Genomic DNA, 72,089 nt, shown 5'->3' on the forward strand with positions numbered 1-72,089 from the left:
TACAATTTACGTTTAAAAAATGTATGATTTATTGCCAATTTAACAACGTTATTGTACGTCAAACGTAAAAAAATGTGTTTTTTGACCCTATCTTTGGCATTTTACACGGGATATCTTAGAAACTAAGAGAGATACAGTTCTGGGACCTATTTTTTTCCGATTTCCCAGCTCAAAAACCGTAAGAAATAATTTAATTTGCCCCTTAATTGACCTTCCCAGAATTTCAGAAAGCCTTAATTTACCCGGAGGAACTGAAACTCAGGCGAAATCTTTCACTCTGTATAACTCGCTAACGAAGCGTTTTCGGACCTATGTTTATATTAACTTTTTTCTTATTTTTAGCCTCTAGAATGAGTTGTCAAAGTATTGCCCTATCCTCCTGAATTACTCTGTATATGTGTGTGTATATATATATATATATATATATATATATATATATATATATATATGTGTGTGTGTGTGTGTACATATATATATATACGTATATTTGTCGTTATTCATTGTTCCGGTCTAAAGTAAAAGAAAAATATTATTAAAGTTGCTATTTAAAAATTAAAGAGATAAAACATTTAATTTAATAGAATGAAATAATATTAAAAATGCTTATTGTATAAAAAAAAGAAAAAAAAATTTAATATTTAAATGGCTAGAAAATAAGAAGGTAGTATTTAATAATTAAATATCCATCCCTCTATGTTTAAAATAAGGTGAAACTAATGACGTGGTATTTAAAAATTAAATACCCGATGTTTAATATAAACGATGTGATGGATTTAAATGGACTTTTGTTTAAAATCAGTAAGAGATAGATATTTAATAATTAAAAATAAATTGTTTTTTTTTTTAACGTAAAATTTCTATCAAACCGAATGAATTATACAATTTTAATTTTATTAATTTTAATTTTGTAAATTACAAAATGATTTATTTCATTATTTTTTTAGACTATCTATTGTTTTAGATAAATTTTATAAGAAAGCTACCCATTGTAATGGGTATCATGATTCGACTTCCGGAAAATTTCAACACATATTCTCGTTACACATTCCCCAGACCCCAAAGCCACCGTCAGCTCAAAAGATGTTTTATATATATATTTTTTTTCCCCATTCTTGTGGACAGGATAACTGCCGTAATTTTGCACCAATCACTTTGAAATTGTTCTTTAAATATAATTCATCCTAAAATCTCGGTTGAGTTCGTAAACGGTCATAATCAGACCATGGGAATGGAAATGGGGAGGGGACTTTTTTTCGAAAAAAAAATACAAAATATCGCTATACTATCTTATTAAGTAAAATATCGAGTTTGTTTAAAGTTCCTACTATTCTTTGAATTTTTTTTGTGTTCAGTCATTTGACTGGTTTGATGCAGCTCTCCAAGATTCCTTATATAGTGCTAGTCGTTTCATTTCGGTATACCCCCTACATCCTACATCCCTAAAAATTTGTTTTTTTCATATTCCAAACGTTTCCTGCCTGACAATTGTTTCCTTCTACCTGTCCATCCAATATTAAAGCGACTATTCCAGAATACCTTAATATGTGACCTATAAGTCTGTTTTTTTTTTTTAAATATATTTTCCCAAATGCTTCTTCCTTCATCGGTTTGCCTCAACACCTTCTTCATTTGTCACTTTATCCACCCATCTGATTTTTAACATTCTCCTATAGCACCACATTTCAAAAGCTTCTAATCTTTTCTTCTCAGATACTCCGATCGCCCAAGTTTCACTTCCATATAAAGCTATGCTCCAAACATATACTTTCAAAAATCTTTTCCTGACGTTTAAATTATTTTTGATGTAAACAAATAATATTTCTGACTGAAGGCTCGTTTCGCCTGTGCTATTCGGCATTTCATATCGTTCCATCCATCTTTAGTAATTCTGCTTCCCAAATAACAAAATTCTTCTACCTCCATAATCTTTTCTCCTCCTATTTTTACACTCAGTGGTCCATCTTCGTTATTTCTACTACATTTCATTACTTTTGTTTTGTTCTTGTTTATTTTCATGCGGCAGTTCTTGCGTAGGACTTCATCCATTCCGTTCATTGTTTGTTCTAGATCTTTTTTACTTTCAGCTAGAATTACCATATCATCAGCAAATCATAGCATCTTTATCTTTTTACCTTGTACCTTTACTCCGGATCTAAATTGTTTTTTAACGTCATTAACTGCTAGTTCTATGTAAAGATTAAAAAGTAACGGGGGATAGGGAACATCATTGTCGGACTCCCTTTCTTATTACGGCTTCTTTCTTATGTTCTTCAATTATTACTGTTGCTGTTTGGTTCCTGTAAATGTTAGCAATTGTTCTTTTATCTCTGTATTTGTATCCTAATTTTTTTTAAATTCTGAACATTTTATTCCAGTCTACGTTATTCATTATAATATATGTAAAATTTATTATTATTAGTGTGGATTATATTTATCTTTCAATTTGGTAATTTAATATATATATCGTGTTTCACCCATTCATCTGTTTCATTGATTAGACTTCTATTTATTATTTGGACGTTAAAATTATTGGATTCTTTGTGAGAAAATATACTGGAATGATACAAAAATTGCTGTTTGCAAACAGTTAATTTTGAAAAGAATGTGGTATTTGTTCCTGCTGAATGATTATTGTACGGTGTATTTTTAAATTCAAATTTATATATTTGTTTATGTGTAGTATTATTACTTTCTTAACACATATTTGTCTCAAAGTAGGTACTTTAAATTCTTCAAATAAGCGTGAACCGGGTCATAGACCTTGGTCTACGAAGAGCTGCTCTAATTAAATATTTTATTAAGATGGGTATCATATGTTCCTCCCTTCGCAAGAGAATTTTGCATGATGTGTGTATGAATGTGTATTGTCACATTTGGAAGCTTAGAGAATTCTAACTAAAACATTGTGTATTTAATTTATAAGTTTGTATAGTTAAAATCCACCGGGTTGATCTAGCGGTAATCGAGTCTTTCCAAATCAGTTGATTTGGAAATCGAGAGTTCCAGTATTCAAGTCCTAGTAAAGTCAGTTATTTTTACACGGATTTGAATATTAGATCCTGGATACCGGTGTTCTTCGGTGGTTGGGTTTCAATTAACCACACATCTCAGGAACAGTCGAACTGAGTCTGTAAAGACTACACTTCATTTACACTCGTACATATCATCTTCCTTCATCCTCTGAAGTAATATCTGAATGGTAATTCCCGGAGGCTAAACAGGAAAAGAAAAATCCATGCCAAAGATTCTGAAACATACAAAATCAATGCATTCTATGTGTAATCTGGTGAGGAGGCTGCCTGTGGACTGATATCAGAACTGTTTTTTCTGGTCATTGACTGCATAATATAAGCTTTTAATGGCTGTAATGTATAGTAGCATGCAAATTATTCCAAATGCAGATGTTATTTAATAAAGTAACTTTATTTAGAAGAAAAAAATGATACCTGCTACAGTTTGTGAATTTCTAGTAATTACTATGTTCTCCTTTATTCTTAATCACTTCACATACACAATTTGATGTCAATAAAACAAATCTACTACATTTTTTTTTATTTCTTCATCATGAAACCATACTGATATTATTGCTTTGAGGTACAATTCATTTTTGAATCATTTTGCCCAAAGATTTTGAATTTGGTTTAAGTTTGGGTTGTTCCCTGGTCACAGGAGCACTTTAATGTTTCATTCTTCAAAAAACTGTTTCCCCTTCTTTGGTAGTACGGCATGGGTCCTAAATCTTGTTGGAACATTCTGTTGCCTTGTGGGAATATGTGTCACAATTCTCTCCTCAGAATCTCGATATATCCATCGCTTTTCAATATACCATCTACTGGAAGTAATGAACAAGGACCTTCAAATGCGATGCAACAACCCTAAAATGTTTTTTCCTTGGGATGTTTAACTGATTGTTGGATGTAAGCCGGTGATGCATTTTCATCTGATTGTTTTCTAATGTTTGGAACCCTATATAGCTTAACAGAAAACATAACATTTTTCCAGTCTTCTTTGGTCCAGTTAACGTATGCTTTCATCCATAAGTGACCTTTCATCCATTACTGGTGTTTAAGGTGCATTTTAGCTGATTGATGAACTTTGCATCCAGCTGCAGGAAGTCAGCGATTGTCATTTATAAATCTGTTACGAATTTATTATTTTTGTAAAATTAGATTTATCTAATATGGCAGACTATTTAATAAACGATAAATATTTTTATTTCTGATATTGATACAAATTTAAATTAATAAAGATGCATAAAATTAAATATTATATAGAAAAATATTAAATTTATAAACACAAACAAAATTTTAATTTGATTAACCGTCAGACAGTGTTTGAGAGAAATGTTCTTATAAAAACTGAAACAGATAGCAGCACTCGTGTAAATTAATACACAATTATCATTATTTTAGTATTTTCATTTTTATTATGCAATAACAGAATTATTTCAATTATCACTGAGGGTGCAGGATCATACAAAAATACTTTAATGAAAAATTAAGCTAAAATATGCTTTATCTCAATATATTCTGTGCTAGGCTCTTTATTTAATAGAAATAAATTCAAGTGTTTTCTTTCAATAGTCTGAATTTTAATCTAATGGCCTACCTCTTATTTAAAATGTGTGAAGAATATAAAAAATAACTGGTTTTTTATCTAAATTAAAATAATTATTTCAAAGAAATTAGGCTGTGATCTGAAAAACAAATTTGCTTATAAGTAAAATGTAAAAAAATAATTACTGATATTTTATCATAGAATGTTTCAAATGTAACTCCCAGATAAAAGCACAATTATCTTAATCAATAAAATATGATTTAAATTGTTTTTGGTATTATCAGCAATGAAAATAATAACTGACTTTGGTCACTGCTGATTTTCATGTTTCTTTGTTACAATACATTTATTTCCATAACCACTGAACCTTTTGTTTATTCTTAATGCGTCTGAATGGTTTTAATACTTGAAGCTTGCAATTTTTTGGTTGAAAATCTGTTTGTTTTAGTGGTAAGTAAACAGAATACTAGAAGGAAATGTTTCATCAAAGGGTTTCCTTTCCTGACATCAATGTTCTACATCACAATCCTGTGTGAAACTTGATCAATAACTTCAGATACACTATCAAAGATGCATCGATCGGCTTCAAAATCTGTCAGAAAATTGGCACTACAAGAAGAAATCTCAAGTAGTATTCACAGAACACTGACCAAATATTTAAAACACCCATAAAAATTAACTGCAGTCCATCAGTTAACACAATACTGATTTTCTGTAACGTGTCAAATAGTGCCAGTGGTTTTTTAATTACATAATTTAAAAGAGGAGAAGATATCAATATCTTCTTAAAGATATCAATATTTTTTCAGATGAAATATAGTTTCATTTATGTCAACAGTCAGTAGTGAGTCTGTGAATAATTCTAACAACATCTTGAAAAAACTATTACATTGTGAAAAAATTGGAGTTAAGTGTACTATATCACATAATTGGATAATCATTTAGTTTTTAAATAAAGAAGAAATTGGTGGAGTGTACTTTCAATAAGTTCGAGCAATGATGCACATTCCCAGTGTTTTGCTAAATTTGCTGTGTGAAGTTTTTGGGGTTAGGTTACTTTCAAACACATTTAGTCACTGTGATCCCCATATCTACATGTTTTTATTACTTATTTTCTTTTTAGTATATTAACTAGTAAAGCAAGTATAAGTACATGTTTTTATTATATGAGAAGCAATAGGAGGATCTGCTGCTAAGAACAAGTAATCATTGTACCCAGGATGAACAAAAAATAACATAACATTTTTATATGCAAATCACTCGTAGATAGGGTTCTCTAACCAGGAAACAGCTACAGAACTTTTTTAATACAAAGTAATATTTTTAAATGTTCAGATTTACATTTGCCAAGTGACATTCATAGGATATATAAAAGGATTTCATACCTATAAATGATCTTATTTCTTTTTTCAAAATATTTATTTCTCCTCAGATTTCAGTGTTCATTTTAAATTTCATTTCTATTCTTATAAATTTATTGGATTTTCTTTAAATATATTTTTATATTTTCATGGTTATTTCAAAGTTACATGTAATATCTTAATTATTCTACTTTATGTCTTATTGAATTGGGGCTTGCTGATCTGCTTCTGTATTCTGTTTATTTCATTCTCTCTTAGTATTTGGGTTGTAGTTGTAGTATTAATGATACATAACATTCTAAAAAATAAAATTTAATGTTTCCATGGAATAAATACTTTATTTTGCGATATGCCCTCTGGTAAAACATCCTACTTGTCACTATTGATGCTTGCATCCAATCCATTTTGGCAAAACCATTTACTCTGTAGATCCTTTGACTTTGAATCATCCTTTCGATTTTTCCAGTCCTCTCTTCATTTGTTGCTCTGTCATTCCAGTGGATTTTTAGATCAATTCTTAAGCATATTGATTCAAACTGGAATTTTTCTCTTTTTACCATTGTACATCCAGGCGTGAATCTTGATATAAGAATATATAAATATTCTCATTTATTTTTACTAACATTAATGTATTTAGCTTATTCTTTCCCAGAAGGGGTAATTTTATGTTATCCAGAATTGCTCTTAATTGTCATTATTATCTAAAAAGTATATCCCTAAGTTCTTTAAATATTACTTTATCACCTATCATTAATGATTGGTGATCTGGTCTGTACTTGTCTTAAATGTATTGTACTGCACTTGTACAGGACAGTACAGACCTTGGTCTGTACTGTACTTTAAATAATTTGATATGAAAGAAATTTCATATCTGCAAATAAAATAATTTTTTTTTCTAAAAATTTACTGATGGTGACTCTAGAATCAGTAGCTTATATTAATTTGTTACATGTTTGTAATTTTTTACTGTAATTGGTATTGTGTCTTGGCGCCATACACTAAATAAATTTCTAAAAATTAACTTTAAATTCTGCTTAAATAAAAAAAAAATTTAGACTTGATTTAATTACCCTTCACCATGCTCTACTGGAATGACAGTGACAAATGAGTAGATGGAAGAGAAAACTGGGAAAATCAAAAGAATGAATATGAAAATAAAGAATGTACAGAGAAAATTGTTTTGCCAACTGGATAGTTTTTCTTTTTAAAAATTATCATTTACACTTATACTGCTTGGCTGAATGACTTATTGCATAAAGAATGTCTGATTCATTTTAGGTAATTATTTTAAAGTGTTTTGTAGTAACTTGGCTTATGAAAGCGCATACTTTTATTGACTTTTGCTCACTATCGGGTACATATTAGGTAACATTCTATCAGTTTCATAATGTTTAATTTTGTCACAAGTAAATACCTTATTAATATGAGATTTGCTTTTGAAATTTTAAGAAAAATCGGTTAATTATTATTAAGCTGCAGAACTGTTACTTAAAAGATTTCTTCAAACATAAAAGTTTATTTTTGCGATGATGTGTAAACGAAAGATGTGTTCAATCTTTCGTTTTGCAGCAAAACCGTTATTACGGAATTCGTAAAATGGCGCGTACTTAAAAATGTGATAGTCTCTGTTATTAACAATTAATATTATTCAATATATTTAACGATTTTAATGAAAGATATGTCGCTCAGAAATATATTAATTGTTTGTAAAAGTAAGTTATTTTAGTAATAAGTTGTTAAAACAATTTTCAGTTTTAAATATTTAGTCAGCACGTTCAACACCGTAGTAAACAATAATGGCTGTTATTACTAGTAGTAATAGTAACAAGGTAATTTGAATTTAATTGGTAGTTTAACATATTTTTCCGTCTGACGTTTGATGTAAATACCCGTTAAAACAAGTATTTATGGAGCAGATTTGACTAGGTCCTCTGTCGGCTAGTCTCTGATTCTCTTACGAGTGTCACCTAAACGAAGGAATCGGGTAAGTCGAACTGATCTAGGTTAGAATTTCATTTATCGCATAGTTCGGTCCGGTTGTGCCCTATTAACCTGCTTCCCTACTTTCTTATTTTAATTTAATTTTTTTTTGTGATGTACATCCTATTCATCCTTTAGACACATTATAAAAATACCTACAACGTTGTTTAATAAGTTTTTTATAAAATAAAATTTTGTAAAAATATTTTTAAATTTTTCTGTTAAAGGTTAGTATGTTTTTATCTTTTAAAATTCATTCATTGTAAATTGTTTGTAATCATTTTTAATTCATTAATGATAATCAAGATATGTTGATATATATCCATAAACTGATATACTTTGTTGATAGGTATGTGTAATGTATGCTTTTGTGTTATTTAATATTCATTTTTTTCCTGACAAATTGTATATTTAACAAATATACAATTGTTTGTTGTTCATTAACAACAAACAAAATTTTGGTGTAGTTCATAAATGCATTAAGTTAAATCGATTTGTTTTTTCTTCTGGTATCCACTAAAAAAACTTACATTATATTACATCATTACATTTCTAGGGTTTCTGTGTCTGAAGAGGATGCTAAATTTTTATCCCCTTCAGTTTTTAGTTTTGATTTAATCTAAACATTCCTAGTTTTAGAAAACTTAGTAAAAAATTTAAATTGAAACTTTGTGAAACGAAATATTGTTTCTTCTTTTTTACAGAAATTGTGTAATTTTATGTCTACCATGTATGGTTCTCATTTTATTTAATACATTGGTTAGAGTTTTATGAACGATCTTTATGTTAATATCAAATTAATTTCAAACCCTGGATACATTTATTGTATAAATTATTTTGGAAAATATTATTGCTTATTCATTCACATCCTAATTCCTCATCTTTTATTAAATTGTTATCCAGTTATATACTGCATGGTGTATAGGATAATTAACAAATTATCATGCAGCAGACTTGTTTGGTGGAGTGCTATTGCTGTTGCCTTTTATCAGGAAGATTTCAGTTTTCAACTGTGTCAGGCTTGACATTTTTCAAGGAATAAAATAGATATTGTATTATATTTATTCATGCATGTGTTTCAGGCCCTTGTTGAATTAAATTGTGTAAAGGAACTCATAATAAACTATGAATCTGTTACTAAGTTCCTTTAAGGTACCCTATGTGTGATTAATCTAAAAATTACACAATTTTTGTTCTGTTATATTTAATATTAATATTTGTTTTAATTTCCCCAAAATTACATTGTTTATTCACCAAATTTTCACTCAAACACACACACACACACACATATATATATATATATATATATATATATATAAATAATATGGTGGAAAAAATTGAAAATCCTTTTATACAGATGAACAAAAGTTTTAAGAACATATGAAAGCTCATAAATATGGTAAACAAAAATTGATATTAAAACATACTTTTTCAAAAGTAGATGTGACATTTTTATACATTAATAATAACCTCATATCTTGTAAGATTGAACATGATAAAAATACTAATTTTTATATTATTAACAATTTAATTGGTTTAGAGAAATTATAAATTTGATTTATTGTTCAATTCACCTTTTTTTAAGTAAAATTAATAATTAAAATTTGTTCATAAAGCAAAATTATTTAATTTATATCTGAGTGTTTTGAATTGGTTGTGTGAAAAAGCATTACTTTTTTTTATTGTATTATTGAGATTGTACAGACAGTTAAAGTGCTCTGATAAGAAATAAAAATAGTAATTCACCATTATAAAAATAACATTTTAATTATTTCATCAACCATAAAATCTATTGTGTACAGAATCTGTAGCTTTGACCAAACATGTAGCAAAAATTCACTTGGGATGTGAACTTGGTAGTCTGCAATGGATGAACCCATTTTCAGTGCAGCTTTTGTCATTTAAAAATTTTTAGATATATAGATTTCTATTTACAACTGTATTAGTTGTAATACTGATCAAAGTTCTATTACTTACGACTATATATATATATATATATAAATACAACTAATAAAACTTATCCAAGTTAAAATACAATAAACAGCCGTAAGTAATAGAACTTTGATCAGTATTACAACTAATACAGTTGTAAATAGAAATCTATATATCTAAAAAATTTTTAAATGACAAAAGCTGCACTGAAAATGGGTTCATATATATATTGCACTGTGTGATATTTTAATAGAGTATTTTTAAATATTTAAATACTGGGTACTTGTTCATTACATAGACATGTTTAAAATTTTGTGTGCTAGAAAATAGAATTTCATACTTTTAATTATTCAGATTACTTCATGACGTCTTTAATAAGAATATGACAAAAACAGTCTTAAGTTTAAGCAAATTAATGGAAACTATTATAAATGTTTCTACAGAAGATATGAACAAGAATTACTTTTTTATTTTGATAAATTTTAATGTTTAATAATGTTTATATGCTTAGGCTTTTTTAATTAATTGTATCAATAATTTTGCTTTTGATTGCTCTCCATTTTTGACATATTTTCATTAATGTTGCATGTTTACAAAAAGATAAATTTCTGTCAAATTAAATTTTTTTTTTTTGAACATTTTTGTGAAATTCTATCTCTTCATTCTTAGTATTAATGAATCAATTATTTTCACATTTTTACAATTATTTTTACATAATCTAGATATATTTCTGTGAAAAAGTTTTAATTTTTAAGTGTTTATAGAAAAAAAATTGATTGTGGAGACCTTGTCATTTGTTCTTTTGATAATAAATGATTAGTTGGAATTATTTTCCTGTTCTTATACAATTTTTATAAACTGTTGATAAGCTTTCTTTAAAAAAGGTTTTTTAAATTAAAAAAAAAAAAATTGTGCTGTGCTCATCTATTTTGTCAAAAGTAGTTTTTTACAGACTTAAATAAAATAAATGTTCTCAATTCCACTTCTTTATATGTATGTATGTGTATATATATATATATATATATTTTTTTTTTTTCATTTAGTGTATATTGAAACCTTATTAAAAAATCGATTAATTCTATTAGGGAGATTTCATAAGAAAGCTACCCATGTAATGGGTACCATGATTCGACTTCTGGAAAATTTCGACATATCTTTGTGTTTCACATCCCCCAGACCACAAAACCACTGTCACTTCAAAAGTTTATATATATATATATATATATATTTATTTCACTTTCTTATAGACACAATAACTGCCGTAATTTTGCACCAATCACTTTCAAATTGATACATGAAATATAACAACCCAAAATCTTGGTCGAGTTTGTTAATGAACAAAATCGAACCATGGGGGTGGAAATGTGGGAGCTTTTTCAAAAGAACAAAATTATCGCTATAACTTTCTTATTAAGTGAAATATTGAATTTGTTTGAAGTTCCTACTATTCTTTGGATAAGGGCCTGAAACTTATCTCAGTAAAGTTTTTTGATATCACCAACCCAGGGGGTGGAAAAAATGGGATCTTGTAGACAAAAAAAAATAATGCCTCCCTTAACAGGCACAGTATAAAATCGGTTTAAAGTGGTCGTTAGTCCTCTAAACATTTGTCTGAAACAATTTTTGATATGACCAACCTTTATAGCAAGGGAAGATCAAAATGTTGCTGGAATTCTAATAAGCTTGTCGTATGCTAAATGTGTAAAACTTTTTTTCACACGCAACCATTGTCGTATTGAGTAAATTTGAAGTTTTTCTTAATTTTAAGATGGAAATCTTTTTTATTCCCTACTTAGAACCAGTGAAATCCGCTTCCTGCATGCCAAGAGGAATTTTTATTCTTTATGTATTTTATAGAGGAAGATTAGTTGGTTATTTCAACATAATGATATATAGCATGAAGTTACGGTATTCAAACAATTTCAATTTGAAAATTCTGGAAAATTAGTTGAAAAATATGTAAGTTAAAAAATTAATTTATGTACAGTAATTCTATACAGCTTTCATACTTGTTAGCAGTCTCTTTATGTTTATTATTGTCATAAAAATAAATTAAGCTAAACTGCAATAAAAATTTAAAACTAACACTTTTTACAATCTCTAAGTTTTTATTATTTTGAAGTCTTCCCGCATTTGAAATTAGTAAATTGTAGTTTATTGTTTTATTTCTCATAAACTTCAACATTTCTTTCTAGCAGGTCATTTTTTTCACATTTGGAAGGTGCTAAGACTGGCAAGTAGGGTAATGTGGAAGAATTTTACAGCGTAGTTTGAACAATTTCACTACCGCAGTTGTGTATGAGTGAGCTGGTGCATTGTGTTGGTGAAAAAAAGCCTTTTTCATCAAATATGGTTGTTGTTTCTTTACTTCCTCATTTAGGCAATCCAGTAAAAATGCATAAATTGCTCAGTTATCAATTTACCCATCTCCAGATTCAGTTAAGACTGTCACTTCACAAAGGGTAGTAATCATCCACTTTCCTGCTGATGGAACGGTTTTCATCTTCTTCGAAACAAGTTCCGTAACTGCAATCCACTGTTTTGAGTGTTTCCTAGTTTCAGGTCAGTGTTGATATATCCAAGTTTCATCAGCTGTTATAAAACAGTCAAAAATTCCTCCTGATTTAATTAAAACAGCCGTAAATTGTGCTCTGAAGTTTTTACTTGTTCATATTTTTGATCATTTATGAGTTATCCATATTGAGGATAAATATTTGTATACTATATGATCATCCATTCATTTGAGATGACTATTTTCTTACCAATTTCACTCTCTTTCAGTTTTTCATCCTCCTTTATTATATCATAGACTTTTTCTACTTTCTCTGCATTTGTAGTCTCAAGATGCTTTCTGAAATATTCAGCATTAATCAACCGATCCGAAAATAATGTAAAATGTTCTAATCAAGGAATCTGACTCATCATAATATCATCTATTCAACTTGATGATAGTGTCCTGTGTGGTTTTTGCCCTTCAAGTAACGTTTGATCATCACATGCAATCCTCTTTTGTTCATTTTTCACAAATAAATATACATGATTGACACAAATGATTGCAAACATCAGATTTATGATCTTCCTAGCGATGCGGATAACTAAGAATATCCTTAAAAATATATTAAGAGAGCTCTATTTCTTGACCGCATAGACTTATTAAACAGCTCAGGTGAACGGTTCAACTAGAGCCCTATTGAAGAATATAATCTTTATATTTGTAATTTTAGAGAATTAATATACATGATGAAAATCATTAAAAGTGTACAATATCTTAAAGTTGAAATTTGCTTTACAAATTGCTCTCGACCCAAATATGTGCAAATGTTAAAATATCCTGAGATTTTTATTGAACATGACTGAAGATAAAGAGATAAAATTTTGACTGCTTGTTGGCAAAGTTCGATATTCTTGGAAATTTGCCAAATGGTTTTAAGAGGTGGTTTTTTCATTACCAAACAAGTAATTTGGATGTTTATGTGATTTAAGATTACTTTTTGACTGGGAATTTCAGATAATTACGTGTTTGAACCGGTGCAGTGTAGTTGGTTTTGTTGAACATTGATTTTATCTAATTCTAGGAATTATGTGGTGTTTAATACATCTTATTGTTAAATCCAGAGTTTGTAAATGATATAATCAAGTTTTATGTAACCATCGATAGGGGCTAATTAGGCTTGTCCTGTTAGAACTCTGCTCCAGCAAGTACCCTGATAACCATTTTTTACAATATATCATATTTCAGTAATAAATTAAGTATTCAGGGCAGTTTTAATTACTGCAAGATTATAATTTTTGGTTATTCTTCTTATAAAAAGTTAAGAAAATCCTTAGTAAGTTTGTTTTTTGATTCTCAATGTTTGGTGTCTGATACTGAGGCACGCTGGCCCAAAGTTCTTGATTGTAAATTTTCAGTTGTAAATTTTGTTTTTCCATGCCTCTTTACTTTAAAATTTATTATTTCCTGATTTCTTCTAATTGTAATGAAAAGGATTGATTCCATAATATAGAAATATCATAAAATACATTTTTGTGATATCTAAGTAAATACTGGAGCTTGTGTCATTTTCTTTCAGATTTGTATTATTTTATTGATTTTAATCTATGTACGTTTACAGTTAAGTATAATCTATTATATAAATGACGAAACATTTTAGAAAGTTTTATTTCACTTAGTGTATTTTTAACAACAGTTAGTTCTTTTCCTGAGACCTCTACTTTCATTATAATGTTATTTTATGAAATTTAATTTAAAATATAGAGTTGTGTGTTTTTCAATTCCACTCTCATAAAAATCGAGTTCAATTTCTTTTAACCATTTAAGGACTGCTCGCTTCCCAGGTCTTGCTTGAGAGGACCAAACAGGAGATAGTCAGGGCTGTAAGGCAGATGAGACCGCACTTCCCGCTTGAATTTTTGCAGTTACACCTTTGTCGCTTGAGTTGAATGAGGAGTAGCATTATCACGAAGAAAAACACCCCATCGCTCAATCTTCCATCATTTTGTGATCATGGGGCGTAACATTGCATTCTCACTGTATACCTCAACAATTTGGTGATGAATTTCACAACGTTTGTAATTTTTTGCCCACAAAAATCGGAGTGCTGAATGCACTTCTATGTTAGACGAAACCTCTAAAGGACATGCCGTTTTGACAATGATACTACAAGGTGTGTAAATATGAAATCAGCGATTTCAAGGCCAAATCGCTATGGAAAGAAGGCAATACTCTGTGTTTGGTGAGATCAGAAGGGTGTGATCTATTATGAGCTGCTAAAACCTGGGGAAACCGTTAATACTGAACGCTACCGACAACAAATAATCGATCAGAATCGAGCATTGCTTGAAAAACAACTAGAATATCAAAAAAGGCGACAAAGTAACTACTATTTATTTGCATCGATGGGACACGCACTTGTCGAGCAGTGCTTCACTTCTTATGAAAATGGCTCGATGACTGGTTTGCCTCAAAAGAGCAAACGTTTTTTTAGCGTGGCGTTCATAAATTGTCAGAGAGATGGGAAAAATGTACAGGTGGCGATGGAGAATATTTTGAATAGATATTTTTTATCATTTTCATACAATAAACGTCCTCCTCTATGAATCATGAGACCTTGCCGTTGGTGAGGGGGCTTGAGTGCTCAGGGATACAGAGTAGCTGGACCGAAGGTGCAACCATATCGGAGAGGTATCTGTTGAGAGCCAGACTAAGGAATGATTCCTGAAAGAGGGCAGCAGCTCTTTCAGTAGTTGTTAGGGGCGTGAGTCAGGACGACTTAAACGGCCGTATCAACATCACTCAGTCCTCTGAGTACTGCGCAGCTGAAAGCAATGGAAAACTACAGCTGCTTTTTTTCCAAGAAAATGTGGCTCTCTGCATTTTCACATAGCAATAATGGAGGCGCCTTCCTTGGTAAAATATTCCGGAGGTAAAATAGTCCCCCGTTCGGATCTCCGGGTGGGGACTACTAAGGAAGGGGTCACCAGAAAATTAAAAAATAACATTCTACGAGTCGGAGCGTGGAATGTTAGAAGCTTGAAAAAGGTTGGTAGGCTAGAAAATTTAAAAAGGGAAATGGGTAGGACAAATGTGGATATAGTAGGAATTAGTCAGGTTCGGTGGGAAGAGGAAGGCGACTTTTGGTCAGGTGATTTTAGAGTAATTAACTCAGCGTCAAATAATGGGCAGGCAGGAGTAGGTTTCGTGATGAACAAGAAGATAGGGAGGAGAGTGGAGTATTTCAAAACGCATAGCGATAGAATCATTGTAATAAGGATAAAAGGTTTTAATTGTAATAAGGTTTCAGGAAAAGTGTAGGGACAAGGGAACCAATTTTAGGCCTCAGATTAATAGTAGAAGGAAGATTAAAGAAAAACAAACCAACATACTTGGCGTTTATAGACCTAGAAAAGGCTTTCGATAACGTAGACTGGAATAAAATGTTCAGCATTTTAAAAAAATTAGGGTTCAAATACAGAGATAGAAGAACAATTGCTAACATGTACAGGAACCAAACAGCAACAATAACAATTGAAGAACATAAGAAAGAAGCCCTAATAAGAAAGGGAGTCCGACAAGGATGTTCCTATCTCCGTTACTTTTTAATCTTTACATGGAACTAGCAGTTAATGATGTTAAAGAACAATTTAGATTCGGAGTAACAGTACAAGGTGAAAAGATAAAGATGCTACGATTTGCTGATGATATAGTAATTCTAGCCGAGAGTAAAAAGGATTTAGAAGAAACAATGAACGGCATAGATGAAGTCCTACGCAAGAACTATCGCGTGAAAATAAACAAGAACAAAACAAAAGTAATGAAATGTAGTAGAAATAACAAAGATGGACCGCTGAATGTGAAAATAGAAGGAGAAAAGATTATGGATGTAGAAGAATTTTGTTATTTGGGAAGTAAAATTACTAAAGATGGACGAAGCAGGAGCGATATAAAATACCGAATAGCACAAGCTAAACGAGCCTACAGTAAGAAATATAATTTGTTTACATCAAAAATTAATTTAAATGTCAGGAAAAGATTTTTGAAAGTGTATGTTTGGAGTGTCGCTTTATATGGAAGTGAAACTTGGACGATCGGAGTATCTGAGAAGAAAAGATTAGAAGCTTTTGAAATGCGGTGCTATAGGAGAATGTTAAAAATCAGATGGGTGGATAAAGTGACAAATGAAGAGGTATTGCGGCAAATAGATGAAGAAAGAAGCATTTGGAAAAATATAGTTAAAAGAAGAGACAGACTTATAGGCCGCATACTAAGGCATCCTGGAATAGTCGCTTTAATATTGGAAGGACAGGTAGAAGGGAAAAATTGTGTAGGCAGACCACGTTTGGAGTATGTAAAACAAATTGTTGGGGATCTAGGATGTAGAGGGTATACTGAAATGAAACGACTAGCACTAGATAGGGAATCTTGGAGAGCTGCATCAAACCAGTCAAATGACTGAAGACAAAAAAAAAAAAAAAAACAATAAACGTGTATTTTCTATACAAAAATTTCGGTATCATATTTACACACCTGGTACACACGTATTGAATGTCGTACAGAATTGCTGATGGGGGAGCGTGAAGACAACACAACCAGTGCTCCCACCACAAGACATTAATATATCCCTTTCAGTTCAAAAACACGGCAAGGGTGTAACTTATTTTTTGATCCGCCTCTTGTGTATTCGTACTATTTAGTTATAATCAATAATAAATAAAATAAAGATATCGCTTAATGCTTTTTTCTATAAATTCACTTAGTAGAGTGTCAGGGTATTAAATCCATTTAACAATCTGACTAAGGGGTAACATCATTTTCTGAATTTAAAAAAAAATTTAATCCACCGATGAAGCGGTTTGCGCTGTGAAAATACGAATGTGAATTTTTAAAAAGAAAAGCAGCAAGTGATATTTTTATTTTATTAATTTATTATTGATATACCGCTAGAATACTAAAGTAAAGGATTCATAGGCAAATAGGCATGCGTTTTAGATGTGAAGATTGAGTTTGGCTTTTCTTTTTTTTAATTCATATATTGAATAAGTACATTATAGAACTGGTAAATAGTCCTTCCAGCTGCTTGCACGATATTTTTTTAAAGGCTACTCTGATTTTGATGTAATTTCCTATTCAACAGTTATTTATTATTTTCCTTGTAAAGTTAAAAAACGAGTTGAAATTACCAGTTTAACGTAAAATATATATACAAATAAAGGTAATTTTCTCCGTTTAGTTCATTTAATATATTTTTATTGTTCTTTGCCAAAGTCTTGTGTAAAATAAACACCCTTTGTAACGGCGGTAGACTGTCTTTCGTTTCTTAGAATCTATAAAATTATATTTAATTGTCGTCTTATCTTTACTTAGAATATTTATTTTCAGTTTTTACTTAATAAAGACACTCGTTCATTAATAATGAAATAAGTGAGAGGTTCCTTATTTTATTTTTGACAATTTAGGTCTATTGTTTCATCCGATTTAATGTTAGTTATTATTAATTCATGTAGAAGGTTGGTCAAGTAATATGCATTATTAATATACAATAGTTGCCTTTTGATCTCTATATTTGAAAAGATTGATTGTCTGTGTTTTGTCAGACTATTTATTTATGTTTTTAAGAATAACTGCTGGTGAATTATAATCCCACAGCTTGTTTTAAATTGTGGAACATGTATGAAAGAAAAAAAAAAAAATATATATATATATATATAAAACTTTTATATAAAATATAAAATTTTGTTTTGTTTTAAAATGTTGTCTGTTAAAACCATTAGGCTGACCATCAGTTTCTTTTCTTTTTTCTGTTTATATTAACTTTCACTATCGCTACGTTCCTTAAGTACGCGTACATGTATTTTGTAAAATTATTAATTTTTTTTATTTCTATAGTAGCCTTTCGTTAGTTTTAACATACATTTTAGTATTTCTCTACTTACAATATTTCTCATGTAATTATTTATAATTGTGTAAATAATTACTTGAAAAGTTGGAAACAATTATTTGAAATGTTTGAATAATTATATTTTTAAATAGAAAATATTAATTCTTTTTTTTATTTTTATTGTTTATTTGTACATTTTTTCTTATTTTAAACCTTAAGGCATATAAATATGTAGTTGTAATTCGGTCAAAAGTATAATTTACAAATAATTTTACCAGTTTTGAGACCGTTTTTAATATGTTTCTCTTTTCCAGTTAAACCCGTTCTTTCTTAGTCTGATGATATCGGTTATTTTATTCCGTGTTTCTATACTGGTTAATACTATAAATAATCCTGATGTAAGGGGCTAATTGTTCTGTGAACTCTAACTGCTCTCATCTCTTTCTTTTGCTCAAACTTTTGGACACAGGAATAATTGCATGTAAACGAGTTTAGTAATTCTACTTAGATCATGTGTAGGACCGCTTCGTTACTTTTCAGGTTATAGATACCACAAAGTTTGCATCACGGGCGATACACGGTTCCTCCGTGTATCAGTCAAAATCAGGAAAATTTTCAGAGAATTGCATTTTCGATTAACAAGTCTCTTATGCAGAATTTACACTAAGAGAATTTATCGACGAAAAGTTTAAATGCGATTTTAGGTACCGAGGGTACTCTCCTGTTTACCGGGGGCGCTTCCTGCATAGGAAGGCGGACTGGCCGAATTCTCCTCTGTTGGAGTACAGACTGGAGATTTTTTCTCGAGACCTTGACGGCCTGCCATTAGATGCCCCGGTAGAAAATTTCTCTTCTGCGGTGGTGGCGGCGGCTGAAGCCGTCATTCCTAGAGGTAATGGCCGGGAACGTATATCTGGTTGACGGTCTCGGAATCTGATAGCAATGAAGCAGTCTGCGAATCGACTCACAAGGGCTGCGCAACGACTGGGTGATCCCGATCGGCATGTGGCCGTAACTGCGGGTTACCGCAGAAGGAGGGTTAGATACTTTCATAGCATTAGGTCCTCCAAGCGTAATTCCGCAAGGGAATAGGAACCCTTGGGGCGTTGTGTATAGAGCCCTTGGACATAAGCGCGGTAAAGATGTCCTCTTGTCAGCTTTGTCGACCCGCGAGGGTGTGGTAATTAATAAGGACCGTCTCCTTAATATTTTGCTGAACGATTTGCTCCCGGATGACATTATGGCGGGTGAGGTTTCATACCACCGACCTGTTAGGCGGGAAGTCGCGGTTTTCGAGACTGATTTTTCAATCTTCTGAGATCACTGAGGCGGAGGTGCGTCAGGTGATCTGTAGTATGGCACGGCACAAGGTCCCCGGATATGATTGTATCACAGTGGAGCTCCTCGTCCGAGCGCTTACAGTAGTTCTTGGTCCTCTAACTAGAATATATAATAAACCTATTATATATTCGCCGTCCACTTTCCGGCGTGGAGACTTGGTATTGTTCAAAGGTGGCGACAAAGATCCTACTGTTAGTTATTCTTACCGTCCAATAACGCTCTTACCTGCGATCGGCAAGGTTTTTGAGAAGGTCCTATATTTGCCTACTGATCTTAAATTGGTCACTGATCATTTGCTAACGGACAACCAGTATGGTTTCCGACCGGGCAAGAGCACTGAGGATGCCGTACTAAAGGTGATGGATATAGCTTCCTGTGGTTCATGCAGATATGTATAAGGGATTTTTCTGGCCATATCCGGGGCATTTAAAAACTTCGGTGGCCCTCTGCCCTGTTTCAGATGCAGAAGCGTAAGTGTACACGAAATGAATTAGAAGTGCTCTCAAGTTATTTCAGCCATCGGACCGTTTCCCTGCGTGATGGCGGCTCGGAGGTTCGTAAGACCTTAAATAAATGATACCCTCAGGGCAGTGTTCTGAGTCCCATTCTTTGGATCGTAGAATTTGATTCCTTGTTGCGTTTGAGGTTGCCATGGGGTTGTCGTGTCGTCGCTTTTGCTGACGACTCGCTGCTTCTGATTGAAAGGGATTCGTGTAATGAGGTAGAGTTCCGAGCTGCTCATGCTTGTGAGACACTCCGCCTCTGGAGTCTCCAACATAAGATGATTTTCAGCCCAGAGAAAACCACAATGATGTTGCTTAAGGACCGATTGCCTGCTTCCCGACGAATTCGGGTTCGGATGGCTGTTCTCCTCGTTCGGTACGTTACGGCTCACAAATACCTGGGTGTTATCCTTGATGAGAATTTTCGGTTCAAGGAACATCTACAGTATGACCGAATAGCGGCCTTTTTGCGGCATAAAAGGCCGCTGATGCTTTTTATGGAATCCGTAGAGTCATTCATCCCGATTGGGGGTTGAATTACCGCACCATGACAAAATACCTTTACAAAGATGTCAGCGAGGCTATTTTGTTATATGCTGTACCTGTCTGGGCCCACCGCTTGGCTTTTAGGCATTACGCGGACATTTTGCTGCGGGTCCAGCGACTCCTCTTGCTGGCTGTTATAGGCGGTTATAGAACAGTCTCGCGGGAGGCAGTCAGTGTTATAGCCGCAGTCAAACCAATAAATATCTTGGCTAATGATCATATGGAATGCTACATTTTCAAGGTAAACAAGCTATTGATGTCAGAACGAAAACAGGAGATTGAAAACCCGGGACCTTGCGTCTTAGCAGATCAGGTGGGACGAATCCCCCACAGGTTGCTACACGCATGATATATTTCTTATAGTGTCTGATGTAGGTGCGATTGGATGGGTTTCCCTCAGTCGGTAAATCACACAGTTTCTCCCCAGTCATGTGCCTTTCAGGCGAGTTTGGCTAGGTTTCGTTTGGTGGATTTGAGTCAATGCCTGGACTGTGGGACTGATAATACAGTGGACCACGTCCTGTACATTTGTTCTCGATATGAGGTTGAATGTTGATGAGCTGTTAGGGAACTTAAGAGAATACATTCTCTTCTGGATTTCCGTATTAACTGGATGATCTGCGAGGACTGGTCTGTAGTGGCTGGTTTTCTTCTTGTTCAGTGAGGAGCTGTAAAAGACATGAAGAATGTCTTGTAGAAAAAAGAAAAATATCTTTCATGAAGAACAGATCAGAGCCCTAAAAAGGAAAGTGCAAGCAAATATTAAAAAACAGGAAGAAGAAAGGAAAAAGTTGAGAGCTGCAATCTGGCAGAAGAACAAATAGCCGCCAAAATTAAACTTTGAGAAAAGTGTAAATCCATTAGGAACCTACTGAATAAGAAGATATTGAAGAAAAGTTGCCTGTGTTTTATATATACATAATAATTTGTATGTAATGAGGTGTCATTTATTTAAAAAAAAAAAACTTTGTGTAGTTAGAATTATAAAGACAAAATATTTTTTCAAGTAAATGTTATTAATGTTTGTTTTTTGTACAAAATAAGGTGTTCTGTTCTTATATTTTAGTCACAGTGGTTATAGTTTTCCTTTAAGTTATAATCATACATATATTTTTTTGTTAAATTGAAATCTCTGTTTCTAGTATTTTTATGCAAACCAAGTTATTAAATATTGTTTTTTGTGTACTATTCAAAATAATGTAGGCTAGTTTTTGTGAATAATTGGTGTGAGCTAATTATTTAAAAAAATTGTGTTTGTTAGTTTATTTCTTATCTGTTTTACCTTTAATTACAATGATGTTCATTTTCATGCGAGAAACTTATTAAATACTGTTGTATTTTTTTTTTGTACTTTGCAATGTAATTTACTGAAACAATTTATCAAAAAACTAGCCTAATTTTAAATGTATATTGTAAAAAAATCGTTAAGAAATAAACTTTAAAAATTAGTGTAATAATAAATTATAAAAAAAAGGCATTAGTTGGGCAGCTATGAGAATGGTGGAGGCTGAAAAAATATAAAATATGTATTTATTTTGCAGAGTAAAAGGCAGTAGCATGGCATTTTGAGTCAGGAAATTCCTTCTAAATTGATCAGGAAAAGTCTGTAAAAGTCAGGAAAAACAAATCCTAAAATTAAGTAGGAACCCTGATAAAATAGTAAACTGCATCCCTTACGACATTTGGAATGTCCGTAGAAGTAGCATCCTGGAAACTGGAGAATATTACCTGAGGATAAAACATCAGTGTCTGAAGCCACATTTTAATAAACAAAGTTCCCGTAGATTTTCAAAGTTTTACAGGGCTAAGTGTACTTTTACTGCTTGTTATTTTCAACTTGAACGTAAAAGAAGCAATCCAGGAAGGAATTGAAGATGAAACAATATGCTGTTGGTCTGTTCTTTGGCCAAAACCAAAGAGTAGTTTGATAAAATACTGAATTCTTGATGCGTTTATTGATAGGACACAAATTTACTTTAAAAATAAATAAGGTAAAGGTAATGAATCGTTACAGAAAGGAAAATAATAAGGAATTAAATAATATTAAGGTTGGAGAAGACAGTTTACCAGGATTTTTAAATTTAAATAGTACAATTACAAAGAATGATTCTAAACATCAAAAACAGTTACATAATGCAGTTGTCAAAGCAGACTGGCATAAACAAGGAAGCTTGTTTATTATGCCTATCTTTTTTTGCCAAATAGAATTTGTTAGTGTCAAATATAATGTATGAATTAGAAAAGAATCCTTAAAAATAATTGTGTGGATTGGTAGTGCTTTATGGTAGTCGGCATTAAGTCAAAACCTCGTAACTCCAAAAACTACTTTTTTCAGAAAACTAAAAAAATGTATTAAAAACTTATGTTTTGGTGTATTATGCGTACTGAAAATGAATTACAACTGACATAATTTTTATAATTTATGTAAAGAATGTAAGTATGAAATTTTGCTACTAACTGATGCACAATTGTCATGTGAAATAAATAAAATAAGTTAAGAGTTAAAGTATAAAATTTATTAATCATTATCTATACTAGCATACAGAAAGTAAAAAAAAATTTAAACTGTATAAATGAACTACATAATCTTAATGCTATAAAATCAGCAAAGAAAATGAAAATATTTTTCATTACTAGCGTACAGAATAATACTCACAGACAACTAGCTCTTGCATACAGAAAGTCTAAAACAAATACTAAACTATTATAAACCAAACCTGCTAAATAATTCTAACACTAAACAATCAGCAAGAAAAGAAAATATTTTTCACAGAAGTTACAAAGTACTACACTGTACCAATTAATTAATTGATCGTTTAAATTAATATTTTTATTTGTGATTTTCACATTTTCAAAATTAAATGGGAAAAGTAAAATTAACTACCAGTTTTTTAATCTATCATTCAAAACAATGAGATATTTTAAAATGTTAAAATGACCACAAAAACTTAAAAATTAAAAACATCAAATTAATCTCCGTTTAGTGATCTGAATTTGCTCACGCATCAGTGAATCATAGAATGCATCGTAATCTTTATGAATGACAAATTTCACTCTTGCAAGTGCTTGTATTTATCTCCTGTAATTGACAAAGGAGATTTATACAGTTAACCAGTGCTCCTACTGCGTTGATAACCGTTCATCTTTGTAGTGAAGACTGGCTGTCATCAAAATCAAGTTTATACTGGATTCCATTACTAGAGCACATAATATTTTAAAGCTCTAATGTCAGCAATGTAAGTAATTAATTCTTACATTAATTGCTCTAATTTGTTTTTACATTATTGGCTCTAATTTTGGAGCCTGGTCGGATGGACTTATAGTAAGCCAGTTTTGAAAAATCTGTAAAAAATTCACGATTAATATAATTTACTTTATAAGGTCACATCTTTAGACTTTTATGAGCTTCCTCAATAATCTGAACATAGTTTGATGGGGGAATGTATTTCTCTATCTTTGAGATTTGAGGTCTTTGAATCGTTCATTTTGATCGATTGACATACAAGAAAACAAAATGAGATCCGTTCTTTTGACTCTATCGTGTTATTGAGATACGGAGTAGAGGGTAATCTGTTCAGTTTTATTTTTGTAACAAAACCCACATACAAGAACATTAAAAAAATGAGATATGAGGTTTTGAATTAACGCTGACTGTATGTAACTTAGACGATAAGAAAAACAGAACGGAAGAAGAAATTTGGTGTTGGCCTTTGAAATGTGTCGGAAGAGGATGTTGAAAATTATGTGGATTGTAAAGAAACAAATTAAGATACTGGGACATACATTTAAGCGTTCAGGTTTGGTTATAGTTTGATATTAGAGAGACATTTAGAAGGAATAATCTGTAGAATACTGGGTTATATAAAGCAGATAATTTAGGATGTACACTGCAGTGTATATGTTGAAGTTAAAAGATTACCACAGAATAGAGAAAAGAATCAAGAGCAGCATTAACACGTCAGTTGATAAAAGAAGTTTTTTTTCATAAAAAAGAAGTAATTTGGAAATTAGGTTAAATATATTATTCTTACGACTTGTACTGTGCACTAAAATTAATGATTTTAAATGTTATCATAAAGATCTTTTTAAATTTAAACCGGATAGGAAGTTTTCATTATGTTACTAGGTCAAAAGTATATTAGTTAATTGTTTATTTATATATTCGTGTAAGAAAGTACAATATTACATGTTATTATTATTTTTTTTTTATTCTATTTTAGGCAGATTTTTAATGTATTCTCTTTACTATTTTTTTATCATTGTTATATTATGCTTTGTATTCTGATGAGTTTGTTATTCAGACATGGATTTTTCTTTTTACTTTTATTTTTAATTATATCTTTTTTCTCTTACCTTGAAAATAAGATTTTTTTAACTTAGGCTAGCTATATATTATGTTATATTCTTGATTTCTTTTTAGTTTGATCATTAGTCTTAATGGTTTATGTATTATTGCTCGCTCCTCTGTAGCACTGAGTTTGATGATAGATGTTTTTGTAAAAATTCTATTTCTTACAGGTAAACATATATTTGCTAAAAATATATTTTTTAATATTTTGTACTCGATTGAGACGTTATAATATTTTATTTCTTACATCATTTAGCTATACTATTATGATTTTTTCTTTAATAAGATTACATCTTAAAGTCTTATTTTAGTCATCGCTTATTATTTGAATCACTATCTTGTCTGTTTATCGTAGTGTGAATTGGATTATAAAACCGAGTAAAATAATGTTTTTTTATAGGAAGAGGTATATTATATTTGATCCGTTAAAAAGTCATTATTACCCAAAGATTTAGTGAAGTTTTTAAAATTATATTAAATATGAACAAACATTCAAAATAAGTTTTTTAAGAAAAAAATAATAGATTTATTAATTAATTTATAAATGAATATTTTGATCTGATGGTACATAATAATAAAAATAGATCGCTTCAGAAATGAATAGGTATGCTACTTTACAGATAGAAATGAACAGTTACAGTATTTGCCTTGGATCAAGGGAAACCTTGTGGTTAGTTTGATAATAAAAGCAGCATCAGAAATTACACGATTCATTATATGAAAAACAACAGTTTAAAATGTTAATATATAAAAAAAAGAGTTTTTGTCATATATTATTTTCCATATATTAAAACAAGCTACTATCAATAATAATAATAATAATAATAATAATAATAATAATAATAATAATAATAATAAAAATGACACTTATTGCTTTTAGTTTATTGTATTATATGAGCGTTTTCGTAGTGATCACTACTTCATCAGGTATTGAAAAAACTTATTTGTCAAAATATTAAAAACAGAGCAGAAGGTTGTTTCAATTTCCAAGTCCAGTTAATTAAATGGTATTTAATCTACTATTAGGTATCGCTATTATTGATAATAGTTTATTATTATTATTATTATTATTATTATAATCAAATCATACTGCTATGATGCTTGATTACAAATTCATAAAACATTAAAACATGAACTGGAAATTCAGGTTTTTGAAGTTTCATTTAATGAATGTTTATTTAAAAAAATTACATATATTAACTTAAAAGTAAAATTTTAATATTCTAAATTATTTAAAAAAAAAACCTCTGTGCTTTAGTATTTCTGTTATTGAGAGAAATCGTTAGCATACCTTCTGGCAAGTATGACAACTTGACACAGAGGCGATGATGGTACCTCTATAATCTTTAATATAGGGTTTTTTGGCTCCTTCTGTACCGTCAAATTCATTTCATTAAGTAAATAAAAATGATTTTGCATATACGAATTGCGTTTAAGAATCCTAAATAAAATGTAATCTTACGTGCAAAACAGTCTTTCGATTAACATTCTTGTTTTTTAATTGAAGCGTATCAAAGTCCCGTAGTAAGTACTATAAAAATATTCAGACTTCAGGAGTGGTCTGACCTAGATCAGCTGATCCAAATCGGTCAAGAATGACTCAGGAATAACTTGACAAATTTCCATAAAATTTTAACGTGCATATCTAAATTTCAGTGAAACTGATGTAGTAGTTGGAGATTTTTGAGTCTCAAAATTTAATACGTAGGCATTACATAAATATATATGTATAAAACACATCCCATCAAGTACTTTTCATGATTTAATATTACATTGAATAATGTTCAATATATTGGTAATGTTTCTGTTGTAATAATAATCAGCGAGTTTTATGGGCTTTATTAAATATAGAGTGCTGTTGTTGTACAACAGCAAAAATTTTAGTTATCCCAACTTTAGGTATATCTATATGATATTGTTTTTAGTTATTTATTAATTAATTATAATGTTTAAAATTTTGGCTAGTCAGTTTTTTATTTCTAGATATCTTCAGCTCTTCTTGAACCCAAGAATGCAAAAATAATTGTGTGTGTGTGCATCCATGCGTATTTGTGTATTTGTATTTATTTAATTTAATACTTATGTAACGGGTAAACTTATAAAGAAATTTTTGTGTGACTCACGTATATGGTTTATTGATACTATTAAATTCTTATAAAAAATCAGATACTATGTGTTTGAATTTTAATTGAAAACTACTTGAGATATGTACATTTTTGTGAAAATCTTCCCAGGAAATCTTGAAGACTGTTAGTAATAGTGAAACAACTCGTTTTAAATTTTTGTATTAATAAAAAAAAAATTATGACTTAATTGTTTTGAAATTCTGGCCGATTTTAGTCCCATAATAGTAAAAGGATTTATTACATATTGTGGATTTTACTAATATTTATCCCGTGATCATAGTATGTTTGGTACTGTTCTTTACAAAAAGCACTTGTTATTTCTATAATTTTTATTTTCTAGTTTATGCACATTTTATTATACATATATCATAATATCTTAGCTTAGAAATTGTAACAAACTAAAAAATTTTCCACATCTTCTAGACTCTATTTTTATTTTTCTCAAAGAGTCGCCATCAGTAGTGTAAAACACAATGTATTATGATTTTTAAAACGTTCATGGAGATAGGATTAAGTAAAACCAGGGAAGTTTTGACAAAATTACATTGCCAGCCTTTTTCTTTTATTTTTTAGGAGAAACTTTTTTATCAAGGTTTCCCCAGTTTCTTTTATTTTTCTTTATCTTTATGCTACTTTTTATTTATCTAGCGCAAATCTGGAATAACAAAAAATAATGGAATAAGTGTTAGAAAATTTACCGTTTAGTACTTTAATTAGTATGTGTATATGATTTTATACTGTTTCTTAAAACACCATTTCCTGTATGAAATTACTGTATTAGATATATTTATTGCTTATGTAGGTTTATTTATGACATTATTTTTTGTATTTAATGTCTAGCAGGCCATCATTTTTACATTTCATTAAAATAATAACAAATTTTTATATACAGGATACAAACAGCAGAAATATTATTTTTAAAATCCAATTTATTTAATTGTAACACAGCAATCTCATTATATTATACTAAATATTTATGGAACGGTATAGTAATGCGTAATTTATATAAATTGTACCTCTTTTTAGAGGACAGATTATGAAAATGAATTATTTGAAATTATTCAACTGAAGTGCTCCCCGTAGAAAGTTACATATGTAGTAAAGGAAAACTTAAACATAATAATATTATAATAATTAATTATCAGTGGTTCTTAACAGCGTATAGAACGCTGGGGTATAGTCGCCCCCTCCCTATAGAAGGGAGGGGGGGCGACTGAGGTATAATTAATAAAAATTGACTAGCAGGATTTTTAGCTTTTATCATTAGGTTTTCCAGTTACTCTAAGTGTTATTATAGATTTAGAGAAATTTTAATTACTTTGTTTATCATAAAACTTGATCGTTATCAACTTTCTGCTTTCCATCTAGAAGTTTCTGGTACGTGAAAATTTCAGTCAATTTTAATATTTTTCACGTCCTAAAAATTCATCTATTAAACGACTGCGATCGGAACTATCTGCATTCTTCTCATATTGCTGTGATGTATCATCTTTATTTCCATCCATTTTGTGTAAGATAGTATTGTGAATTGAAGCTGAACGTTTCTCAACGTGCTTCCCAAATTAAATTCAAACAAATTTTTCCATTTTCCAGAACGAGTTGTTTCGTAAATGTTTTCTCTGATATCTCTCCTGAAATCACTCCTTAATCAAGGCTACATAATCATCGCTACTTTATTATTATTATTATGTAAACATTTTCAATAGAATGACTTAGCAAATTGTCGATCGTTAATTCACTTTATAAAAAAAATAATAAAAGCTCTTGGAGCTTTTATTATTTATTTTTTATTAAAACTTTTCCAAACAAATTTCATCTACTCCAGCACAAGCGATTGTATTAACAATCATACCGACTAGACAGTCGGTATGATTGTTAATACAAATAATAAAACTATTGTTTATAAGAATCCATCCACTCATAATCATTGTGTCACCTTAACAGCTGTAAAATGGATGTACTCACATTATTATATGTTTGTAACTTGATTATGACTTGTATATGCATCGCTCTGTTTAATGGCTATATGTAATAAAGTGTGTAATTTTATATTAAGAGAAAGATATCAAATTGTTAAAAATAATCGGTAAATAGTTTTATTTTAATCCGATCGGTGAGATTAATTGAATAAAACAAATTGTATTAAATGAATCCACATGTGATACTGTGTATAAAATATGTTTTTTTAATATTTTATTTCAGTGTTCTGAAGATGAAAGCTAAATATTACAAACCCCAGCTATTGCATATGTATATATGTATGAAATTATTAAATATGGATTCAGCATGTTATATCTAATTATTAAAATTATTTTATAATTTATTTTTTTCATTAGTAATTATTTCTATTTCATTTTTCTTTGCTGTACGGTACATCTACATTGTATTAATATTTAATTTAAAAGCAATCAAAATTAAGGGAACTGGTATTCAAGGTTTTCTTATTTCTTTATTATGTCTCCTTACTACGTTTTATTCCATTAAAATCACGTTAAATACCTAAATATAAAACATTAAATTATATATGTATATGTATGTAAATGCTCTCTTAATTAAGAAGATTCCTTTTAAATAAATATTTTCATGTAAAAAGGCTTTATAGATCTATTTACAGGTTTTATCTCCTTTGTGGTTGATTTTTTTTCTTATGATTTAACTTTTTACATATGTTTTCATTACATTTATTTCTCGCCTGTACTTATTTTATTTCACTTTTAATTTCTATTTTGCTATTTTTAATTTCTATTTCTCTTTTGACCATTTCTTTTAAAATTTTAGATTTTAAGTTTTATTTTGTTCTGTTACAAAATTATAATTGAAAGTCATCCATCATAAATGAGAAACTATTTTTGATCCTTCATAAAAAACATTTTTAATTTATTTTGTACCCAAAGTATTTTCGGGTAAAAAAATTAAGTAATTTAATTTGAAAACATAGGGTAAAATATAATCTTTGCATTTCAGTGAGCAATAGCATAAATATTTTAACAATTAACTTATTATGTAGTTTATCTGCATTTTTTCTTTTTTTTTTTTATCAAGGTGCAATGTTCTCATCTTTTTTTTTTTTGGCAGTAGTTTTGATGAACCTATGCGTATTTAAAAAATAAAATTATTAAAAAATGTAATCTTTTAAAAAATTAAAACCAACTTTTTAAAAAGATCATCTTAAAATGTAAAAAGTAATACTTTTTTAGTATTTTTCTTTAAATTATGAGCTGTTAAAATTAAGGGTTACTAAGTTGTAGCTACTTGTTTTTAAGTTTTTGTAAAATGAAAAAAAAACCTATGAATTAACATGTAATTGTAAGGTCAGTTTATATTTATTACATTTTTTTTTTCTAGTATGGGGTCATGGCCAGAAGATGTTGGAATTCTTGCGCTTGAATTTGTTGTACCTCCACGTTATGTTGATCAATCAGAATTGGAACAGTATGATGGTGTATCTACTGGAAAATATACGATAGGATTGGGCCAGTCAAAAATGGGCTTTTGTACAGATTGTGAGGATATTAATTCTCTATGTTTAACTGCCGTATCAAGATTAGTCGAAAGAAATGGTTTAAATTATGAAGATATCGGTCGTCTTGAAGTCGGAACTGAAACTATTATTGATAAATCAAAATCAGTTAAAACAGTTTTGATGCAACTTTTCAAAGAAAGTAAAAATTTTGACGTTGAAGGTAATATGTTCATTTATTTTGTTGTAAGAAATTCATCGTAGTTGTAACTATTTTGTTGTGTTCCTATACTGCATGAACAAAAACATGAATCATAATTTATATTTCAAGGCTGAGTTTCAGCATAAAATGCCATTTTGTGTGAATAATCCCATCACAGTTTATTCGTAGAAGAGGAAGAACTTTTTTTTTAATAATATCTACTGAAAACCCTGTAAGATTAATTCGTATTAATTATGATTGTCTTTGAATGATTTACTTATAATAAAATATGTCTTAAAAGATTACAAAATTTTTTTAGAGCAACATTAAGACTAACTTTATATCTGTGAGGTCGCTAAAAAGTTATAAGATGACTTATGATAGCCAGCAAAAAATTGCCAAACAAAAAATAAATTTTATTGCATTTCCAAGAAAGTTACTGGCTTTTCTAGTAACTTTTATTAAGATAAATTTTTAATTAAACTAATAATACTATGTAACACATAAATTAGGTAAGATACTAGGTTATGCTGGGCAGTCTAAACTGGGAGGTTCAGTGGTTTAGACTGTTTTTAAACTAACTTTTATGCTTTTTTCTGGAATTGTTTCTATTTCTTTTATTTTATAAATGTTGGTTGAAATACTGTTTTTACTATTTCTTGAATATTGTTTATTTAGTTATAATCGTTTTTATTAAGTTTAGTCCACATAAGACCCACAAACTACTTCTAAGAGTAACAAGAAAAAAAAACTAGAATATATATACCCATTTATACCTAGATACTTCAATAAATGGAAGATTTGGTATTATTGAAAAGTAAACAATACTTAGTTTCACAGATTTATCTATTAACATTATTTATAAAGAAGTATAAGTAACTGTTTATAATTGCTACGCTTTCCAATTAGTCATCTTCTTCACTTTTGTATCCATTTTCAGATCCAGAATCAGAGTTTTCTTCCTCTTTGTTTTCCCTGAGGTTATCGTATTTCGTCCCATCATCCATTTATAGGAAATTGAAAGCATTTTAATGCTTTTCATTAACTCTGAAGATATATTTTTCAATGCAGTCAATATCCATTCACAGACCAAGGGAAGAAATGGTCTTCCAATTCGTGCAGTGAACGTAAATGAAAGATCATTGTTCGCCATCCAAGAAGAATAAAATTCTTTCAATCTTCTTTTAAAAGTCTTCTTAATATATACATTTAAAGATTGAAGGAGAGAAGTTAATCCTGCCGGAATAATTATTAATTTTGGATTATTTTTCAATAATAAATTTTTCACATTTTCAGTTAATTGTCCCTGAAAGCTATCAAAGATGTATATAGATTTTACTTGTCGCAAGCTTTTGGGTCTATGAAACCACACCAGTTAAATGAGTATCCATCCATCCATCCATTTTCATTACGTTGAACAATTATCCTTTTTGGGAAATTTTCTTTGGGCAAAGTGTTTTGCTTGAAAATAGCAAAAGTTAGAAGTTTTGTTCTGCTTATGGCAGGCATTCTCTTGGCGTTGTAAAATTTAATGTATTTTCTGTATATATATTTAATATATTAAAAATTTTATTATAATAATTGTGTTGTGTGGAGTGTTTTATAAATAAATAAAAACAATAAACTAATTAATTTATTAATATCACTAATTTTTACATTCAATCCTTCTTTGAAAGTTTTGTACCACTTACAAAGCATAATTTTCGATTGAGTGGGACGTTCATAAGCTTTGGTTAAAGAATCAAATCTTTCTGTGACAGACTTGTTGAGTTTCACACAAAATTTGATACCGTAATGTTGTTCAATATTTTCCTCCATCACAAACGTAATGAGGTTGTAAAACACCATACACGAACAGCAACTCAACTGTTCCAGTCGAAACAAAATATGGATATGCACACATATCCAAGGTTACTATGTATGCGCTGTTATACATCAAGCATGTTTTGCATTACCTGTTTGTCTGTAGCAAATTCAGTACACTTACTTTTGGGAAATACTTAGCGAACACATTTAAATTTTCAATTAGTTTTTTTTTGAAAATAATTTTTTTTAATGTGCATTAATGCATTCTTTGATACGTCAGTCATTAAGACGTAATAACCACAATGAGCTTGAGCTCATTATCCCTGATTATATATTTTTTATAATCAGATTTAATGACTATGACATTAACTCTCATATTAATTTGACGCTGAGATAACTAAACTAAATAAAATTGATAAAAAAACAAATATAAGTTTTAGAAATTTGCATTTAATAGAAAGCAGAACAAAACATTGAGCTAAACATAAAGCCGATTTATCAGAATAATGATACCTTTCTAATTTAATCCACTGGACCAACAAATCAGAAAAAATTTAAAAAGTGTGTTAAATGCACAGGTAGGAATATAAAAAAATTGAGAATTGTGCAAAAATTGAAAAAGCTACAACTGCAAAAAATTAAACCCGATAATTGAAAATTTTAAACGTGGTACCGTTGAATTCCACTTAATTTTCTAAAAAAAGTATAATTTTAATAATGCAGATCGTAAAAAAGGTCGAGGAGATATTTTATTTTGAAAAAAAAAAAATTAAATTAAAAATAAAGTGAAAAAGCATTAATATAGTTTCAACTAATTAATTATGACATTGAACTAGGGCAAAGATTGATTTTTTTTATTGAAAATGTATATAAAGATGGATAAATATAATTTAAAAAACTATGAACTTGAAAAATAAAATAAATAAAAAAAGGTAGGTCATGTAATGAAATGCTAAAATTCCAAGAATTTTATGCTTCTTTTGAATCAGCTAATTAGAGGTTTGCTTTGCTTTGCTTCAAGGACATTTTTCACTAATATTCCACATTAAAATGTGTTTTTAAAATGATTGATATTTTATTACCAAAATAAAAATATCTTTAATCTTTCAACCACATCCACCATGTTAGCAATATTTTTAATTTGCTTTCCTCTTTACAACATTCAGCTTATTTGTCACCCTTGAAAGCATTTTCATATACAGTTTGTTATCAAACATTATTATTACTTTATTAATACTAATTAAAGAATGTAGTGTTAACTTTTTTTAAATTTACAATTAAAATTATACAATTTTGTATACCGGTAATAGTATTGCATGTTAACTGTAAGTTTCTTTGATTATTCTAACATAAAGAGGCTAGAACTAACTGTTTGTTGCATCGGTGGAATTGTCACAGAGGCCAAGCGATGACTATAATGTATTATCAAGTTTAGAGGTTATAAAAGATGATCTACCTCCTGACCTCCAGTAAAGCCCATCCGTGAAGTGGAGGGGTTGGTGTAACAACTGGAATTTTCACATAAGGTTTCTACAGGAATCAGGATGCCACTCTGAATCAGAGTTTAACAGTCTTCATTTAATAACAACACAGAACATTTTATTTATATTCTTATCTTATAAACCTTTAATTTAGTTTTGACATTACGTTATCCCAGTCAATTAATTCATTTTCCTAAGCAAATTTTTTCATGATGGGTACATATTCTCTTTTGGATTTCTTTTTAATCGCTTAGTGCGATTAGATATATTTTCTCTTCGTTCTTTAAATTATTAATTAAATATAAATAATTTACATCAAATTCGCTTGTAATGAAGAAGGAAAATTATGTTCAAAGATTTGAATTTGTTTGTTTTATTTTAGAAACATTAATATTTATGATTATTACTTACTTTTGTGTCAGATATATATAAAAATATATACATATACGCACAAAGGGCACTAGGAAAGTTTTGCAATACTATAAAACAAGCGGTTACAAGTTAGCGCGTGTTTAGAAAGGTCCCGACCTGCACTGTAGCTGCTCTAGTCACTGGCTCCATATCATTTGCTTTTTAGCTGTGTTCATGAGAATAGGTAGTGATAATCTTTGCGATCGAAAACTGAATATCGGATAATTTTGCATTCGGATTAAGTGTTGATCAGCGTTAAGAAGAAATGACTCCTGTGCTTGGAGGTGGTATCAAGTATATTTAGGTGGATGTTTCAAGGTCAGGTTGACAGTATTTGTCTGTGACCAAGAGAAATATTGCTGCAATATGAAAAATGCTTGATTAAGACAAGGTGTAGACTACTTTCAACTCAAGAAGCTGTGCCCAACACAAGGATGGACAAATGGTTATCGCTGCGATAATGCTGCAGCACATCATCCAAACATTGTTCTGAGAATTTGGCCAGCGCTGGAATAAAACTATTAGAGCGCTTTCCCTATAGTCTTGACTTCACTCGATGCAACTTTGGGCTGTTTCCCCCAAGTGTAAAACAACTGAAAGGGAGGCATTTTACAAGTGATGATGAACTCCTAAGGGTTTGGGATGATGAGTGTGCCCAGATCTCCTACAAATGATGGCAGGGTTTCTTTGAAGATTGGTTTCAAAGGAAGCAGTAGTATATAAATGCCGTGGAAATTATTTTGAAAAATTATTAATAATAAAGTTATATTGCAAAACTTTCTAGGTGGTTTACTGTTAAAATGTATGTTAAAGGACATCCCTTTAACATATGGGACCCCCTTCTTTGTAATGAATTTTACAGATTGATTTCTCCAACAAAACTAAAGTGAAAATTCAATCGGAAGTAAAAAATGGAATTTTTGATCGTAACTAATGATGGATGTTGTAGCCGACGTCAAAAAAATAAAATCACTGTGTTAACAAAATCATAAGTGCTATTTCCAGAGGCGCTAGACATCATCGACCAATTATTTTAGAGAAAGAACTTTTAACGTGCCCAATTTTTGTTTAATTTTTCAAAAGAAATGCGGTTTAATTTGTGAAAGAAATTACACTATGGACAAACTGGAAATGATGGGTGTTTATACTAAACATACAAACAACAGACAAAATTTAAGCGTAAATTTAAACAGAGCCTCGTTTTGTCCAGTCAGAAAAGACTTTCCCACTAAGTAGAGCATGCACAGTCTTGTTCATGCATAGTCTTGTTCTACTTCATATCTAATTTTCTTTTCTTAATTTTAAAAGTTTAAATTTTGGTATCCATGTTGAACAATGTTTAAAATATATACACGGTTCCAACAGGCAGCAAAAATCAGGAAATATAAACTTAGGAAAAATTGCAAAATGTTTCTTGCATTTTCATATGTGGATTTTCCATTAACAGATCTCTTCTTGTGGAAAATTTGCACAAAGAGATGATAATTCATCAACAAAAAGTTTTTATGTAATTTTAGACGCAAGGAAAATGTTTTCATTAGAAAAAAATGCTCGTTGCAACAAGAAGCTCTAGAAGATGGTGTGAAGAATGTTTTGGTGTGTGAAAAAAGAGAAAAGTTCTCTCAAGCAGAACAAAATAGAGCCCTGAAAAGGAAAATGCAAGCAGAAATTAAAAAAACTGTAGGAAGAAAGGAAAAAGTTGAGAGTTACAATTTTGGCAGAAAAAGAACTGATAGCCACCAAAATTAAACTTTTAGAAAAGGGCAAACCATTAGGAACCTAAAGATATTGAAAAGAAATTACCCTCTGTTTTATACTTTCATAATAATACATATGTAATCAGATCTCATATTATTATTATTATTTTATTTTTTGGCATCTATTAGAATATTATTGATAAAATATTTTTCAAGTAAATATTAATAATATTTCTTTTCTGTGCAAAATAAGGTGTTCTGTTCTTATCTTTTAGTCACAGTGATTTTATCTTTCCTTTGAGTTGTGATCGTGCATATATTCTTTGTTAATTTGAAATAAGTGTTTCTTTGCGCTTTTCTGCAAACCAAGTTATTGCTTTTTGTTTACTCTGCAAATAATGTAGGCTAGTTTTTGTGAAAATGTTTAAGCAGTCTTAGGTGCCAATAAAAAAGCCAATTATTTTTAAAACCTGCTTTAATTTATTTATTTTTTTAGTTTTTATTTCTTATTTGTATTAATTTTAGTTATCATGATGTTCATTTTTATGCAAGAAACTTATTAAATTTTTTTTTTTTTTTTTTTTTACTTTACAATGTAATTTACTAAAACATTTTGTCACAAAAATAGCCCAATTTTAAATGTATATTGTAAAAAAATAATTAAAAAATAAACTTTAAAAATTAGTGTAATAATGAATAATAAAAAAAATGCATTAGTTAGGCAGCTATGGGGATGATGGAGGCTGCAAAAAATATAATATGTATATATTTCAGAGTAAACTGCAGTAGCATAACGTTTTGAGAGTCAGGAAATTCCTACCAAATTGGTCAGGAAAAGTTAATAAAAGTCAGGAAAAGTAAGTCTTAAAATTCGCCGGGAACCCTGATATAGAACATTTTGACAATAGCACAGTTTATTTTAAGATTAAAGATGTAAAAACTTGTAAAAATCAATTTCTTCAAACACTTATCTGTAATGAATATTGTGGCATTAGATGTGGGATTGTGTTTTGATTAAGTTTGGAAGGATCAGTTTGCAGTGATTTAACTGTTGTAAGTTTTATGTAGATCAAACCGAGCCAGATCTTCACAGCGATATAAAAAAACATAGGATTTTCACTCGCTGCTAAGAATCCATTTTCACTAACATTAAAACAAGTTACGTACGCGCAAACGAGCAATAACGTTAAAATGTTTCAAATAGATAATAAAGAGAAAAACTTGACACGCTTAAGCAACTTGAGTTGTATTAACCGGCACATAAAAACAACATTCTAAATGAACACGTAGAAAAACATTATTGAATTACTAATAAGCAAAAATAGATGTTTGAAAATTTATTTATTTAGCCTTCAATTATTAAACAAGTTTTAGACAAAGGATTCTACTGGTAATATACGGTATTTTTTTGAATTTGTGGATAAAAAAACTTAGAATAGCTATTAAACTGATGTCAACAGATGTATAAATAAACTTGTCGACATTTAAATAAATAAACCTAAATAAATGATAAAACAAACTTGAGGTTTTTATATCCTTCAAATATTCTTTCATTTAATATAGCTGAATCGATATTATAATTCTGTACTGAGTTGTCATTTTATGTTCAATGTCCCAATTAAAAAAAAACTAGCTGTTGTTTAAAACCTGTTTTTAAAATTTTGTTATATATTTCCTGATTGTTATATATTTTTTTATATAAAATTTTTGTTATATATTTTGTATATTAACCGATGTTTTGAAATTGCAGTATTTCAAATGTTTTATTACATCCAGTTTTATAGATTGTCGTCGAATGGTTCGGCGGCATGTGGTACTTAATAACTTTGTAGTAGCCTTGAGAAGGGCTTTTGTTGTCGTCGATTGGCTCGACAGCTCGTTGCAACTAATAACCTTGTGGTAGCCCTGAGAAGGGTTGTTGTCATCGAATGGCTTCGACAGCTCATAATTTATAACCTTGTGGTAGCCCTGAAAATGGCTGTTTTTTTGCATTAGCTCTGAGAAGAGCTGTTGGGTCTGGAAGCTGGTCTTCGGCGAAGTCAGGCAGTTGCAGCTCGTCCATTGAAGTCAGACTGGGCTTCCCTTCAGCGACAGTTGGGTCCCCACTACAGCTTGGCACTGGTGGCCCCCAGAGCCCTGCAGTGTTCGGTCGGCATCAGTCGTCTTTCACCGGTATGGTTCCCCGAAGTGATCCCACACCGGGCCGGCTCCTGCTGCTGAGTCCGCCGGCCTGGGTTGAAGCCCGGTGAGCTGGAGCAGAAAGGTAGCATCTGGGTCCAGCGGCTCCCTCGGCGGACCGGTCAGGCCTGCTGTTTCGATGGAGGTCGTACGTTGAGGGCCAGAAAACTTCTTCTGTGTTCTTCCATCTTCTTCTTCTTCTTCTTGGTCTTCTCCAGGAGGTGGTTGACGATGAATTAAAAAAACACTCTTGTGCACGCTCATTTATTGGAGCCTCAGAGTGATGGGGCCGCAGCGCCTCTATGGTGGGAGAACTGCGCGGCGGGAGTGACGCTGTACCAGCACATACATATACTGTGCTTCGGCTGACATCTGAGCTGCTACCGATGTTGTCCGCCAATATTAAATTAGGCATATATGTGGTAGCAATATATAGCTAATTCTGTAAATTTCCTTATGTTTATTTTAGTATTTGCAGCGATTAAAAGTAAATCTGATAATCTTTGTTGTATGCTAGGTGCTGATTTCTGTATACCGTCAAAATAATCTGCTTTTCTCTCAAGCGGCACTGAATGTTGATATTCTTGATTTTATGGACATGATCCGTATCCCCTTTTCTGTTCAGATGTGATGCTTGTTGTAGATTAAAGAACGTTTCATGTTCTTAGTGAAGCTTTTGGAGCTCATCATATGTTATACAATTGTTTTTTCTCCCATCCTCCTTCATACTTTTTTCTCAATGAGTTTAGGTGGCTGATAGCTAAACAGCAGCTTCTATGTAAAATATACTATCTTATCTTGATCATGTGAATGTTCTTTAAATCATAGAGATGGAAGTAGGCTGAGAGTTCTAAAGTTCAAATCCTAGTAAAGTCAGTTTTATACTTTTATACAGATTTGAATACTAGATTGTGGATGCTGGTATTCTTTGGTAGCGGTTGGGTTTCGGTTAACCACACATCTCGACGTGAGACTGTACAAGACTACACTTCATTTACATTCACGCATAATCATCATCATTCATCCTCTGAAGTAATACCTTACAGTAGTTCCAGAGACTAAAATAGAAAAAAAATAGGCTGTGAGAAGCAGAAGTGAAATATTTGTGAAGTGTAATTATTGGAAAAATATATACGAGTGGATTGATTAAAAAATAAAGAGGTCATAGAGAAATTAAGCAAAGAGGTTTTTGCTTAATGGAGTAACTGAAACAAAGTTATGATGGATCTGACATCTGTGTAGGATGGTTGAGGAAAGATACTGTGGAAATTATAGTAGAATTATATCATTTGAATTAGAGATGATTGTGCAAGTGTTGAATAAATATTCAGTCAAGGAAGTGGATTGTAGGTGTGATCTTGCAAGTGTTAGAGGAAAAGTGTTTCTCCTGAGTGAGTGTATAGGTGGAGATGTAATATTAATACCCTCACCTACGATATCCTGGAACAAGCAAATAGCTGAAGTTGTAGTACGTTAAATTAGGATTGTTTTGAGGACTATATAATGGAGTTATGGATTTTTACTATATAATAAGGACTATATAATAAAGTTCAGATGTATTTTTTATGAATGATGCTTTAATTTTTTTTTTTTTTTAATTATACAAATTTAAAAATTAATGTGATAAAATTTATGTGTGTTTGGCGTCAGTCTCTAAATCACCTTTTATCTCTAGTACTATTGGACTGATTTTGACAAAACTTGGTCGGACTACTTCTTTAAATCGGGCATCAATACCTGATGTAGCGCTAAGTCATCCTCAGTGTTTCAAGATTTTGCCTAATTAAAGTCATATGTTTCTTAGGCGCATTTGTTAATGATTAAAAAATAACCGTATTTGTTAAGAACATTGATGCAAAATTGCATCCCTCCTCAAAAAGATGCTGTTCTAGTCATCTGGTGCTATATTGTGACGTCACAGGTGAGCAGTAGAATCAAATAATAAATAATATTTAAAGTGTAAAAAAGTAACTCGATTTGGTAGCGTCTCGGAACTCGATTGCCCGGTTGATTTGGTACCTGGTGCGTTAAGCCTCACGGTTACACCAGTCTGCTGACCTTACAAGTGAAATTTGTTCTATATAAGTTGTGAAATTACATCAATTTACTTAGTGCCAGTCTTCACCGCTAGTACCACCACACCCGCACGTATTAAATGCAGTATGTGCATGCCTTTAGTTAGAATCATTGAAGTAAATAAATAAAAAAATATTATATTTAAATAAAATGATAAGCATTTTAAATTAAGTTGTGTGTGTAAGCCGTGCATCAGAAACAACCCCCAGTTGTAGGACTTTCCCAGAACGCAGCTTTAGTCACGTGACGGAAAAGTCGTAAACTGTGTTGTCAGATTTTATTTTCTAATGTAAGCATGCAAAATTTCACCAGTAGTGCCTGTATATATTATAGTTTTAGCGTTAAAAAATTGGGATTTTTGACCCTTCAGTAAGTTAAAAATAAATTTGAGCTTCAAAGTTTGAATTACTTTATTGAATACTTTTTATATTTTATTTTAAACACTCATACAATGAGGAGGAGTGTTTTTAGTCACAGAAATTGCAGCTTAATCAAAAACTTAATTTCTTATCAGAAATTTGTATCCAATATATATTAAAAAAGTTGACGTTACCCTTGTAAATGGTAAGAAAAAATAAAGCATGTGGCAACTTATGAAATTCACGCTATTTATAAAACCAAAAGTGATAAAAATTTTAGAAAATTGTCTTTTATTTATTAATTTTAAATTGAATAATTTTTTTTTTAAATATGAGTGTTTGTCAAGAACTCCATGGTTTTAAAAAGTTTTATTTAACTTGTGAATTATTATAAAAGTATTCTATTTTATTGAACATACTCAATAGATCGGTTTTTATCTTTGGAAGTTGAAGTTTAGAAAGTAGGAATGTCATTTCCATAAAGTATTAAATTTCCCGTGTTAATCTTATCAGGGTGTGAAATAATTTTTGATTGTCTTTGTTTGAAGAGCATAAGCCCACTAAAATACAAATTACATCAACCCTACTACAAATTATTCAACTTTATTGGGGCTAGATGTATAACGGATATCATATTAAGCATAGAGAAAATAATTCTAAAAATGTCTCTTTGGCCTCGTTTACTTAAAATTCATCACAGTCATGGAAACTGCTAAGACAGACAGTGTAAAGCAGTAGTTGAGTTGATGTATGCATTTCTGTCATGAAAAATATAACAAGTTTGGATCAGTAGGAGAATTTTAAGTTTAAGTTCCTTAAGTAACATGTGTTACTTAAAACATGTAACATGTGCTACTCAAAAAAAGTATTATAGTTATGATACCAAAGAAAGCAGGGGCAGATAAATGTGAAGAATACAGAACAATTAGTTTAACTAGTCATGCATCAAAAATCTTAACTAGAATTTTATACAGAAGAATTGAGAGGAGAGTGGAAGAAGTGTTAGGAGAAGACCAATTTGGTTTCAGGAAAAGTATAGGGACAAGGGAACCAATTTTAGGCCTCAGATTAATAGTAGAAGGAAGATTAAAGAAAAACAAACCAACATACTTGGCGTTTATAGACCTAGAAAAGGCTTTCGATAACGTAGACTGGAATAAAATGTTCAGCATTTTAAAAAAATTAGGGTTCAAATACAGAGATAGAAGAACAATTGCTAACATGTACAGGAACCAAACAGCAACAATAACAATTGAAGAACATAAGAAAGAAGCCCTAATAAGAAAGGGAGTCCGACAAGGATGTTCCTATCTCCGTTACTTTTTAATCTTTACATGGAACTAGCAGTTAATGATGTTAAAGAACAATTTAGATTCGGAGTAACAGTACAAGGTGAAAAGATAAAGATGCTACGATTTGCTGATGATATAGTAATTCTAGCCGAGAGTAAAAAGGATTTAGAAGAAACAATGAACGGCATAGATGAAGTCCTACGCAAGAACTATCGCATGAAAATAAACAAGAACAAAACAAAAGTAATGAGATGTAGTAGAAATAACAAAGATGGACCGCTGAATGTGAAAATAGGAGGAGAAAAGATTATGGAGGTAGAAGAATTTTGTTATTTGGGAAGTAAAATTACTAAAGATGGACGAAGCAGGAGCGATATAAAATGCCGAATAGCACAAGCTAAACGAGCCTTCAGTAAGAAATATAATTTGTTTACATCAAAAATTAATTTAAATGTCAGGAAAAGATTTTTGAAAGTGTATGTTTGGAGTGTCACTTTATATGGAAGTGAAACTTGGACGATCGGAGTATCTGAGAAGAAAAGATTAGAAGCTTTTGAAATGCGGTGCTATAGGAGAATGTTAAAAATCAGATGGGTGGATAAAGTGACAAATGAAGAGGTATTGCGGCAAATAGATGAAGAAAGAAGCATTTGGAAAAATATAGTTAAAAGAAGAGACAGACTTATAGGCCACATACTAAGGCATCCTGGAATAGTCGCTTTAATATTGGAAGGACAGGTAGAAGGAAAAAATTGTGTAGGCACGTTTGGAATATGTAAAACAAATTGTTAGGGATGTAGGATGTAGAGGGTATACTGAAATGAAACGACTAGCACTAGACAGGGGGGAATCTTGGAGAGCTGCATCAAACCAGTCAAATGACTGAAGACAAAAAAAAAAAAAAAAGTAACATGTACCATAACTGTAGTTTTGAATTTTTTTAAAAATTATATACATCATTTTTTAAATATAAGAAATTCAACTATGTTAAAACTGCATTTGTTTTTATTATGAAACAGTTTTTTCTTTTTTGTAAGCCCTTTTATCCATTTCTTGAATTTTTCATCTATTGAAACGGTAAATAAATAATTTTTATTATGAAATAAAGAAAGATGAAATCATATGATTTCTGATGATGGGATTAAATGTATTTTAAATGACTTTATTTATGTTAGATATCATGATCTGACTGTATAGCATTAATGCATTGATTCTTATCAAGAAGTACATTAATCAGTTGCTTTATGTTCTTTGACTCAGTACTTCTTATACTGATGCGTACAAAATATCATATAAAGATGCAAGATGCTCTAATCAGATTTGCTTTGTTTAAAAGTAACATTCACAGTACAGTTGGTGGAGTAAGAGTGTATTTAGAGCTAAACCTTACCCACCGGGTTGGTCTAGTGGTTAACGTGTCTTCCCAAATCAGCTGATTTGGAAGTCGAGAGTTACAGCGTTCAAGTCCTAGTAAAGCCAGTTATTTTTACACGGATTTGAATACTAGATCGTGGATACCGGTGTTCTTTGGTGGTTGGGTTTCTATTAACCACACATCTCAGAAATGGTCGAACTGAGAATGTACAAGACTACACTTCATTTACACTCATACATATCATCCTCATTCATCCTCTGAAGAATTATCTAAATGGTATTTACCGGAGGCTAAACAGGAAACAGAGAGAGCTGAACCTTGCATTCCAGTGGATTTGGTATACCAATCTGCAAAAGTATGTTAGATTCAATGAAGAAAGAGAGGAAGGTATTCATTCTTGGCTTCAGTGACACTGCTGTGCATGGAATAGTTATTCTGGAAAATTACTATCCCAATTGCAGGAGTGAGTCAAGTCAGGTCCCCCTATTATATTTTTAGTTAAAAGTTCTAACATATAACTATTTTTCATGCTTAATATTGTTATAGAATAACTATATTATATATATATATGATGTTAGAACCAGTATTTTGAAATGTAAATCTGACGTGTGTCTATGGATTTAGTGCTGTTCCATTTTTTCCACATTATCATTCAACTTAATCGTGTTTGGTTGTTCTTTTAACTAATTATTATAAATTCATGAGTAGATTTACTGGTTTAATTCTGTTATTTCCGCTATATATTACATATATGTGATAATTATTTTTATTAAGGATACACAGGCCTTTTTAAAAACTTTTGAAAAAGTCTAATAAATATTTCAATTGATGTATAATTTTTTAATTACTGATTATTACTGTAATAAGAAAATATTTTATTGTGTGAAATTCGTAAAATCATTCTCTAGATGATTTCATTTCTAACATCGTTATTATTATATAACCTTGATTTTTATTTATTTATTCATTTATTGTTATATTATTGACCTAAGTTTCTTTCATGCATTATAAACTATGAATTATTTTATTACCGATTGCAAATAGAAACAACAAAGACCTGATGATAATTGGTTGACTAGTGTGCACATTGTGTTTCATTTGTGATGTGCATAAAATGTTTTAATTTGAAATCGATTTGTATTTCTATGTTTTTTTCCATTAGATTTTATCTGTGGAAAAAAATCATCTGTTCAGTGTTGCTTTAGAAACCAGATTTAAATCCTAAGTAGATTTTTTGCTTAATACTCGATGTTAATTTTATATAATGCAGCATATCGTGATTATCTGTTTCATATATTCTAATTTTATCTGTGTTTTTATTATCTATTGTCATTGTTTTTACCACCTACACTTCCATCAAGAAAGTTTATCTAAATTTGAGTGCCTTAAGCTCACCCATCAGTCCTATCTTTTTCATAAGATGGTCACACATATTCTTTCTCCATTATATATTAAAATGTTTTCTCCCATTCCTAACTTCATTACCAACTTAATCTTCAGCATTCTCTTGCAATAAAACATCTGAAAAACCTCTATTACTTATTTTTCTGACTACCTTATTTCCCATGTCCTGTTGTTGTAAACTTTATATTCCACACACACGTATAATTAGAAATGTCTTTTTAATTCTTATGTCTGATACCGGCAGTGAATAATTTTTCCATTTAAGGTATTAATATATTTGGTAGATATAATTACCTACGGATTAGATTATTGTGGGCAATTTAAACTGGAAGGTTAATTGTTAACTGTTGTTAAGGTAGTTTCTCTCTGTACTGGAATTTTTTTTTGTTAACTAGTAGAAATGTTCTTTTGTAATATTTCTTAAGTGTTTACTTAGTTATCCTTTTTTTTATTAAGTATTATATATAATGTACATATATATATATATATATGTACAGTTTTGGATTCAAAATACTTATGGCTGAACTGGGGCATTGATGTGAGCAAGAAAATAAGACTTTTCTTGCTCACATACGAGGTGCTACCCAAAAGTTCAGGGAATTTTACCATAAAAATAGAATAGCTTATCATAACTTATAAATTCCACTGTCTCCTTCAAAGTCATCCCCTTGGGCATTGATACAGTGATCCCAGCGTTTTTCCCATGAATTGCATGCATCCCTGGAAGTCTGCAGGTGTAAGTGTTCGAAGCATGTTCTGCGTTTCTTCCTGAATCTCCTCAATTGTGTTAAAACGACAGCCTTTCAATTGAAATTTTATTTTCGGAAAGAGAAAAAAGTTGCACGGGGCAAGGTCAGGCGAATAGGGTGGGTGGGGAATTTTTTGGCTGAATATTTCAATTCACTACAGACAGCTATGCAATTTTGTTTCTGGTCGCTGTTCAACAGTCTCGGTACGAATTTTGCAGCAATGCGTCTCATGTTCAAATTGTCCGACAAGATGCGTTGCACGGACCCGTATGACATTTGTACGATTGCACAAACATCATGGATTGTTTGTCTACAACCTGCAACAATAGCCTCTCGCACTTTCCGATGTTGCGCTTGTTGATGGTCTTCCTGAACGCTCATCGTCATCGACTGTCGTCGTTCATCTATTTTTGAATCGTTTGTACCACAAAAAAGTTTTACTTTTACTCATTGCATTGTCACCAAATGCTTTCACAATCATGCGATGGGTTTCTGCACCGGTTTTTTAAGCGTGAAGCAAAATTTGATGCAGGTTCTTTGCTGTTTAAAATCTGCCATTTAGAACTTCGCAGAAGCAGTAAAACACAACGTCACACAACCGCACGATAGTCAAAAATTCAGCTTCTCACCGTCACAGCTGTTGGAACACTGATTCACAAAGAGTACTGTTAGCCACATCTAGTGGCAGCAGGTCGTACCAGCAAATGGTTCGCGCACGAAATTCAAATTCCCCAAACTTTTGGGTAGCACCTCTTATGTCGAGAAATGCTTTGTTTTCAGGTTATGCTAATGAAATATTTTGTCCTGATTTCTTCTTCAAGTGTAAAATAAAGCTAATTTGTAACTCGTGTGGCCTATATTGAATACAGTTTTATTTGTTTTTGATGTTTAAAATTTAATAAAACTTCTAGAATTATACAGATCTTTTTAACAGACCTCATAAAAGCTCCCCAGGCTTGTGTCGGTCTGCTTCTAATATCTTATATTGCCCATCCTCTGTCATCTTTTCTACGTACATAACAAATTTCAGCAGCTTGTGATATTTTATGTTCTCTTGCCTTAATATTTATTTTCTTATTATTTTTTTATTCAAGTTAAATTAAGAAAATTTTTATATTAGCATTGAAATTTCGATCGTGTTACTCTACGAAAGTGATATAAGGCAGTATCATACATTTCTCATATGATCAAAATATTGCACACCAATCTTATTCATTGCAAAACATGAACTCTTATGAACCACCCACCCTCCTACACCTCACTATGTCCAAAGTATACTAGTATATTATTAAAAAATATAGAGAATTGTCTGATTTTGTCTAACGGTAAGTTAGACAAAATTCAGCTTCTTTATAATGTTATGTTGCCTGCCATATAAATACGCGCACACAAACACACACAAAATCAACTAACAACTTAATGAAGAAATAGCACAATAAAGTATCTGGAACATATTAATGGTTACACACTTAATATCAAAAATATTATACACTTAATATTTCATCAATATTTTCAATGAAAAAATTTTACTGTTTCAGAACCGCAAACATAATACAGAGGTTCACTTGAAATGCTATATCACTGTAATCCAGAAATACATAAGTTACATCATTCCTTTGATCAGTGAAGTATAGAATTTTAATTGTACTATTGAGTATTTTTTAAAAACATTTTTAAATTGTAAAGCACTGGCCTTTGAATTATCAGTAGAAAACAATCGTGAAAAAATTATATTTTTCATGAAATTTGTGATTGTTCTATAATTTTTACCAGCATTTTTATTACCTTTGAGCTCTTACCTTGACATTGTTACTCTCTGAAATTGTCATTTCAGCAAAATGTAATTCATTATTTGTAGTATATCAGAATTCAAAATTACACCATAACATAATAAAATGGTAGAACTTAATACAATGAACCGAGTGCCAAATACACATATAAACAAACACTAAACCGGTGCAGGCAGTGGTCCGCACACAAAAGATTCCTACATTTATTGTTTTTTTTTTTAACAACTATACTATTTAAAACTGCTATCAAAAGCTGTTGACAAAAAATTATAGCCCTCAACAAATTATGTTAGAAACAAATTATTTACTGTACTGTGGTACAGTCACCACATAGACCTCTGTGTGGTCCAGGTTAAGCAAGTGTTAAAATCATTCATTGTTATACAAACATTAACAAAAGCAGTTTTTGCCGACATAAGGATCTTGTCAAAGGGTTAAACGGCAGTGATTACACTAAATTAGTCATATTAATCCACATTTAGGAAATATACACAACAGTCTCAACGATTGTTAATTTTTTTTTTTTAAATCGAATACGTTTATAAACATATTAAATTTGATAAAACTGACACATTCATTAAGTAACTGTTTGATCTTGATCTCACATTAAGTGGGTCTAAAAACTTGTTGAAAAACAAGCATCATTATTGTTTGTAACATTACTGAAGAAGGTAATGCCATCATTCTGTAAAGTAAATTCTGTAAAGATTTTCTGGAATAATATTCCTATTTATTTAATAAGCGATGTTTTTAAGTTTTAATTTTAAGGAATGACTTTTATTATTATTTTTTTCTTTACGAATGAAACTCTTAAGAAGCAAAAATAAATTTTTGTTTTTCATATCTTAACCTCTTTAATAATACTTCTACTTAATTTTGTCTTTGAAAGTAACGTATGTATTTACTTCAAAATTATTAATTTTTTTTTTGTTGTTTTTTTTTGTTGTAGGTATAGATACAACTAATGCTTGTTACGGTGGTACATCGGCATTATTTAATGCGATATCATGGATGGAAAGTAGCAGTTGGGACGGTCGTTATGCTATTGTCGTTGCCGGTGATATCGCAATATATTCAGAAGGCAGTGCTCGACCGACCGGTGGAGCCGGTGCTGTTGCGATGTTACTTGGTCCTAATGCGCCTCTTGTATTTGAACGCGGCCTTAGAGCTACATACATGCAGCACGCTTATGATTTTTATAAACCGAATTTAATGTCTGAATATCCTGTTGTCGACGGTAAATTATCGATTAAGTGTTATTTAAGCGCTTTAGATAATTGTTATCAACTTTATTGTAAAAAATCAATGAAAATTAATAATAATACCGATGATATCGGTTTAAACAGCTTTAACGGGATGCTCTTTCATTCGCCATACTGCAAACTCGTTCAAAAGTCTTTAGCTAGATTAGTATTAAACGATTTTACTCGCACGCCAAAAGATAAAATATCACTGTTGTATACAGGTCTTGAACGATTTTCAGGTTGTAAACTCGAAGAGACGTATTTTGATAGAGATATTGAAAAAGGTTTTATGGATTTTAGTAAAAATATATTCAACGAGAAAACATCTAGGTCGTTGTATATCGCTAGAGAAGTCGGTAATATGTATACCCCGTCATTATACGGCGGTTTAATTTCATATTTAATCGAAACACCGTTCGATATACTTTCTGGTCAAAGAGTCGGTCTGTTTTCATACGGTTCAGGCTTAGCGTCATCTATGTTTTCATTAAAAATTAAAGAAAACGGCCTTAAAAAATTAATTAATAATTTATCGCATATTAAGAAAACATTAAACGAAAGAACCAAAGTATCGCCCGATGATTTTTGTAAAATTATGAAAATACGTGAAGAGAATCATTTTAAGGCACCTTATAAACCACAAGGTTCTAATCATGGATTGCAGCCTGGTACTTGGTATTTATATGAAATCGATGAACAGCATCGTCGATTATATAAAAAAGTTATCGATACATAACATATAATAATTATGTTTTATCAAATCTTATTTTATTTATACCAAGTGTAGTAAAAAAAAAAAAAATAATAGTAACGATAAATCAAGTTGTGGCCTTTATTTCTCTATTAGCACGTGATTAGGTTAAAAGTTAAAACTGATTCTATAACATCATATATTTATATAATTCTTAAAAGGTGCTGTTTAGTAGTGTTTTTTTATCAATATTCTTGGGACTATATATATATATATATATATGTATATGTATCATTACATGTATTTGTGCACGATTATAACTGAAAGTAGTAATTTATTATGTTGAAGTATTATGGTAGGTCATTTTTGTTCAGGTGATGGAAGAGGGAATATGAAAATTAATGATTTTTTATACTACTGTCTCAGGAATAATTAGCCGGTAATGGTTTAGATGAGTTACTGATTTTATGTTGGACTTAGTATTATCTCGGTTTACCTCCTCCCCAGTGAGTCTTTTGCTTTGCTGAACGGTCTACAGTTCAGTTTTATATTTCCACATGCCACACAGTTGTGATTGTTTGACTGTTGACTGCTTATGGACCTGTACAGGAATTCTGTTTTCTGTCTAAAGTTGGCAAAATAATTCTAATAGTAGAAACGCTTATCTTATAAAAATGGGCTTTCCTGTTTTTCGTATTATATAAATACAGTAATGCGAATGAATATGAGAATAGTTATATAAAATAAAAGTATTGTTTGTTAGAAATGTCGGTTTCAAAGTTTTATCGGTAGAATATAAATTATTTTAAATAATCAGATCGTGGCAATTTCAAGTAATCATAAAAACACATCGCTGAATGATCTACATTTGTTAATATGTAAAGCGAAATCCATCAAATCACTTTTTTGGATTTATTCAACAGGAAGTAGTTACGTTTAGTTATTAAAATTGTTGAGAATTTTATTTTTTTACAGTCGCATATGTAATACTTGGAATTTTATCTGAATTTTGACAGATGTTTCTAAAATAACAACTTTTCATCAGTATATAAGTTAGATTATATTTAAAATGCTCAGGTGTTATAAAATTAAAATTTTTCTTTATTATATTTTTAAAAAATTTGCTGATGTTAATGATATTTGTTCTTATTTATGTCAAATGCTTTATAAGGATTATGTTCCGTAGTTACTGAATTAAATAAGCCGTGAAAATTATTGAGGTGTTGTGATAAAATAAAAACTTAATTCATTAGAATTTGTATTGTATAAAATTACTTTCCCAACTGTCACTATTTCTAATAATATTTATTGTTTTTTTTTTTTAATTTTGTATTCTGTTTCTGTATAAAATGTTTAAAAAAAAATTATGTAGTGGGATGGGAACTTGCCTAAAAATTCACTTCATAATAACTTGCGTGTATAAGTAGAATACACAAATATTCCTTACTTAAATGATTTCCTATTTATTATGTACTTATAGCTTTCCATGTCCCAGGCCATTGTAAATCAATTGTAGTACTTCTAGATTGCTGGTAGCCCATTTATTTTATTATAATAATATTTAATGGAACTAAAGAGGTAATTTATTATTAATGTTATAGAGTATGTTATTACAGTATGTAATATTATTACACTAGTACGGATTTCTTGTTTTCTCTTGGTCGCCAAGGGATTTTACGTAATCTGTGCTTAACAGCTATGTCCAAGATTGTCTTACTAAATGAAAAAGTCAATTAAAGTTTCCACATTTTCTTTTGAAGAAACTACATCTTCTCAACACTTTTATTCCTTCCCCTTCTTCTACCACCTGCTTTTACTTTGACTGAATCGATCACCCTTTTCGTGAACTTACTCTTATTCTAATTATTGTTCCCTTCCATTTCTTCTCTTTCGATGATATTTGACTTGTTCATTCAATTTAGGCATCCAAATTACCTACATGTGGAGAACGAAGGGGTAAATGCTCAGATTTATGAAATATATTGAGGATTTTCATTAAGTTTAAGAACAAATAATGATATTATTTCAAACCGCATCATTTTATGTATTATTTTAATGTAATATTCTTTGTCTTTTCAATGGTAATATTTTTATGAATGTATATATATTTAAATTATTATAAGTTTAGAAAAAAAACTAGTAAAAACTTTTTTCCTGTATCCTTTCTGTACAACTTATTTCTTTAAATATTTTTAACTTTATTTCTACTATTTCACTTCATAATATCGACAGCAAAAAATCCTATCTCATTATTTCGTATACTGGGATATCAGTCCTGCCTCTTTACATATTTTTTCTGTTATCTTGTATTTTCTTATAGGATTTTAATTTTTTTTTAAGTCTGTATTTTATTTGTGAGGTGTGTTTATCTTAAAGATGATTTGATTTACTGATATATATTGACCGTCATTCCTCCTTGTTCTATTAAATGTAGTGCTAAGTCTTTTATAAAATCTGCAATATAATTATATTTTTTGATTCTTGACAGATCTGAACACAGATATCTTATGCTCGTTGTGAGTAGATGAAAAAATAATCTTTTTCCACCGATTGAAAGATTTCTATAGGAAAGTTAACGAATTGTTAAGTAGGTTTTATATAGTTCATTCCTTTTTTACTTATGTTATAATAGAGTACATCTGGCTGTACGGGTTAATCTCACCTGATATAGGGAAATTCTGCTTTACAATTTATATCATCTTAATTTGGGTAATTACATAAAACATTTTCTATTTGGTTCCATTAATAAATGATAATATTATTTATTAAAAAATAATAATTTCTGTTCATGTCGTAATTACTTCATTTTAATTTTTGTGTTGCAGCATCTTTAGATATCCCTGTTCAAGTCTTCATTGCGTTACTGATGGTTAACATTTTTCTATTATCACTGAGAATCAAACAAAGATATTGAATAATAAAATGGTCCCTTTATACATAGCGTGATAATGTTCCAACATATGAGGCTCGGCCAATAAATTTTGCATACTAGCTTGCTACACGGAGACAAAAGATACTATCAAGTCGGGCATGTCAACATGTGATAGCTAAAATCCCCCTCTACAAACCTGCGATAATGTGTTGAAATCCATTTACCAGTTTGTTTTCAGTAGCGGTTAAAAATGGCCAATATGTCGACATGGTTAAAACAGCACATAGAGACAGAATTTTTAACATTAGAAAATGTAAATCCTATGAATATTTTTCGTTTAAAAGCGGTTTACGGTAGTGAAACTGTTGACAGCGGTATTCTGAATAGGTGGGTGTTAAAATTTCGCAAATGTAAAGCCGGTAAACCGACAATTGAGGATACACCTCGCAACGAATAATCGGTTTCTGTGACCGGCGAGAAATTGAAAGGAGGTGGACAATTTGCTTCAAAGTGACCGGCTAATCACCTAGCAACACATTGCTATTCAGTTAGGCGTATCTAAAGAACAATTATCGAGCGATTGGGTTACTGTAAAATCTGTGCACGATGGGAAAACTCTCCGATGGTATAGGCTGAAACCTCAAGGAGAGGTTTCAGCCTATACCGTATCCACTATATTCTCTGGATTCGGCTCTGTATAACTTCCACTTCTTTCCTCTTTTTAAGAGGGATCTCAAAGGTAATCATTACACCGCTGACTATGAGGTGAAGGAAGCTGTGACTGACCACTTGGATCCGAGAAAATTTCAGTGACGGAATGCAAAAATTTGTCACACGTCGGGAAAACTGTATCAGTGTAAACAGGGATTATATTGAAAAATAAATACCGCATTTTGTAGCTAAGGTATTGTACTTTAATTCATTTTTTATTTCGTTGTTCAGATCTCTTTTCATTCCCATTCTACACATATATGTGCAAAATTTGTCAACCGAGCCTTGTAGTTACTACTTAATCTAAATTGTAGCGGTTTAACGGTCATCAGTGTTTTATTTTGAGCCACAATATACTTAAATATTAAGTATATTCCATCACTTAGCATTATATAAAACGTAAAATTTGATATCGTATTTGTTTTTTTATATAGAGTAAACTAATAAATAAGTTTATAGTGTAAAAATAATTTATCCCCAAAAATGGTATATCCCTCAATCAAGTATAATATTTTCACCAGAATTAAAATATTTCTTATATTTAATTATAAATTAATGTCAAATAATGGATGTAGTTTGCATTAATGATAAGGCAACACAAGTTATCAAGCATTATTATACTGGTCGACAGGAAATGGTTTCTTGTAAGCAGTTTACAAGTAATGTGTTATGGATCACAGGCTGCTTACATGAGTAATGTTTTATTTATGTTAATTGTCAACCTATGCCCCTGTTTGTTTTTATACAAACCTGCTTGCAGTTTATTGACGATTCCCTGACCTGCAAAAACCCTTTTACACAGCATATGAATTGTCTTGATTTGCGTGTGTCGGTCCTAGCTCTAGTTGAAGTATAGTCGAATGAAAATAATTCCCGGTTAAGAATATTTATAGGAAAATCATTCATACAATTGTTCTTCCAATCTGACAATATGTACATAAAAATTTCATTACTGATAAATAGATTGCAAAATATCAGCTAAATAAAAATAAAAGTCTTCTTGTAACACTTAAAAAAAAAAAAATTTCTTGATATATCATCCAATTTTTTTAACTTTGTGTGTGTGTGTGTGTTTATGTGTGTTTGTGTGTATATATATATATATATATATATACATTTTATTATATAAATGAAGTCAAGAATAATATATGTAATACTTCACAGAAACAAAAAAAGATTTCTACCAACATTTACCTAGAGAAATCTTTGTAAACCATGTAAAAACCTTAGTTTAGAATTTCATTGTAATGAATAAGTTAATGTGACAATAACGAAGAGAAGTGGTTATAGTTTATAATAATGTAAAAATAATATCGATATGAATTAAAAGTGATAAAAGTATGAAAAGGTTAAATGATTACAAAATGAAATATTTTTTTGAAGATGCTCTTTGAAAAATATTTAAAAAGTCATAAGAAAGAAATATTATATTTATTTAAAAATATTTTTTTTTGTAATAGAAAATGATATAATGTAATTTTAAATTAATTGGTCAGATCATTTTGATAATTTTTTTTATAATGATTGTAAGCCATTAATAAAAGTTTTATTATTTGTTATTATAATAAAAGGTTATTTGGTTTTGTAAGTGTATCTTTATGCATTAAATTTATCTTAATTATAAATAACATACTTTTGTAATTTTACATTATTTACAACTTATTAAGGTTTTAAAATTGAAGATTTTTTTGCCTTAAATCTTTGTAGTAGTAACTTAAATGATATGTTAGATGCGATTTACGATAACTTGTGCGATCATGATTATTTAATAATAACAATTATCATTATATTTATGAGGCTTGGTTCTCACAGTAGAAGTATTTAGTTAATTAAGAGATATCGCATTTTAATTTATTAGAATACTTCTAAAATATATGAATTTATTTGATAGTTATTCTGTAATTCAAGTTCCAAAAAAGTACAGAAAAAATTCATGGCACTGCGATTCCTTGCTACCTTGCAGATGTTTTTGATATTTTATTAACGTGTTTAATACACATGAAAATTTACGTATTATGGTTTTGTTATTTACATGATAAATAATTTATACCTGTATTTACACAAGAAAGAATGACCCTTAGTGTGTAATGTAAAAAAAATGGTATGCCCTCAGTGATAATGGTGGTATATTTCTCAGTATACATGTTATAAAATTTGTTTAATGCTGTCTAATGTTCTGTTTAAGTAATCTATAATGATCTTTATAAATATATGAAATAAAAGGTAATTTTTTTTTTAGGAAAAGTTAACTTGTGTAATTTAGTTTTTAACTTAATTTGAATGAATATAACTTTAGTTCAGTATGCACAGTTTAAAACAAAAAGCACAGTTTCTTTTGAATGATTCCCAGCAATAAAAATGTGTAAAAATGATTCCAGATCGATAATCAAAATTGACTATTAATATTTTTTTTTACATTAAAGACATGATATCTAAAATTAACATCTCAAAATTGATAATAGATTTGCAGTGTAAAAATCTAAGTCTTCTGCTTAGATTAGCAATTCCGTTTCATTCCCTCATTTTGTTTTAATTTTTATTAATTGTACTTATTACAAATGTAAATAAAAATAATATCTTACCTCAACACGCCTTGTTTTTTTATAATTCATAACTTTATGTTCTGAAGTTTTCGAGGAAAACTTTTATTTACTGAAAATGGAATAGATACCGACCGGAGCATTACTGATTTATAAAGAGTGGTTTGTTTGATTCCCAAAATTATTTTTATTTTCATTATTTCTTTCAAGGAAATTGATAATTTTTGGTGGATATAAATCCACCGGATACAGTTCAATAAAAGGTAAAAATACTTACCTATCTTTCTGTAGCGCTTTCAGAACTTTAACTCCATCATCAGCAAACCAATTTTTATAAAATACACATAATTATAAATAAAACTTATAGATAAAAATAATAGTTAATAATAATTAAAGTTATTTTTAATCATGAAACTATATATTTCATTTATAATTTTGTATTTTATAAGAATTGACTTGCTGATGATGGAGTTAAAGCTCTGAAAGCGCTACAGAAAGATAGGTAAGTATTCTTACCTTTTGTTAAATTGTATGTAGTTGATTTAAATATTTATTTGTTAATTATTTTATATAATGGTGAATTATGTTGAAAAAAAAATATATATATATATATACTTCTGAAAATTCAAATGATTCATCAACATATACTGTCCGCTGTCCCACTTTAACTCAAAAAACAACTTAACTACCAAAACACAATATTGTAACGCAATATAGAATTACAGTAACTCACCGAACCATTACTTGTGATGTCATCTTAACCATGCAGACTTAGTTCACTTTGAAATTCACTCCTTCACTGGCTTCCTCACAGACTCTCATGTCGCAACTCTCCTTGCAGAACTGATTTTTAACTGGTCTTCCTGAGTATTTATACTCCTATCCTCTTTACCTGTTGGACAGGACCCAACTTGAAGCGTGAGAACGATTGACCGAACCCTTTCGTTCGCACTCATTCCAAACCTCGGTCCGGTAACTTTTCTCACTAAACGACAAGTGTTTATTGTGTGTCAGTGGGTAGTATTACAAAAGACGATTGTTAAACGGCCTGTTACCTTAACTAAAATGGTTTCTTTTAGCCCCTTTCTGGATTCCTCCCATTATTATACTTTCTTCTTATTTGGCAGGAATCTGTCGCTCAGGACTGCTATATCAGTCTTGTAACAAAATATATATATATATATATATTTTTTTTAAATATATATATATATATATATTTTACTTTACCTCAGTGTAACTTGCTATTGTTTTCAAAATATTACAAAACCAAAATATGTAAAAGCAGTATTTTTTGCCACATATAAAAAAAGCAACATATAAAAAAGTAAACATATGTAAACTTAAATAATAAAAGTATGCAAACTGTTAGTCTAAAATCGCGATATCTAATATGAATTAGTGATATTGATTATTGTAACCGATTACATAGCTTGTTTTTCTGTCCACATCGTTCAAGAAACAAACCTAACTTAGAAAACTGACACCAGCCGGTTCTTTAAGTAAATAAATAATACTTTTTCAAGTTTTTGTTGATTTGATTAACACTTGAATACTTTAAGTTTGACTTTAAACATATTGTTGCCGTTAATTAAAGGGTTAAATTTTATCTTTACAGGTATGTGTTATTTTATTAGAGTTAACAAAAAAAAATCTTGGTAAATTGAATTTTTTTGTAATTTTACCAGTTATTTTTGCTCATATGTAAGTGTATCTTTTTATTTAAATTAAATAAATTTTTAGAAATTTGTAATATTCTAAAATTTATTACATTACATATATACATGTGTATAAAAATATTTTAGATTTTATTATACGATTAGTTTTTTCACTTTTACGGTATGCTCAGTATTTTTTTTTTGCTATATATTATTTATATGATAAGAGCTAGTACGAGCTAAATAAGTAATTTGATTTGTTTTCACTGTTATTATTATTAGCGTTAGTAAATACAATTGTTTTATTTTAAATTTATTATTGTTGTATATTTGTTATTATTTTATTGTTTATATTGGGTTTCTGTAGTTGAAAATTTTATATTTAGTTTTATTTAAATAAATATTGTTATTTAAATTTTTGCTGAATTTATTATTGTCATTCGATATTTAACCCGTTGATCATAGAAATAGAAATGAGGATTCTGGCCTTTGACCACCATGATGTCACACCAAATGTTGATCATGTGACCGCAAGATCAAGGTCACCTGAAAATGTTTTCAAGGTAATTTCAAATTAAATCATCGTTTCTTAAAATTTTAAAGGATGGCGTAGCGCAATAGGGCAAAGTTCACTGCGGTCAGAATAATGTATTATCTTTTTTTAGGGAGTTTTCAGGTTGGGGCATCTGTGTGTGTGTGTGTGCATATGCGTGTGTGCGCACGGGCGTGCAGACACTTTCCTCACCATTTCATGCTACAGCTTTGTCAGAGATCGGGATCGTACATCAAAATGCAGTATAGCCTTTGTGACCTTTCTTCTAATTGGGCATTGATTAATGTAACGAAAAAAAAATCTTTTAACACCATTAGCCGAGTGTTTGTATGCATGTAAGTATATGTGTTGTGTTACAGTTCTGAAATAGTATTTTTTTAAAACATCTACACTTGATAAAAGTATTCACAAAATACAATTTTATTTATTTTCTCCACCGTTATTGTTCGGTTGCATTCCCCGCAATAGAAATAAAATTCCACATAGCGACCGTGGCGCATTGAGATTTTTATACTAACGAGTGAAATCTCTTCCCAGGAAGCCTACTACAGGTGATTCAAAGAAACGGGAAATTTTGAAAGTTGTGTTGGTAGCCGTGGGCGATTGGTACCACTTGATAAGTGGCGCCAGCCTCTCTAACCTAACCTGCCATTTAGTTGTCATGGATCCTTGGAGTGGTGTGCAACGTGCATTTGCTATCAAAGCATTTTACAAAAACAATGACAATGTGGAGGGAGCGCGTAGAGTTTTTGCTACATGTTTGAATTACGATGCATCTTATCTGTCACAGCAGCCATTTATAATAATATTCTTGACTATATCTTTGAAGAAAGGATTTTTTTAGTATCAGGGATCTTGGCAAAAATGATGTGGTCGACTGTATTTTTAGTAATTCACTGTTCCAGTCGCAGTAAAATATGAATGTGTGGCAAGCCATGCTTTTACTATTATATAGAACTTACGAAGCAATTAATTTCTCTAAGAAAGACATCCTTTTTTAGAACAGTCATAATTTTTTTAACTTTTAACCAGAACAACACCCTAGCAATTATATGTCAAAACTAAATATTTGAACTGTGCAGAAGATTTCAATTGCGTTTTGTCACCTAACAAACAAAAGCAAGGGTCAGTGACAACCTTGGTCTTATGGTGTTTCACAGTAGCCCTGATTGGTCAGCATACTGCATTTAACCGCATTCAAATTCAAGCCACACCTTATAGCTGCAGCCTCGACTGCCAACTCCATGCCTTTATCTAAGGTGGAAAATTAAATTTATCTAAGGTGGATCTTGTGTAAATCCTGCACAACTGAACCGATAAAAATTAGCTGGGGACTCTAGCACACCTTTCTTGTGGATGAAAACAGTGCAGCTCCGCAACAAATGCTCCGGAAAATCGGCAGAACCCAGGACCATGAAGACTAAACAGACAACTGGAGTTGGCATGGCCTTCCAGAGCCGCAATGACACACCGTCTGGTCCAGGTGTAGAAACTACCTATTAGTCAAACCTTCATTACCTTTCCTAAAGATACAGTTGCTCACACAGAATAGGTGGATGCACAATCTACCTATTGCGCCAGCATATGTGCTATGCTGGCACATCACAGACAGGAGCGCTTATTCAAAGTTTTGAATAAGTTTAGTTTGTTGGCGCTCATAAGATGGAGCACCAACAAACTAAACTCAGCACGCCCCATCCCAAAAACCTCATATCTCTCTTATTAAGACAGATAGATTCTCTCATCCTGAACACAACAGACTCCATCGGCCAAACCTATCTGCTACCAAGATATAATTGTTTAAAATTTGAAAAAGGTTAATTATGACCTTGACCTTTGATGTGGGTAAGCGGGGGGGTGAAAGGTGAAGGATGTGCCAGAATCCCTAAAGTATAGAAGTAACTCATTATTATCCTTAAAAAGATAATTACATCGAAAGCTACTGAAAAGGTGACGGGGCTAATCCTTCACTTATTTCCAAAAACCGATCAAAACATTAAATTGAAAAATTTCACCTAAATTAAATGATCAGTTGAGAAATAAATTTTTTATTCTAACACTTTCCGTACTCTCTATATGCTGAGTTTCACTTAATTAAAGTTTTAACTTCAATTATATTCCAATCCTGTACTTTCAAATATGATTTTAGAATTTCATTGATTTCAGCTGCCTTATTTGCAGTAAGAATAGCTTGGTCACATAGCTCACAATTAACTTCCAGCTCCTTAAGACTTTAGCCATGTTACTTTGTTTTGTTGGAATGTTTTACACATAGGTAATCTACATGAAGAAGATTAAGAGGGGGAGTTTTAATGGAACATGTGCTGTCATACCACCTAACAAAGTTGCTGCAATACCTGAAGATTAACTGCTAAGGTGATCTTACCTGTAGTTCTTAATTTTTCCAATAACAAATTAATTTAAAAAGTCTTTCCAGTACAACGTCTTTGTGTGTTTGTCATAAATTAGCTGAATCGGAAACTGACAAAACGCTAACATTACAACGAACAAATTAATAAAATTTAGCAAAGCCGTGAGAATTAACCGGGAAAGTAACATTCATAATCGACTAAGTTTTACTACCAAGAAAAAGTTTAAAATCATACATTCCTTTTTATGGACTATTCTAAAAGAATAAAGCGTATCAACATACACATTGTTATCTGTTTAATTACAATTTATTCATAATTCATGACAAATCAATCAAATTAATGCAGTCCTCAATTTAGAATGTTGGTTACTAAATTAGGTAGTCGGGGTATAAAATAAAATATACATCTATTCTTCAAAAATACATAAATTTATTAATTATTAATATTAATAATATTATTAATTAATCAATTCATTCAATTAATTAATCAATTGATACCTAACCTAATTAAATAATAATAGTAATATTATAAATACATTATCACAGTGATTACAATAACATTTTTTTAACACAAAAATACACAAATAATAATATAATGAAATATCAATACAGGCATATCATATCACTTAAAAATATAATATTATAAATTAATTCTTACTTATTTGTTAATGTTAACATGTGTAATTTAATTAATAGTTATTTAATAAATACAATGATAATATTATTATTAACAACAATGATATTTCATCACAAATCTTAAAAACTACTGGTAAATATTATACATAATAATTTATGAATATTACAATTATAAAACAGTGAAAAGTCAAGAATTTATTATTTTAATAATGCTGTTATAATTATTGTATAACTCTAGTTCTATACATGTTAATAACATTCTATATAACTCTTATTTATTACAATTATCGTTAATAAAAACTGAAATTATAATACAAGTTTATTACAAACAAAGAGTGATGTCATTTTATAAACGTGATGCTTTTATCAATTAAACAATGATAATGACATAAATTTTCATATTATCATTATTATACATAAAAGCATACTTTTTATTAAAAAGAAAAAAAAAAGCTTAATTGTTTAATATAAAAAAATAAATATTAAAAAAAAACAACTGCTGAAAAAACACATTGCTCCTTTTGTTCTGGTTTGGTTCCTTTGTGATTTTGTATTATACTGGCAAATACCCTGTTAGAATTTTGAAAATTGGACGATCGTTTGCAGATATTAATAAAAGAGCACCCCATTGCATCTCTCAAAACAATGACCCATATGTTACCAGTTAGTTGATGGTGATGATCAGCCTCATACACAGTCCCCACGGGAAGCCTATTATTATTAAACAGAATTTTTTTTTAATTCATTTAATATTACTTTATTTATTTAACGTAAATTTAATTCTATTATATTTTTTTAATATTATTCAATCGAATGATTTGAATCATTCAGTTCAAACTCAGCTCACACAGTGATAGAGGGTCACAGTTCACAGTTCATTAAAGTTTGTGCTTCAACTGGCAAATCTCCATTACTACATAATATATATATATATATAGCCTATACACACTCCCGGTAATGTAAGGATTCCAATGTGGGATCATAAATCTAAATCGGTTTAGCCATTGAGCTGCTACGGTAATTTTTATTGCCAAAAAAAGTCACTGTTCTGAAAGGTGTAAAAATGGGATATCATTGATTTTACTAAAAAAAAGACATAAGACATTACAACACAGGTATAACACCAGAACCCACACATGCAGCAGAAACACTTTTCCACCTGATTAACAATTAAAGACCATCAGACTCCAGAAAATTGAAAGAAGAATTGGAAGAACCTTCATCAACAAAATGTACCAGAAAGATGGGCAGTGGTGGATTGTGCCCAACAAAGTCATGTACAAACAGATCTTACGCTTTGATACCATGCGTGAGGGACTAGGATTCCTTGGACACATCACGAGGATGCAAGATTTGAGATTTCTTAAACAGATGGTAAAGTATAATCTTGAATTGATAAATACTAAGACAGGATAGAGATGGATAAGAGAAGATCTGAAGGAAATTGGCCTCACACCAGAAAACACCACAGACAAGATAAAATTAGACGGAAAAATCCCTGACAAAAACAGTCAGTCACACTCATAAGAAAGAAACTCACAATATGAACATTTTCAAAACCAGAAAAGGGCACAGAGATCAGAACGTATGAAAAAGTACTGGAAGGACCTCAAGGCCCAAACAGTCCCTTTGAAGAAATGTTGTTGATAATGGACCGCACAGAATCACTAAAGTGATTCTGTGCGGTCATAAAAATGAAAAACATTTTTTTTATTAGGAGAATTGAATCAGGTTTTCAAATTGCAACAAACAATACTGTTTTGCTGTCATTATGAATTTTAAATAAATACATATGTTTTTGAACAAAACATTATAACTGGAAAAAATTACACAATACAATATATTTTCATAACAATAAACACACCTAATTTTAATCAGACTGTTTAATCACAATGTTAGCCTCCATGGCAGAGCGGTAGTGTCTCAGCCTTTCAATCCAAAGATCCCAGAATTGAATCCTGATCAGGCATAACATTCTTCATACTCTACAAAACATATATTCTATATATTTATATGCAACCTTGAGCTCATACGGTGAATTAATCAACAACAAAAAAAATTTGCATAACATTGTATAGATAAAAATAATTTTCATAAAAAAAAGATATCTAATTGTTAGGGAAAAATTTAGCACATTATACATATGACAATACTATATGAAAATTCAAAATAATCTTTTATAAAAACAAGTTAAATACTGTCGATTACAACTGAAATTACAATCAAATGGGCATATGAGGGTATGCGGAAGGCCGACTCTAAAAAGAATAATAATAATAATAATTCTTAGGAATGGCAGGAGTTTTGGGATGCCACACATAAGGGTGCATGGACTTGTTGGTTGATCCTCAGACTTGGACCTTGGCTGGGGAGGAATCAAGGTGAAGTCGGGTACTATACCTTCCAGCTGCTCACTGGGCACAGGGGATTTGGGACTTATTTACAAAGGTTCAGAAGGCGAAAATTCCCAAAGCGCATTTATTACGAGCAACAAGATCTGCGAGCATACATTTTATGTGTGCCGCCCCAGGCGGGCAGAAGTGAAGAAGAGACTACACCTAGGGTGACTAGTGCTAGAAACCATCATTGATTACATGTTTTGCCTGGTGCGAATGAGTGGCGAGCTGTTGAGGAGCTAGCGGCTGGAATCCTGAAGCATGGCCGGGAAGCAGAACAGGGGAACTACTGGTACGGGAAAGAAGGGCAGCCCTAAACAGGAGGTGGCAGCTCGCTAAGGTGGACCACACCAGATGAGTGATTGAGGACGCCCAGTGAGGGCGCCTTTTGGAGTTCCCTCTCCTGAGGCGAGGCAGAGAAGACCGAGTCCCGGCCGTTTGGGTTGCTCTGGTGTGGACGGCATATCCGAACGTGCTGGAAGGGGTCTTGAGTGGATAGAGGCGAGGCACCTCCCAGGACTGCAAGATGCTTGATTGCAAGTCCAGTCCTGGAAGGCCGGGGAAAAAAAAAATCAGTTACTAAATGAAATTAATATAAATATTCATATTACATAAAATTTACACATAACTTTAAAATAACAAAAATTATAACAGCTACAATATAATTATTTTATACTAAGAATACAAAATTTATAAATTTGAACACTTAATAAATACATTCATATATTAAAATTACGCTTATTATCAATATTAGTAATAATGCATAATTTTTAAACGGTTTCACTTAAATACCAGTAACACATTCACTCTCCATAAATTAATTTGACAGTAAGACACATAATATTTACGTATTACTACATATATATATATATATATATATATATATTTATATATTAAAACAGGAATAAAATTTTACAGTCTTTGATATAATAATAACTTAACATTTCAGATTCGCAAATATAAAGTCATATAAAAAACACTAAGCAATTAAAAAAAATCTTAATTTCAAATTTTTATGGTTCTTGACATTTTTGGGGAATTTTAAGTTAAAAAAATTGATTTTTTAAAACTGTTTCATCAGTATATTTATTTCTACACCTCAGTTAAAAAAATTACATAATTTCATCTATTAGTATATATTTTACAGTTCTGTTACAAAACTTTTCAACAGCTTTATTTCCTTTTAACCTTATGAGGACCAGCATACTTATAATTATTGTTGGTAAGAAAACTGTACAGTGCTTTACAGCGACTATTTGCATGCTTGTACAAAAAATTTATAAAATATTTATTCCAATATTTTTAAATTGTAGGTAAACCAATGCATTATCAACTAGAAATGTTTTTTTGTGGTCATGTCTTATTCAAAAAGTTTTTTAAAGATTAAAGAGCCCAAAAAAAAGAAATAGAAAAAACAAAAAATGAGTTACTTAATTCAAAATCAAGAAACAATTTTATTATGGGGATCATGAATTTTAGAATTGTTGCCCTGTTTAGTGTCAAAATTGAAAATTTCATGATTTTTGTCAAGAAATTGATAAATTTTAGTCAAATTTGCTGTCACAAGCGACTTTAAACAATAACAAACGTAATCTCTCTCAAGCGGACTGCCATGTCTGCCATGACAACCAAAAATGTGATCAGTATAAACATCATTTTGACACGGACAAAATTTTGCCAAATCATCTTTCTCACATAAAATGAGATCGACAAAAAATCACCATCATCTGGTCTTTTTAGCATAAAACTGAATCTGATGAAAAATTGCCAAGCGGTCTTCAAAGGGTTAACCATTGAACCACTGAAAAAGTTAATAAATTTTATTCACAGAATAAAAATTAATTCAACGTAAAATGTGTTTGTTGTAGCACGTAATACCAATAATTACAAGATGTAGCCTTTTAAGGAGAAAAGGTACTTAACCCATAATTCTTGACAAACACAAGTCTCTAACCTAAGGCTTTTTAACAGAGCTAATAGTAGCATTAAATCTTTAAACAAATCTTCTGGCTGATAATAAGTACATAAAACTATAAAAAAGGAAAATTATGTAAATTTAGCCATCTGGAAAGATAGAATAAAAAAAAAGTAGACGACTGACAGGACTAGAGACAAATTGAGGAGGCCAATGTTCATCAACATATCAGAGATGATGAATAAATACAAATATTTAATCTTCAAACATGGAAAAAATTTATTAAAATTTCACAAGATTTTTTTTACTAAAATTTTCTTTCCCTTTAATTTGTTTTTTTAAAACAGAATAAAATCAAAAATTTTAAATAAATTATTATGCTTGTGCCTTAGACAAAATTCTCTGATTTGAATTATTTTTATTTTAATTATTATTAGAAATTGTGAATAGAAGTGACTGACATAAATTAGAGATATCACATTTTATACTGCATAAAATATGACCAATTTTAATTAAAAAAACTTCTATAAGTACATTTTCTTTTAAATACAACATATTTAAAAAAAAAGTTAAATAAACATCTTTTAAATAACTATAAAACTGATAAATCTAATATTATAGAAATTTATACAAAACAGAAGAAACATTCTCACTTCTGTTAGTGTGAATGTTACAAAAAAAGTTTATGTTTGAAAAATTTATGTTACAAATTACTTGATAGAAATAAAGGTTTTTACATCATATTATTAAACTAACATTACGGTATTTCTAAATTATTGTTACAATTAATTTGAAGAAAACATAAGAAATACAAAAAACTACAGATAAAAAGTATTCCATTCTAAATTGCTTTCTCAGTAATGTAATTTTAATGTTCTATAATTTTACGAGATTGTGTAAATATTTTTAAGTACACTAAGTATAGAATTTTATCTACGATTTAAGTATCTTTAAAAATATTTCTTATGAACATTATGTTTTAGACAGGCTGAACATAGTAATTTTAAAATCTCAACTCTCAGTAACAGCAGAAATACTTCTTTTCTTTTGTCACGAGTTACAACACTATTATGGTAGGTACAATGTTTTTCAAAATTTCATTAATGGATACAAAATGGCTATGAAACAATAAAAATTTATATGTCAGGAAGGAATTTCAGCCACGCTTGAAGAAACATCAATAGGTAATAGTACAAAATTGTAATGTTTTTTTTGTAATTTTTTCACAACTCTAATAATCTTTCTTCAAATGAATCACAATACTAAACAAAAACACTGTGTAGAAGAAGTCTTAGTATACCGCATTAAACTCAATTCTTTTTCATCTATGTTTCATAAAATAGAATAATTTAAAAACAACCTTTTTCTTTTGTAATGTAAAATAACAAAATTACTTCATTCTGTACACGATAAAATAATAAAGAGAAGTGTTTCTTGGTACAAAACGCATCTTCTGAGTTGGCACTTCATTTCTGAAAGTCAACAAAAAGAGTACCTTTAAAAAATCTAAATATTAAATAAATTTTTACATTTATTTTTAATAAATGAACTCAACTCTTGTTAAATTTATTTTTATAAAACAATAAAAATCATTTCTGCTATTCAGAGATAAAGTAGGATGTGCATGTAAAATTCTCAAAAATAAATCAAATAAAAATAAAATCACAAATTGTATGTCAAAATTAAGAGCCACTTATTAATGAAAATGTGAATGATGATGATGGAATCTGATCTTGAATGCAGAAAAACTTCAACCGATTCATTAGTTAAATAACGATAGCGATCAACTATTGTTTGATTTCCCATGAGAGAAAAAAATAATAACCATAAAAATAATTAACTTCAATCAATTTGGATGTACTATATAATCAGTGTTTCAATTTTTTAAACGCCTTAATGATGGCACAATTCACCATAAAATTCATAGCCTAAGAATAATAAATATGTAGTTGTATCAATGAATTTAAAAGTAGTAAAAATATTCACGATATAAAGAAGAGTAGGAAGCAGTAGTTCATTAAGCTGAACATATAAAACCACATTGAAAAACGAAATCCAAAAGTTCAAGAAACTCAATATTTAATGATTAGCATTCTTGCCGTGAAATTTCCCAATATTTTATTAATACCGATAAAGGATTTAAAGAAAAAAACATTATATTTAAATAATCAACAGCCTCCTCTATGAATCATGAGACCTTGCCGTTGGTGAGGGGGCTTGAGTGCTCAGGGATACAGAGTAGCTGGACCGAAGGTGCAACCATATCGGAGAGGTATCTGTTGAGAGCCAGACTAAGGAATGATTCCTGAAAGAGGGCAGCAGCTCTTTCAGTAGTTGTTAGGGGCGTGAGTCAGAATGACTTAAACGGCCATATCAACATCACTCAGTCCTCTGAGTACTGCGCAGCTGAAAGCAATGGAAAACTACAGCTGCTTTTTTCCAAGAAAATGTAGCTCTCTGCATTTTCAAATAGCAATGATGGAGGCACCTTCCTTGGTAAAATATTCCGGAGGTAAACTAGTCCCCCGTTCAGATCTCCAGGTGGGGACTACTAAGGAAGGGGTCACCAGAAAATTAAAGAATAACATTCTAAGAGTCGGAGCGTGGAATGTTAGAAGTTTAAAAAAGGTTGGTAGGCTAGAAAATTTAAAAAGGGAAATGGATAGGATAAATGTGGATGTCGTAGGAATTAGTGAGGTTCGGTGGGAAGAGGAAGACTCTTTGGTCAGATGATTAACTCAGCTTCAAATAATGGGCAGGCAGGAGTAGGTATTCATAATGAACAAGAAGATAGGGAAGAGAGTAGAGTATTTCAAAACGCATAGCGATAGAATCATTGTAATAAGGTAAAATCAAAACCTAAACCGACAACGATTGTTAACGTCTATATGCCTACAAGCGCCCATGATGATGATGTGTTAAACAAAGATGGTACACCAATATATAATACGAAAGGTAAAGTCGATAGATGGGTGGAATATATTGAAGAGTTATACGGAGGAAATGAATTAGAAAATGGTATTATAGAGGAAGAAGAGGAAGTTGAGGAGGATGAAATGGGAGAAACAATACTGAGATCTGAATTTAAGAGAACATTAAAAGTTTTAAATGGCAGAAAGGCTCCTGGAATAGACGGAATACCTGTAGAATTACTGCGCAGTGCAGGTGAGGAAGCGATTGATAGATTATACAAACTGGTGTGTAATATTTATTTAAAAGGGGAATTTCCGTCAGACTTCAAAAAAAGTGTTATAGTCATGATACCAAAGAAAGCAGGGGCAGGTAAATGTGAAGAATACAGAACAATTAGTTTAACTAGTCATGCATCAAAAATCTTAACTAGAATTCTATACAGAAGAATTGAGAGGAGAGTGGAAGAAATGTTAGGAGAAGACCAATTGGTTTCAGGAAAAGTATAGGGACAAGAGAAGCAATTTTAGGCCTCAGATTAATAGTAGAAGGAAGATTAAAGAAAAACAAACCAACATATTTGGCGTTTATAGACCTAGAAAAGGCATTCGATAACGTAGACTGGAATAAAATGTTCAGCATTTTAAAAAAATTAGGGTTCAAATACAGAGATAGAAGAACAATTGCTAACATGTACAGGAACCAAACAGCAACAGTAATAATTGAAGAACATAAGAAAGAAGCCGTAATAAGAAAGGGAGTCCGACAAGGATGTTTCCTATCTCCGTTACTTTTTAATCTTTACATGGAACTAGCAGTTAATGATGTTAAAGAACAATTTAGATTCGGAGTAACAGTACAAGGTGAAAAGATAAAGATGCTACGATTTGCTGATGATATAGTAATTCTAGTCGAGAGTAAAAAGGATTTAGAAGAAACAATGAACGGCATAGATGAAGTCCTACGCAAGAATTATCGCATGAAAATAAACAAGAACAAGACAAAAGTAATGAAATGTAGTAGAAATAACAAAGATGGACCACTGAATGTGAAAATAGGAGGAGAAAAGATTATGGAGGTAGAAGAATTTTGTTATTTGGGAAGTAGAATTACTAAAGATGGACGAAGCAGGAGCGATATAAAATGCTGAATAGCACAAGCGAAACGAGCCTTCAGTAAGAAATATAATTTTTTTACATCAAAAATTAATTTAAATGTCAGGAAAAGATCTTTGAAAGTATATGTTTGGAGTGTCGCTTTATATGGAAGTGAAACTTGGACAATCGGAATATCTGAGAAGAAAAGATTAGAAGCTTTTGAAATGTGGTGCTATAGGAGAATGTTAAAAATCAGACAGGTGGATAAAGTGACAAATGAAGAGGTATTGCGGCAAATAGATGAAGAAAGAAGCATTTGGAAAAATATAGTAGAGGGTAACTGAAATGAAACGACTAGCACTAGAAAAGGAATCTTGGAGAGCTGCATCAAACCAGTCAAATGACTGAAGACAAAAAAAAAATCAACAACCGGATAAGATATATGAGTGCAGACAATATTTGGTTGTAGGGAAAACTTTTAAATTTGGTTAATTTAATGAAAAAGTGTTAAAAACATTTTAATTATGTTTGTCAGTTTGTTGTACAATTCCTCTGATCTACAGTTAGATAAAATATCTAATAAGAAGAAATACTGAATATATTATTATTATTATTATTAGGAAGTAATAAACTTGCTTTTTTTCTACTATTGTATGTACAAATGTAGATATGTTGATGCGCATATTGGATGCATTTCTGCTTTGAGGCAGGCAATGAATTTTGTATAAATTTGGTTAAGAATTAACTATCTATATATAATCAGTATACATGACTTCACATTGTAAGGAAAAAGAAAGGTTTAAAAAGAAAGATGATAGTATACGTGTACTACCTCAACCAACTGGTTGAGTTCTGTTCCTTACTGTACAAGTCTCCCCCTTGTGGCTCTGTAGGTAGGTATCAAATAAAATAAAGCAGTCTATTGAAAATTAAAAATTAGTAATATATATATATATACACACGTGCACAACATTTCGTGTGCGAACCATTGCTGGTACGACCTGCTGCCGCTAGATGTGGCTAACAGTACTCTTTGTGAATCAGTAAGTCACCTCTTTGTAAGTCACCAAATTCACGTTGGTGACTTACACCAAGGGCAAAAAAAAGCACGCCAAGTTCGCAGCAATGTGAAGTCCATGATTGTTTTTTTGACATCTAAGGCATTATCCATAAGGAATTTGTTCCTCTTGGTCAATCTGTCAATGTGATTTTCTATTGTGAAGTTCTGAAGCGGTTATGTGAAAGCATTAGACACAAACGTTCAGATCTGTGGGGTAACAACAGCTGGGTTCTACACCATGACAACACGCCCGCACACACATCGCTATCCGTTTGGAATTTCTTGGTTTCCAAAAAGACTGTAGTTATTCCCCACCCACCCCACTCGCCAGACCTGGCCCTGTGCGACTTTTTTCTCTTTCCGAAAATAAAATTTTAATTGAAAGGCCGTCGTTTAACACAATTGAGGAGATTCAGGAAGAAACACAGAACATGCTTCGAACACTTACACCTGCCAACTTCTAGGGATGCATGGAATCATGGGAAAAACGCTGGGATCACTGTATCCCAGCCCAAGGGGATTACTTTGAAGGAGACAGTGGAAATTATAAGTTATGGTAAATTATTTTTTTTTATGGTAAAATTTCCCAAACGTTTGGGTAGCGCCTCGTATTACTAAAAACTAAAACTCATAAAACCAATAAAAAAAAGCTCAATCCAAATAAGAAGAAACAAAACAAAAATTAACCTGGTACACTTTTGTGAATGACAGGTTAATAAAATGGCAATGGCAATAAAAAATGGCTGTCAAATGCAAAAATAAAACAATATAATGCAGTTATAAAACCAGAAGCCACTTCGAAAGAATTGGAAGAACCTGGATCAATAAGAAGTACCAGAAAGATGAACAGTGATGGATTGTGCCTGACAAAGTCATATACAAAGGGTTAGAACCCATCACTGATACCATGTGTTAAGAGGAGTCTAAGATTCTTTGGACATATCATGAGGAGGCAAGGTTTAAGACTTATGAAACAGGTAGTGCAGTACAATCTTGACTCGAAAAACACTGAGGCAGGATGCAGATGGATCAGAGAAATAAGAGAGGATCTAAAGCAAATCGGCCTTACACCAGAAGGCACCACAGATAAGATTAAACAAGAAAATCAAGAACAAAAAGACTCGCTTCACACTCGCTAGAAAAAACTCACAACATGATCATTTTCAACATTAGAAACTGCACAAAGATTGGAACGTATGAAAATAGCTTGGCCCGAACAGTCCCATCGAAGAGACTTGCATAATGGAGTGACTAAAGTCATCCTATGCGATCGTAAAAGATAATAATAATAATATATATGTATCTGACTCTTAATTTTGATATTTACCTAGTTGTTATAATTACATATTAATATATGTATCAGGGATGCCCAACTGTCATACGACGAAATTTTAGTAAATTATTTTACCATAAACAAAAGAATTAAGAATAAAAGAATAATAATTAAATATCTATAATATAATTATTTTTATTTAGGCCATTTTCTTACCTGCAACCATAATTAAATGCATATAAGACTATTTTGGTGATGCAATATTATTAAAAATGTCTAAAATTATATAAAAATACAAAAAAAAAATTAATATATTTATACAAACAATAAACTAAAAATTTTTTGTCATTAACAAGTCAATTTAATTTGAGTTCATTTTTAATTACAAAATTAATGTCAATTCAATTAAAATTATATCATTTGTGTTTTTTTCAAGTCTTAAGATTTAATTTGTTATTAAATTAAATATTGTTATTAAACTTTGTAATTAAAGTTAAATAATTAATCGGCCCGAACATTAATCATTCTGTAACATATTATTACATTATAACATTTATATATATATATTATATATATATATATATATATATATATATATATATATATATATATATATATATATATATATATATATATATATATATTTACATATTACAAAAAATATCTGACCCCCCTAGCAGATATGCAGGTAATGTTTAGACAATTTTTAAAAGTACAATTTTATTATTTCAGCATACTGTATTCATTTCCTTAAGTGAACGTAAAGTACAGGAATATTCCCTGACAATAAAAAGTACAGGAAATCAGTAATTTGAA

At 30.5% G+C, this 72,089-nt stretch overlaps 1 protein-coding gene across 3 annotated transcripts; it reads left to right on the forward strand.

Annotated features, from left to right (window-relative positions):
- The first annotated feature begins 7,722 nt into the window (after positions 1 to 7,722).
- On the forward strand, positions 7,723 to 56,598 carry Hmgs (hydroxymethylglutaryl-CoA synthase). Of its 3 annotated transcripts, none has more exons than XM_075380192.1 (3): positions 7,723 to 7,902; positions 30,415 to 30,752; positions 48,299 to 56,598. In XM_075380192.1, the coding sequence occupies exons 2-3, from the start codon at positions 30,416 to 30,418 to the stop codon at positions 49,327 to 49,329; spliced, it is 1,368 nt and encodes a 455-aa protein (XP_075236307.1). In that variant the 5' UTR covers positions 7,723 to 7,902; position 30,415; the 3' UTR covers positions 49,330 to 56,598. The 3 variants fall into 3 exon arrangements, with proteins under 3 accessions (XP_075236307.1, XP_075236308.1, XP_075236305.1); XM_075380193.1 differs by lacking the exon at positions 7,723 to 7,902 and adding an exon at positions 7,971 to 8,125; XM_075380190.1 differs by lacking the exon at positions 7,723 to 7,902 and adding an exon at positions 24,987 to 25,113.
- Positions 56,599 to 72,089: the final 15,491 nt, after the last annotated feature.

The sequence above is a fragment of the Lycorma delicatula genome, chromosome 12, assembly GCF_047948215.1.
Source record: "Lycorma delicatula isolate Av1 chromosome 12, ASM4794821v1, whole genome shotgun sequence".
Taxonomy (NCBI): Eukaryota; Metazoa; Arthropoda; class Insecta; order Hemiptera; family Fulgoridae; genus Lycorma; species Lycorma delicatula.

Bases quoted from the DNA above. Each gene is read 5' to 3' on its own strand.
- Hmgs (XM_075380190.1), top strand. From the start codon at position 25,040: ATGTATTATTGCTCGCTCCTCTGTAGCACTGAGTTTGATGATAGATGT. The intron at 25,114-30,414 runs GTAAACATATAT...TTTTTTTTCTAG, and splicing joins AAAAATTCTATTTCTTACAG to TATGGGGTCATGGCCAGAAG. The intron at 30,753-48,298 runs GTAATATGTTCA...TTTTTGTTGTAG, and splicing joins TAAAAATTTTGACGTTGAAG to GTATAGATACAACTAATGCT.